Source organism: Sturnira hondurensis, unplaced genomic scaffold, assembly GCF_014824575.4.
Source record: "Sturnira hondurensis isolate 20B ecotype Veracruz unplaced genomic scaffold, ASM1482457v3 Scaffold0022566, whole genome shotgun sequence".
NCBI lineage: Eukaryota > Metazoa > Chordata > Mammalia > Chiroptera > Phyllostomidae > Sturnira > Sturnira hondurensis.
In genome coordinates, this window is record NW_028095197.1 from 10723713 (window position 1) to 10794428 (window position 70716).

The 70716-nt window shown below is 48.1% G+C and overlaps 2 protein-coding genes across 2 annotated transcripts; one reads left to right on the forward strand and one right to left on the reverse strand.

Annotated features, from left to right (window-relative positions):
* Positions 1 to 17110: 17110 nt before the first annotated feature.
* ALG2 (ALG2 alpha-1,3/1,6-mannosyltransferase) lies at positions 17111 to 21104 on the reverse strand. The gene is made up of 2 exons (XM_037035771.1): positions 20658 to 21104; positions 17111 to 18324 (listed from the first exon to the last, which is right to left on the reverse strand). The coding sequence occupies exons 1-2, from the start codon at positions 21000 to 21002 to the stop codon at positions 17422 to 17424; spliced, it is 1248 nt and encodes a 415-aa protein (XP_036891666.1). The 5' UTR covers positions 21003 to 21104; the 3' UTR covers positions 17111 to 17421.
* A 251-nt stretch (positions 21105 to 21355) lies between these two features.
* SEC61B (SEC61 translocon subunit beta) lies at positions 21356 to 29552 on the forward strand. Its single transcript, XM_037035773.1, has 4 exons — positions 21356 to 21478; positions 21615 to 21712; positions 26495 to 26596; positions 29267 to 29552. The coding sequence occupies exons 1-4, from the start codon at positions 21476 to 21478 to the stop codon at positions 29352 to 29354; spliced, it is 291 nt and encodes a 96-aa protein (XP_036891668.1). The 5' UTR covers positions 21356 to 21475; the 3' UTR covers positions 29355 to 29552.
* Positions 29553 to 70716: the final 41164 nt, after the last annotated feature.

Consider the following 70716-nt stretch of genomic DNA (forward strand, 5'->3'; position numbering starts at 1 on the left):
CCTGGTTTCAAAGGCTGTCCCTAAACGCCTTATCATTTTGAGAAACTGTCTGAGACATCTTCCAAAGGACAGGATTCAAGGTTTCTTCATGTTTGCCGCCAGGTTCCCTTCCAAGGTCCCCCCAGAAGACACTTTGCTCTGTGCCTCTCTCTGCTCTGTTACTCGATTGGAGGCAACTCAAGCACAAAATCAAAGTAGAGAGAGATTCACAGAAAAGGTTGGTTACACTGGATCATCCTCCGCCCCCTGTAGTCTCCCTGCATCGAATGCCTCTTTTCCTGCCCTCTTCCTCACCCTCCCTGCACGTAGGCTCTGCGCGTGCCTCCGCCGGCCAAGTCTTCAAGGACGGTCATCTCTATGGCCACATCCAGCATCAGCCCTGGACCCCGCTGGTCCCCCTTCTTCTTGCCACAGCTCTCTCCATTCTGGTCTCCCACACTCTGCCCATGACTGGTCATTTTGCCTCTGACAGCTTCTTCCCTTCTATCTCCGTCCGCATCCCTCCTACCTCAAGTCAGGCAGGTGTCCACAGCTTTGTCCTCACTTGTCCCCAGTCCCTAATATACATGCCACCCATGGCCCACACTGGCCATGGAAGCCGTTCCATAAACAGGAGCTGGATGAATATTTAAAGGGAAGTAGTAAGTAGTGTATTAGCAACTTACATGGATGTTATAATGATCCACAGTGAAATATTCCCTCACCTCTGTGCCAAATTATCATTCCAAACCACGGAATACATTAGGTTTTATGATCTCCTCGCTTCTTTGGGGAAATATAAATCTTGAAATATCATCTTCATGAGACAGGGCAAAAAGTCCCCTGGGATGCAAGATGTTTAAGAGTGTTAACCGAGAATCAGAAATAGTTCGAGATTAATACCGTTTTTGTTTATGGGCACAAATAAATCCCTGGCCGAAGGCTGACCTGTAAAAATCTGTCTGTGATGGAAGCTCTGATTGCAAACGATGGAATGGGAAAACAATCTGAATTTAAGGAGGTGATTTGGGGACAGGGTTGCAGTGTTTAGAAGCTAATATTTTCTGACTGTAAATTTGCATGCTGCCCAAACATTCCTAGTCGCCCTCTAAAATAAATGGGGGAGACTGGCGTTTGTGGTGATGGTCTTCCGCTGTTGAAGTGTGTAAGTAGGTCACGTGCCATGGAGCAGTTCCTTTTTCTAGGGTCATTGAAAGTGGCCTCTCCTTCCTTATTCTCACCCCATTAAGGTGAGGAACTAGGGGGCATGCTCAACATGGGGGCGGCAGAGGGGGACGTGCTGGTATTTGGAGCCTCACGTGGCTGCAGGTCTGGCGGGGGATCTTCGGGGGAAGAGCGCTGCATCCGAGGTGAGAAGACCCATGTTCGCCTCCTGCTTGTCGGCCCCGTGCAGAAGCGGTCAGGCCTCCATCGTGACTGCCCTCAACTCCCCTGCTTCTGGAACAAAGTCCAGCCCCCAGAGTCCAGAACCTGGCTTCTAAAATGCTCTGGGATTTGCCTCTGCCCCTCTCTTCAGGCTCATTTCCAATCACACCAGGCTTTTGTGACTCAACGCATACTCTCTGCTTCTTGGTCCCTTAACCTGCAACTCCTGCCTGGAACGTCCCTCCTGTGTGAGCCATTTGGTAAACAACTGCTATTTTTAAAAAAACAGCAATAAAAGCCACTTCATCTGTGAAGGCTTCTCAAGGCTCCTGGGAAGGGAGGTTCTCCTTCCTCTGATTTCCTCACACACCCTGAACATCCCTCTCTCCTTTTGTCTTACAGAACGATAGAGCCTCTTTCCTGCTTCACTGGCACTGGGCTTGACTAAGGAGCTTGTTTAGACCAGTGGGATGTGAATGGAAGAGCCAGGGTCTTCAGAGGCAATGTTTTTTTAAGCACTGATTTTTTAATTTATTATTTTAAATTTTTTAGATTTATTTATTTATTTAGCTTTAGAGAGGAAGGGAAGGAGAAAAGGAGAGAAATATCAATGTGTGGTTGCCTCTCGTGTGTCCCCTGCTGGGAACTGGCCTGCAACCCAGGCATGTGCCCTGACTGGGACTCGAACCGCAATCGTGTGGTTCGCAGGCCCGCGCTCAATCCACTGAGCTCCACCAGCCAGGGTGGCAGTGTGTTTTTTTATGGTCTCTGGTGTTGCTTTGATTTTCCAGAGAAGAATGTGTCTCTGACTGCTGGCATTCCAGGGACAATATGGAGTCACATGGAGCAAATCTGAATCTAACCCACACCTCAGAGCCAACCCCGGCTGCCCTTCAGCAGAAGCAGAGGCGCCTCAGCCAAAGCACAGAACTGGTAGTGAAAAAACAGATGCTTGTTGTTGGAAAGCCCAGGATTTTGAGGTGGTTTGTTACGCAGCATCAGTGTGGCAGTAGCTGACCAACACACCATCCCACTTTGGGGTTCAACCTCAGAGAGGAACTGTGTGTAGAGGAAGCCACTTGCTAAGTTTGGAGGAACTAAAGACTGTTAACGCCTCTCGGAGAATCCACCTTTGGAACAGCGCCGCGTCTCCTGTGGCGTGGAAGGGGGGGGGCAGCATGAGACAGACGAGTGGGCTACAGACGCAGGCGGGGAGAGTGCTCCTGGGGGGTGCATGCCCGATTCTTACACACAGACCTAGGTCTCTGGGGTGCCGGGTGGGGGACAAAGCTGCTCTGGGAGAATTAAGGGCTTTGTGTAGGTTAGAGACCCGCACGGGGAAGCTGCAACATTCAGGCCTTTGGGATCTCAGACCAGGGAAGGTCTTCAATTGTCAGCCTGACAGCCCCAGACAAGACAGAACCGGCCACCCCTAGGGACACCCCAACCCAGGATGCCCTGCAGTGGTGAGGACGTGGCCCTGGAGAGGAAACATGCGCTGTTTTAAGCCACTAATTTTGTGGTCATTTGTTCAGCAGCAGCAGAAAATGGACACCAGTTGAAAGCAGTATAATGATACGCTAGGGGACTGTGTGTTAGACTCTTGGTTTTGTAAAAAATGACAGCGACTTATGGAAGAGTATGGAGCCATGGTCCTAAGTTTGGGCTTCGGGGGTAAACAGGCCTGGGGGCCTGACTCTGATCGACACTCACCAGCTGTGTGATCCTGGGCTGGGGCCATGCCCCCCCGATCCCCGATTTCTTCATCTGTATCTTATATTCTTGCCGTGAGGGCTACCGTGTGCCAGGTATAGAGTGAGCACACTGCGTGGTAATATCTATTACTTTTAATTATTGTTATTATTGTTTCATACAAAAGGATCTACAACGCTATGGCGGTCGTCTCAGGGGGAGGAGGGCTTCATTTTTTATATCCTCATCTTCTGATTTTTCTATGATGGACAAAATTTCCTTTGGAATAAGAAAAGTGTTTTTTAAAATATCTAATTGGGCCATGGCCAGCATGGCTCCGTTGGTTGGCGCATCATCCCCTAGCGATTCAGATGCCTGGGTCAGGCCAGGTGCCCGGGCTGTGAGTTCCTTCCCCAACCCAGGCACGTAGGAGAGAGGGCAGCTGGTGAATGTTTCTCTTTCTCTCTCCCTTCCTCTTTCTCTAAAAGCAATGAAAAACTGTGCTTGGGGAGGATAAAAAAACTGTCTAATTCGTCTTTAAACAGTGAGCTAGAGTTCATTGCTGCTTCATTAATGTTTTTGTTATTTTTTACAAGCTAGTTGCAAAGAAATGATTTCCATTGGCAATTGTTTTAAAACGTTTTTTAAAATGGACAACGTATGTACTGTTTTCCATCAAACTGCCTTTGGCCACATGGTTTGCTACCAAGATGTTGACGTGGGAGGGACTCCGAGTGGGGGTGGGGGCCAGCAGGAATGCAGCCCTGGGGGAGGGGATGCAGGGTCCAGGGTCCGATCTCCTGAGGATGGAAGTTTGGGCTGGAGCCTCTTGGGACAGAGGACGAGTAGGCTCTTGCTTGCTCCTAGACTCCGGGAGGAAAAAAATCTATGTTTAAGGATGGTTTTAAGCAGGTTATATTTACTTAAGAAAGCAATTAGTTGTGGATATTTCTTTGAGGATGGCTGGAAACCACATCTTTACTTAGTTACGCAGATGTTAGCCGAAGTGAATTTTATTTCTTAATGTTAATTCACCAAATACATTGAATGTCCCCAGGTGCCAGGCAGACTAGAGAATGGGTTTGGGTAAGCGGTAGTGAGTGGTCGAAGGGGAAACAAAAATGAATAAATCAAGGTCACCGATTTTAATACGTTTATTATGTACTTTAACATTTTCCCATACCTGCTTTATTTGTTTTCCATTTCTTTAAAAATTATCTTGCAAAACCACATGAAAGGACTTTCCAGCCATGACCCTGCCTCCCCCTATATCTCAGCATAAACCTCCTAGGCATAGGAACACACTCTGACATCACCACACACTGTGATTACCAAGAAAATTAATAAAAAGTCTATGATGTCGGGTACTGTCTGTATTCAAATGCCTCCCACATGGACATTTTAAAGCCGATTTGCGTTCGTCTGCTCTGCTTTGGTGGGTGTGGTGTGCTCACCTCTGACCAGTGCGGCCTTGGCACCTCCGTTCCTCGCAGTGTTCCCTTGCAGTGCAGAGTCCTTTCTACGGCGAGCAGCCAGGCTCTGCAGGGCTTGCCCTGCACCTTCTCCTTAAGTGACAACAAGTACCACCTCTTGTAAGGAGAGCTGGCCCCTTTGGGATCCTCCTTCCCGAGGCAAGAGTGCAGGCGCTCATCTCAGGGCCATGTTCACACAGGTGGGAGGAGGAAACGGGCTGCAACCAATCAGGTCCTTTGGACCCTTCCTTCTGCCCATGCCAGTTTCAAACTGAAACGATTCAATTCAGCAAACATTTACTAAGTGTCGACCATGCCCTGGGTCCTTCCCCATTAATTATAGACTTACATGTTCACAGAAATTCTGCAGAGCAATCCAGTGGTTACGGGTCTCAGTCCAGAAATCCAGGTGCACAAGGAACAGTACTGTTCTTTATTTCCTTTCAATCAACTTCAGACTCTGTGAATTCTCTTACTGTGATTATCTTATCTGTCTGCTTCAGTTATTAGTAGGGTTCCCCTTCTCTGTCTTCTTCTCTCCTTTCCTTCTTCTCTCCCCACCCCCTCTTTTTCTCTTTCCTCTTTCATTCCCCCTCCGTTGTGCAATTCTGCACTTGCCCACCTCCCCACTACATCCCCTGTGTCCTCCCTCTTCCCTCTGCTCTTCCCTCCCTCACCTCTTCCTCCTCACCCCCTCCCTCTGTCTTCCTAACTGCAATGAGCTCCCTAACAACAGAGCTATCGCCCACAGTCAGAACAGTGAATTGACACTCATTGAGTGCCCACCGCATGCCAGGCACATGGAGGGTTCTAGTCAGTTCTTGCAGGGACTGTATGAGGCAAATTGATCGGTTATGATGCTCTAGGCTGCAAGTAACAAGAAACCCAACCCACAGTGGTGTGAACCACTAGGACCTCACCCTTCCCTTAACAGGATTTCTGTAGGAGAGTGCTGCTGTTCTTATGCATCTGTTTGATGGTTGCATCAAGGATTCAGCCTTCTACTCTTTGGTCCCTCCTTGGACTTACTCCTTCATGATGGCAAGATGGCTATTGGTTCCTCGGTTTCTGTTTGAAGGCAGGAAGCAGGACAGGGGCTGGGTGGTGAGAGCCTTTCTTTTCCTGTGCTTATCTTTAGGGTAAAGATGTCTTTCCAAAGAGCTCACCTGCAAACTTACCCCTCTCAACTCCTTGGCCTAAGAGGAGTTATGTGGCCACTACTGCCACAAAACAGGCTGGGAAGTGTTTAGCTTTTTTAGCCTCTGCTGCGATAAGAAGAGAGAAGGGAGTTGGTAACATTCATTGGGCAGCCATTTAACAGTGTCTGCTTTGGTATCCGCCCCACTTTTACAAAAGAAAATTGAGACTTTGCATAGTTAGTGCTTGTTCAAGGGTCACTCTGCTAAGTGGCAGAGAAGGGTTTGAATCCATATCGTTTTGGCTTTAAGTTCACAACAGTTTTTTAAATTAGCCATTCTTATTAACTGAGGGCACTCGATAAGGCACATAGCTGTCACCATCACCATGCACACACGTATCTAAACATCTCTGAGTGCTTGCTGTGTGCTGGGCAGGGGCCCAGAGATGAGTGAGGAGGACACAGTCCTGTGGGCTCATAGATGCATGGACAGGTGCAGAGTGGAGAGCACTTCATAGAGCTGGCATGTGAGAGGAGAGGAGCATGAACAACTGAGGCTCAGAAATGTCGCCTTGCCCAACGTCTCCACCTAGAAGGTGGCAGAGCAGAGACTCGAAACCATTGCCTGATTGCAAAGCTGGAACTCTGCCCCTCTTCCCCTGCACCTTTTGCCACGTGCAGCCACCACCAGGTGAGTGACTCTGACACCTAAGCAAGAAATGGGCCCCACCCAAGGCAGGTGGTTTCTGAATGCTGATGACCTTCCTCACAGATCCCACAGGCACTGTGACAAGCACCTGAAGAATAACTCCCTGAAAACCTGTTGCATTAGTCAGCTCTGGATGCCATAACAAAGTGCCACAGACCCGGGGACTTAAACAGCAGACATTGACTGGCTCGCAGTCCCAGTGGCTGGAAATCCAAGGTGGAGCTGCTCTCCGGGCTGCTTTCTTGTGTCCTTCCTGTGCCACCCCAGAAGCAGCCACTTCCCCAGGAAGCCTTGGCTCCTTTCCCTGGAGCGTAGGATCAGAAACCAAGATTTGGGTGCTGGGCGTGCTGGCTGCTGCCATTTTCTAGGCCCCGCCGGCCAGGAAGGCGAGGAAGTATTTGTGTGCACTAATCTGTGTATATGCACAAGGCCGTAATCCTTTCTATGGGAGACCATCCAAGTTTATATTAAGTTCGACATGGGTTCGTACTGCTACCTCCTCCTTAATCCATCCCCACACCGATCTCCCCAAGCCTTACCCCCTTGCTCGCCTGTAAACTCCCAGCTCAGCAACGAGAAAGCCACCTCCCGCTGTCTGCTCTCCGAGTTCATCTAATTGGTCAATTCCGGCACACACGCAGAGCGGCTTCAGAACGGTTAGCCCTCAGCCCCACGGGAAACAACTTGTCACCTAGAATAAAGTGTTGCGTGCCATTCCTTTGCCTTTAGTTTGACAGACACCAGTTTGCACAATTACTTAGGGTGGCACCTTTTTCTTCCTTTCTGTGGGGTTGTTTCATAGATTTAGACCGAATTCTTTTTTTCCTGTTAGGTGGATTTCAGCCCATGCAGAGTCAGCCTCAGGCAGTCTCTGCGACCCCTTCTTGCTCCCGGCCGCCCTTCCTCTTTTCCCCCTTCCACCGTCTTTCTGAAACCCTGGCTTCATCCTGCTTCCCTTCACTGGGTGGAGGCCAAGAGTATGTGTTTGGTCTCTATCCTGAAGGAGCGAAGGTGAGTCCTTACAACCAGGGGGTGATGCTCACAGACGTCCGGGGGCTGAGGCCCAAGTTCCCAGGTCTTCCAGAGACCGCACACTATGAAACGAGACATCCTTTCTCTTTCTAGTACGTGTGGCTTTCCAGCGTTACTCCAGTGTGTCACTATGCCAACTTAACCGCCACCCACAGACACGAGGGTGGACAGGAAGAAAGGGCGTGACGGGGTCAGAGGACAACAGGCTGCAAGCCCAGATGGGACTCGGTCATGTCACAGCCATGCCAGGATTCCACAGGACATAGGTTTCCCCAAATGGAGTCATCCATGGAGACAAAAATGTCATTCTCCTTTTGAACATTATTTTCTTCAAATTGCTCTGTGGTGTTTATTTTTAAAAAATCATCAGAGTATTAGAATACTTTGAAAAGCATCACTCACTCCTCCCCACAAGTGATCTAAATTACATTCTCATAGTTACGATAATCCTTGTGGCTCTGGGGTGGGAAGGGGCCTGCAGTTTGAAGTGACATCTGTCATCAGTTCTGTCCCTGGGGATGAGGAGGGAACCTGACAGCGGATCACTTCTTGCCTTTGATAAGTACCTTTCTTATTCTAATTACACCTTTCCCTAAAGTAACTTTTCCAGCTCCACCACCCCCTCACCCGACCTCTTACATCCGTGTTTAAAAAGAGCCTATTCAGACAGCTTGTGAACAATGATGCTTCAGGATGGTTTAATCGGGGAAAGGAAACCTGTAGAGGGTCTTATCTGGGGTGAGCGCCTCAAGCATCCAAGATTATCTTCCTGTCACCTCATGACCCATCTCCTTCATGCCACCTTTTAATTTTGGTAGCAATTACGGTGTATATGGATAATGCCCATTAGCATATTCATGGTCATCTCCTCATATTTATTGTCCGCACAACTCATTAATCTTCATCTACTTTGTGTGCTTGACAGCTCAATCTATTTTGCAATCTCTGGGAAGCAGCCATAGCTCCCCAAAGCCTTTGTTTTCCTGTAAATAAACTGTGTTGGGGACCAGAGGACAATGGTGCACCTCGTGGTGATTGACATCAGCCAGGGCTACTAATCAGGATGGGACTTCATTGCCAGCTGAGTCGAGTGCATCACGGGGCCATTGTTCCAACGCTGCCAGGGCAAGAACACACACAGCCAGTCACCTTCGAAAGATGGGTTGATTGTTCTTCAAGATTGGACCGAGTTGCTTTATTATCTGTCCCAGACAACGAGGCATCTCACCCAAACAGACGCATTTTCAGGAACTGCCCGCACACAGGCCAGATTTGAATTGCTAATGTATAATCTGCCCAGCACAGATGTGCGATGAATATTTGGGGGTTTTTTTTGGCCCGTCAGCCCAGGAGGCTGCATTGACAGGGTGATGAGCCTTCAGTGATGGGTCCTGGATGTCAGCCAACCGCAGGGTTCGAGCACTTGGGCTGGCGGTAATCCGATGACCCCCAGAGTGCCTCTGTCATGATTCTGTGGCAGATTCTGTTACAGGGACCTGTTGGGTGGAAAGTTCCCCTTTCTTTTTGGTGCAATAAGATGTCTTGTTATGGTTTTCATTCTTGGGAAAGGCACAGAAGTTGCCTTTAGGGCGCCCCTACCTGCCAGCTTGTAAGGCTGTGAGTCCTGTGGAGCTGACTCCTCGGTTTGAAATTGCCATTTTCCAGCTTATTCTCTGAAGGTCTTTGTGTTTCCGTTTTCTCATGTGTTAAAATGGGCTGAAAACTTTTATCAGTCACACTGAGCTGTCCTGAGGGTCCAATGAGTTGATAGAAAAGAACAAGTCGCAGAAGAATGCCTGCCTTATATAAATGCTCGGCGAATGCTAACTCTTACCATATTATTGGCCATTTGCTTTCTTTCAATATTATTGTGGTCAAATAGCTTGGATACACAGGAAGTGAAATCAAAGCATCTTCATTACCTTGGGATGTCTCGTGCATGGCCTTTCCTACACTACTGTGCCTGGTCCCTTTCTGGTTGTATGGAACATTTCCTGTTTCCATGCATACTGTTATTTCCCCAGAACATAGTATCAGAAAAGCTGCTCTAGAAGGTGACACACAACACACAACATTTGCAAAGCTTTGAAAGAAAAACATAGGGTTCAAGAATGATATATACGATACAATCATGCTATTGGTATGTGAAGGCAGTGGGGACGAAATTATGCAAATGCATACATTCTCTCTGAAAGAATATTGCTCAGGGGTATGTCCCACGTGAAGAGGACAATGATTCTAAAGCAGGAACTTGCAAAAGGCAGCTAAGAACTTGCAGGAAACAGTGGGACCAGTTGATTGTATTGAAATAAGTCTAACAAATTGCAGCAAATGCATTGTCTAAATTGAAAACAAAAGATTAAAATAGTTGAAAATAAGTTATTTATATACTTTTTTTAATTTTTAAATTTATTTTTAGAGAGAGGGGAAGGGAAGGAGAAAGAGAGGGAGAGAAACATCAATTAGCTGTCTCTCGGATGCACCCCTGGGACAGAACCCACAACTTGGGCCTGTGCCCTGACTGGGAATGCCCAGCCAACTGAGCCACAGTGGCCGGGGTGAAGTTATTTATATTGAAACAATGGGATAATAGCATATAACAGTGCAGAGCAGAAGAATAAAGAGGGAAGAGAAAGTGTCTTTTTTAACAAAAAATGGAAGGTACGTAGAAAAGATGATCCATCTATCTATACGAAGATGTAAGAGCAACCCCCATAGTCTTTATTAATGTCTAATAAAGCATTAATGCCAATCCTCAGCAGTTTCACCTCTTTAGCCCCCGTCGATTGCCCAAGGCAGGTCCTACATAGATACAGCAAGAATTAACGCAGAAGGGGAAGCAAGGGCAAGAGGTGCGTGAGAAGGGACGGCTCGTCTGCCAGGGCCCCTCGGTGTGAGTTTTTAAGGAACCTCTACTTGGAGTGCTGGAGAGGACACGTACTGCGTCGGCCTAACTCACCTTCTCCTGGGGACTGCTTCCTTTTCCCTTCTCTGTGCACCCCGCTCCTTTCTCCCAGCTCCATGAATCCTCTGTGATCCTGGATCCTGGCCATGGTTGGTGGGAGCCGACCTGAGCCAGGGAAGCCACAGTACCTCGCCCCTCGGCTTCCTTCATTAATTTAAGGGGAAACATCTGAATCTTCCCTGCTGCCTTTTCAAACTCAGAAGGAGGGCTGGCTCCTCTTACAAACAGTAGGATGGAGGTCTTGGTTGCTATTGGAGGTCATGTTCCTGGCAAGAGGAAGACACTAGTGTACAAAATGCACTCTTACAGTTTCAAAGGAAATGCTGTTCTGGGGGCTTTCCCGTCCCTGGTTCAACTCGAACCTCCGGTCTCACCGTATCCCCGCACTTCCCGGGCTCGGTTGTGGTGCAGCTTTTCCTTGAATGATACGATCTATTTCCGTAGCTTCGGAAGCATTTTCTTTTTCTGCTTTTTAACCTTTTACAGTTATAAACTGGATCAGTCAGAAACCCAGCTCTGGCTTGCAACCAAGAGTCCTGACTAGTACAGTTACCTTGTTAAAAATTTTATTTAATGGTACATATATCCTGACATGTGATACTGTATTTACTCTATTGAATTGAAGTATTAAGTCAGGTTTCTGGGTTCTACAGCGCAAAGGGCATACAATTTACCTGAAAACAAGCTGACCAACATGGCAATTTGGTTTGAAAATAAACATTTTTTAAAAATCACTATATACACATATATATATTTCTGTATTGCTAGGCAATTTGCAACCTTTCCATATGTCTACTTATTTTCTTATTTTTTAAAGATTTTATTTATTTATTTTTAGAGAGGGGAAGGGAAGGAGAAAGGAGAAAAACATCAATGTGCGGTTGCCCTGTGCACCCCCTACTGGGTACGGGGCCCTAGCATGTGCCCTAGACTGGGAATTGAAGTGGTAACCTTTAGGTTTGCCGGCTGGCGCCAGCCAGGGCTTTTGTATGTTTTTTTAAACTTGCTTTTTAAAATGTCAAATATTTGCTTTTAGAATTTAAAGTCAATTTATTTTTCATCTAGGCTTCTGTAGTACCAAAAATTTGGAGTAATCTAAATATATTTTTAAATATTTTAAAATTTATTTATCTTTAGAAGGGAAGGGAAGGAGAGAGGGGGAGAAATATCAATGTATGGTTGCCTCTCATGAGTCCCCTGCTGGGAACTAGCCTGCAACCCAGGCTTGTGCCCTGACTGGGAATAGAACCGCGATTGTGTGGTTCGCAGGCCCACGCTCAATCCACTGAGCTACACCAGCCAGGGCCTGGAGTAATCTAAATATATTAATTAGAACAACTATATATCCCAAACAAATATGGCAAGAGCTGGAAACACAAATGTCCAAAGCTATGTTGTAAAAAGTGTATGTGACCAATAGGATTACTTTATACTTCCTTTTATGTTCAATTTTTTTTTCTTATGAGAAATTCAATTACTGGAATGTAAAAAAACTACAAGCAAACAAAAGAAAAATTTAATCCATACTGACAATCACACTCAGCTTTTAAGACTTAAAAGACTTTTACCCTGAGTATATATTCTTACAAACTTTTATAGTTATAGAGTCACATATATATCTTGACATCTATTCATTTAAAAAATCTTTGGTTTCCTATAGAAATGCAAGTGTGCCACATATGGTTTTTAAAAAGACCCTCGACTTTATGAGGTATAACCTACATACGATGCTGTGCACTCACTTTAAGCTTATGTTTCATTAGTTCCGACAAGTTTTACACCATTTAACCACCACAACGAAGGTGTGAAACTCGTCCACCAGCCAAACAGCCTCTGGGCTCCTCAGCCTCTCCCTTGCCCGGGGCCCCAGGCAACCAATGATCTGCTTTCTGACACTATAGATTACGTAGCTTTTCCTCAACAGTTCCGCAGTAGTGGGATCACACCACACGGACTCTTGTGTCTGATTTCTATCACTCGGTATGTTTCTGAGAGTCCTCGGCGTCAGTGTGCTGGTCAGGGGTTCACTCCTTCTTCCTGCGGAGTGTTCCACGGTATGAGCGCACCACACTGGGTTTATCCCTTTGCTGGTTCAAGGGATATCCTTTTGATGGGTGCTTGCAGTGTTTTCAACTTTGGACTATTAATGAATAAAGCTGCTATGAATATTTGAATACAAGTTTTTGTTAGCTATGTTTTCCCTTATTTTAAGCAAAGCACCTAGAAGGAGAACTGCTGGGTTGTGTGGTAGGTGCTATGGTCAACTTTGGAAGAAGCTGTTCTGCTGTTTTCCTAAGTGGTTGTACTGTCCTGGAATATGTGAGGATTGCAATTGCTCCACATTCTCATCAACATTTTTACTAAGAGTCGTTAATTTATGGGTGTGTATTGGTATATCATTGTGGGTTTCATCTGCATTTCCTTGATGACCAGTGATGCTGAGCATCTTAACGTGTGCTTATTGGCTGTTCAGATAGCTTCTGTGGAGTGGCCTTTCATATATTTTGCTCGTTAAAAATTTGGGTTGTTTGTCCTCTTTTGAGTTGTGAAATTATTTACATATCCTGGATGCAGGTCTGTATCACAAATACTAATAACGAGTATTTTCTCCAAGTCTGGCTTGTCTTTTTAAACATTTTAAATTTTTTCAATTTTTAAATTTTTTTAGAGAGAGGGAAAAGCAGGCAGAGAGGGAGAGAACCCTGGATGTGAGGGAGAAACATCAGTCGGTTGTCTCTCGCATGCGCCCCGACCAGGGGGCGAACCTGCAGCCTAGGCCTGGGCCCCAACTGGGGATGGAACAGCTGCCTTTTGCTTTGCAGGATGATGCCCAAGCAGCTGAGCCACATCAGTCAGGGCTGGCTTGTTTTTTCACTGAAAAGCAAAACAACAACAACAAAAAACCCAAACAGTGTCCTTTGAAGAGCAGTGTTTAATTCTTAGGAAATTCAACTTACCGTTTTTTCCCTTACGCTTTGTGCTTTTTGTATTCTAAGGAATCTCTGCCTACCCTGAGGCTGAGAAGATCCTTCTCTGTTTTCTTCTCTAAGTTCTGCAGTCTGGCTTTTATATTCAGGCCTACGATCCCCTTTGTGCTCATTTTTGTACATGGTTTGAGATAAAGGTTGAGGTTCATTATTTTCCATACAGATATTCAAGTGTTCCAGCACCATTTCCTGAAAAGTCTGTCTTTTCCGCACTGAATTACCTGAGTGCCTTTGGCGATAATCAATTGACTACTTATGTGCAGATCTGTTTTTGGACTCTATTGTGTTGGCTTGGTCTCCTGTTTATCCTTATTTCAGGACCCCTGTCTTGACAGTTGGGGAACCTCTTGACCAGAGTTAAGCCTGCACACACTGAGGGACATACTCCTTGTCGGGGTTGTTCAGACCATCTATCCATGTCCCCACGGTGTGGCCTCCATCCCCCTCCCCCCTGACACCCTCACTGCTGCATTCACTGGGTGGCCACAGCCGGAAGCAGTCCATCCGGGCCTGGGAAAGGCTGCCTTCATCCCTCACAAGTTCATGACGCTCTGAGTTTCCAAATGGGCTTCACACCCTCTGTCTCAGCCATTCACACATTAATTCAGTGTCTCTCATGTACTCATTTATTTTATTTAAAAGATTTAATTTATGTATTTTTAGAGTCAGGGGAATGGAAGAAGAAAAGAGAGGGAAACAGCAATGTGTGGTTGCCTCTCCTGCACCCCCTACCGGGGACCTGGCCCACAACCCAGGTGTGTGCCCTGACTGGGAATCCAACCAGTGACCCTTTGGTCACAAGCTGTCACTCATCCACTGAACCACACCAACCAGGGCCTCTCATGCACTCTTTTATTTGTCCATTCTGCACAAACACCCTGTGGGATGGGCTACTTAGATCTGATTATACCCATTTAGCAGAGGAGGAAACTTAGACTTCAGGATTATCGGCATCGGGATACCTCCTCAAAAGTTGGAATTCTAGGTTAACTAACAGAAAACCAAAGGCCAGTCTGATTTCATCCTCTTAGCAGACTGTTCTAATTCTGCCCGACAAATTCTGGGGAGAGTAGCAGGCCACAAGTCAGTCACACTTGTGCTACAATTGTGCCTCCTGTCAAACCTCAACCTCCCCCCACCCCACCCCCACACACATCCTGAGCAGCTCTTCTGGACCTGAGCACCTCTGACTGGGACGACCTCTGTGGCTGGCCTGGTGGTACTGCTTCTTGCAAGGCATTTCAGCATGTGTCTGTAGCACTATTTCTGGGAGATGAGGTGGGGGTCACCCTTACTGTGAGCCCCACCTAAAACCCAGTCTTCTTGACAAGGATAGAGTCCTGGAGCATGACTGCATTTTCTGGCTTGAATCCTTTCCAACACCCAACTCAAAACCTTTGAAGCTGACCTGAATTTCTGCTTTGTGCAAATGAACGACGCTGATAACTCTCAGGGCGCCCAGTGACCCAAGGTCTGCTGCAGGGAGGACGGTGACTCTCATGGGGGTTGGGATACAGCAATGGGGTGGGTGTGGGGCATTAGCGTCTTTTAGGATGAGGGCACTAATCTGAAGACACGAGCATCGTGTCCCCTTACTTCGCTGACTCAAGGCTGCACTTTTGAATTTCATCAAGCATTAAAGAACATTTATGCTACTAAAGGGGTGCAGGCTGAGAAATTCCGGTACTTGCGGTCCTGGGTGGGTCGGGTGGAGCCCAGGCCCACTCACGTTCTGGTTGTGTGCTCCTGGGCAAGTCTTTCACCTCGGAGCTTCTTTCTTCGTGTATCACATGGGGATAATCATACCCACCTCACAATATTGCTGCAAAGATGAAAAGGGGCAATGAACAGCAAAGCCTTTCTCTAAACCTGAGGACCTGAAAGGAGCAATGGCTGTGCTGTGGACGGAGTTTCCCTGAAGAAACACCACACAGGAGACTGAACCCATGCACAGCGAAGGAAGGAAAAGGCGACAGACTTTTGAACCGAGTGCCTTCAGACTGCCCACCTCCCAAGGCTGTGTGACAGAGGCAAGGCGCTCAACCACGCTCACGTGTACAGGGAAGACCTCCACCCTCGTGCAAATGCTAGGATTCAGTGAGTTGCCTGCTACGCATCTTCCATCACACCCAGCACAGTTAAATGCTAGAATTACTACTGATAAGGTCCAGACAACTCACTTCAGTGTTACGTATTTCTATTTTCCCTAATTTCAGCTTAATTTTGGCAGCTGTAGACACCTCCTATAGATAAGGGTCCTTCCTGGGTCCAAGAGCTGTGGGTCAGTGCGCCAGAGGCTGGAAGCTCCCGACTGGCAGGGCTCTGCATCTCTCCCAGATCTGTGGTCTTATTGTTCAAGGGCTAGGGCTTAAGACAGCAAAGGGGAAGTTGAATTTAAGGCCCATGAACCCAGGTAGCCTGTTTTGGAAGGATCTGCAAAAAATGGTCAAACAGGCCAACGCTTTAGTGCTTGTAATGGGTAAGCACCAGCTACAGGTCAGAGCATGATCGGTTACGGATCAGAACAGAGTCTGTCTGTCCTACACCCAGCGGTCGGAGCCACCTGGCCTTTCTCAGGTTGCGGTTCCCTGAGAATCACAGGCACCGCTCCACAGAACAGGGGAGGCCTCCTCTAACGGATGGGGAGGCTTCACAACACCAAGGGAAAAACCTCAACATATTCCATGAGACCCAATGTATCTGACGCTCTCATTTTAAATAACTCCTTTTCGGTATTGTAATCTGTCATGAGCACCTTCTGAGAAAAGTAGACTAGTACAGTTAGCCCACTTCACAGATGAAGCAGCCGAGGCAGAGATTAAATAATTTGACCAAGGTTCTCAGGTCTGTGCTCTTAAAAGCGACTTAATATAGAACTGTTGGCTAGTGATCTTTGCTAAACTTCTAAAAATGAAGTTAATTTTAAAGGTTTGTGGAAAAGTGCTTTATGTTCACTTGTACTTAGCTGAACAGGTAAATAATGGCCTGCAAGACTGGTCAGTGCCATGAAAAGGGTTGACTATGTGGAAGGGGAAGATCATGTCCATTTGGGAGGCGAGTGCAGGTCAGAAAGCTCCACAGCAGTGGGGTGAGGCAGGCCTTGAAGGGTAAAAAGCATCTGTGCCCCACACTTAGTAGGATCTTACTTTATACAACACAAATGTTAACAAAGCCAACAAATCGGATGACATTACAAAATAAACCCTAAGCAATACAAACACTGTGTGTGTGACTTCAACAGCCAGTTTACTCCTAGTTTCTGACTTCGGGCTTGGCTGCCTTATCTACGTATGGATCACGGAAGCCAAAACTTCATATTTTATTGCCTTTTCTTAGGATGCAATAAAATCACCTTCATTAACCCCCCCCCCAAAAAAAAAACACCCCACAACATCCTTCCTGTGGACCCAGGCCAAGTTTAAGACTAACTAGAACTTCCCAGCAGAGGACAAGGAACACTTAGGGGCACTGATTCCGGGAACCAGAGTGACCCTGTTCTCAGTCTGCTACGAAGCCAAATTCTTCAACTCATATGATGATGCATAAATTGTTAAAACACATTAAGGCACAATGACCCATTTTTATAGGCAGAGCGGCAATAATCAAGAAAGTAAATTAACACATGGGATTATATCCTATCTTTTAAAAAATATTTTATTTATTTTTAGAGAAGGGGAAGGGAGGGAGAAACATTGATCAGTTGCCTCTCAGTTGGGGACTTGGCTGCAACCCAGGCACATGTTCCAACCAGGAATCGAACCAGCGACCTTTCAGTTCACAGGCTGGTGCTCAATCCACTGAGCCACACCAGCCAGGGCTATGAATTACATCTTAATCAACACTGATAAGACTCGGTATCTTATGCTATAAGATACTGCTTTTCTGAAAAATAGACAGAAAGGAGTCATATATAAGAAGGTGGCTCAGATTCAAGAATTAAGTTCATTTTTTAAACAGTCTTTGGCACTAGATTCTAGGTTTCTTTTATGGTCTCAAAATTGAGTATATAATCTATAAAAATGACATTAATGAATGTAGCATAAAGACCTTAGGAAGTCTGATCATACCAGCAGTTTGGTGATATACTGGTAGAGCTGTTCTGTAAATGCTTCAGAGGAAAACTTGTCCTTCACCCTGGCTCTGCCCGCCAGGCCCATGGTGGCTTTTAAAGAAGGTTCATGGATGAACTTTTCTATTGCTTCTGAGAAGCGTGCTGGGTCAGGCTCACACAGAAACCCTGTGACACTGTGGACAACGGACTCCAGGGGCCCACCTGAATTAACAGCAATGACTGGGCACCGCATGTACATGGCCTCCAGAGGGACAATGCCGAAGTGTTCATTGCTTGGTGTGTAAATCACGCACGTGCAGCAGTGGAGGAGGGAGATTTTCTGTTTGTCCGAGAAAGACCGCAGGAAGGTTACAGACTGGTCAAGGTCATACTGCTGGACCATTTTTTTCAATTCCTGATAGTGTTCCACGTTCTCTAGGACTCTCTCGTCATACCCACCAGCCATGATCAGATGAACCTTGTCCCAGTCTTGGGATGTCAATCTTTCACGCAGTTTTACTAGGGCCTCCAGTGCCAAAGTCAAATTTTTCTTCCTTTCATATCTGTTGATGGAGAGGAAGAGAAATTTTTTTCCCTTGGGGACTAGATCATCAAGTTTTTCAGGGACAGCTGAATCAAAGCTGGAAACATTCAGAGATGGGTAGAGAACGTCGGGCTCTCTGTGAGACAGGGATGTAAATGTTTCCTTAAATATGGCCGCTGTGAACCGGCTGTTGACCAAGATGCAGTCGGCCATGCCTGTGGTGTATTCTTCTAGCCAGTCGATCGGGGCCCTGTACAGGCGTTTGAGAAAAGAATCCCTCTTGGTAAGCAGTAGATCTGGGAAGTGACAGTAAAACAAGATCTTCTTACGCCGTCTGGCCAGCTTGAACACTGGGATACAAGCAGACACCTAGCCAAAGCAAAAATCGACAACAGAGATAGTGACTGGTCACCCAAAGTTCAACTAAATCAGAAGAACAGACAAGGACCCTGCCTACTGGTCTGTGGGCTCCTCAGAGCCCATGGGGGCAATGCCTCGTTCTGCTCTGTGCTCCTGGACTCTCACCTAGTATGGAAGGCTGGCAGGTGTTTTCTGGATGTGTGCTAAATATTTAAAGCTGCAAGTGCAGTGTTTCCTCTAAAACAGTATCGTCCAATGGAAATAAAAGTCTAGTAACCACATTAAAAATTTTCAAAGTGTTAAATCAATTTTAATATTTTGTCTAAAATTTTACCATTGCAAAATGTGACCAATGCTAAGTTAGTGATACTTTACCCTTTTTTCCACATTAAATGTTTAAAGCCAGGTGTGTATTTTACACTTAGAGCACATCAGTGCAGACTGGCCACGTGTCAAGTGCTCAACAGCCATGTGTGGCTGGTGATTACCATGCTGGACACAGCAGCTCCAGTGTATTTTTCCTGAGGGGCTGAATGAACTACATGGTTTGAGTGCAGGCTCTGGAATCCAGATCGCCAGGGTCTGAATCTTAGCCGTGTGACCACAATCAAGTAATCCACCTCTCTGGGCCTCAATTTCCTTTTCTGGAATGTGGTGACAATTATAGTACCAAAAACCTGTATACTTTTTGTGGTTATTAAATGCAATGGGGTATGTTAAAGGCTTAAGAATTTGGCATGTAGTATGTGCTCAGTAAATATTAATCATAATCATTAGTGGGCATGAACTACACGCTGGCGTTACTAGACTTTTCTGTTAGGTATTTTACAAATCCTTAATCTCCAGCTCCTTTAACACTGAAGGTGAGCTTTCGGGATATCGAGGCATTTATCTACAGCTGCTTAGTGAGGAAGTAGCAGCTAAATGGAATCTGAATCCAGGTCTCCCCTACTTCCAAGCTCAGTTTTTCTCTACCTGCTACAGTCTTAGCTGCTTCATGTTTCTTAACTAGTCAGACATTCAGGGTGTTTGGAAAATGAAGTATCTCCACACAAGCAAGAATGCTCAAAAGTAACTCAGAGGTCACAGTTAAAGGAATACAAACACAAATGTGATGCCATTTCCCCCTGCAGCATGGCGAAGATCAGAGCGGTTGGTAATGTTCAATGTGCACAAGAGCACAGAGGCTCTGCCCTGTGTATGGGAAAGTGGAGTGACACACGTCTCCGGAAGGCAAACCTGGGAACAACTACCGACATTTAAAATGAACAACTCTTGGACCTACTGATTTTATTTCTGGGGAGTTACCTAAAGCACATACTGGTACTTGCATAAGTACAAAAAAAAAGGTACAAGGATGTTCATTATAAAACCCATCTATTCACAGAACACTGTTCAAAATGTGTCAAAGAATGAATAAATTATGGTCTTTTTAAAAAAGCAGATTTCCCAGACATTAAGAAGGAAGTTAATCTCTAATACTGATATGTAAGGATGTCCAAAATAGAAATTTTAGGTGGGGAACACGCCCCCTGCAAGTTGTCCAATAGTTGTCTATGCTGGTGTAGCCATAGACAATTTCTGCAAGGGTACAGGAGAAACTGTTAACTGTGGCTATCTTTAAGGAGAGGAACTGGGATGGGGCTTTTACATTGTACTTTTATACTATTTGTCTTTTTAGTTCTAGTAAATGTTACTTTTTAAAATAAAAATGTTTTTTGGGGGGCGGGTAGGGAAGAGCTACAGCCCAGATCTGGGTGGGGATTCTTTAGCAAGCAAAAGAATTGGAACTTTTCAACAGGGATTAATGAAGAGCCATGTAAAGTTTTAATGGGGACATGGCATGTTTAGCTTGATATTTTAACACCTGACACTGCTGAGGGGTGGGGTGACCTGGCTGCAAAGGCTATAGAGTGTGTTGCACGCAGCCTAGAAGTAGTGTAAACAGAAATAATTCAATGAAGGCAGACAGACGAGTCACTCAGAAGTAAAAGGTGACTGAAGGCTGACTTCTAATGCCTGTGTTTCTTAGCGCAAGCCCCAAGGCCCATCTGCTTCAGAATCACCCCATACGCCAGTGAGAAAAACGCAGATTTCGGGTCCCATCTCAGGCTCCTGGATGAAAGGATGAAAACTTCTCAGGGTGGGGCCCTGTAACGTGCAACTTAAATGTGTCCACACTAAAGTTCGAGAACTACAATCATTTCCAGCTCCTGATGATCTCTCCAGCTCAGCTCCAATCTTTCCGAACCGCAGACCGGAAGAGGTCATCAGAGGTCAAGCAGTGCGCCCTCCGCAGTGAAAAACCGAGGCGCGGCGACGGACCCGCCGTGTCACCTCACCTGGTCGCACACGACCACGTCGAACTCCTCGTCGCCGAGAAACAGCACGTAGAGTGCCAGGAAGATCATGCGCACGTAGGCACAGACCGCGGCGCCGCGGCCACCCCAGCCCAGGCTGCGAGGCAGCCAGTCCCCGGCACAGCGAACCGGCAGTTCGCGGCTTTCGGCGAAGCAGTGGCCCGGGTCATAATGGGCGGTCCAGATCTTCACCCGACAGCCGCGCGCCCGCAGCGCCAGCGCCGCGTCCAGCACCAGCCGCTCGGCGCCGCCCACGCCCAGATCTGGGTGCAGGAACAGCACCGACGGGCGGCAACCCGCTTTATCCTGAACGTCGTGGTCCCCCATGGTCCGGATTTCTCACCGGCTCCCCAGGCCCCTAGGCCCTCGCGCGCAGGCTCCTTCCCCAGCTCCTAGCTGGCCCCCGCCTGACAACGCCCCGCAGCGCCTACGTAGCCTCGGCCACATCAGCGCAAATCCATGGGCGCCTAGTAATTGCCGGAGAAAAGTTCTCGTCTGACCATGGACATACGTATCCTCCTTTTGTAGGAATTGGACTCTATGAAGGCCGCTGTGATCTAAAGGAGAAGACGGAAGGTCTGCACTTCCCACACAGCCACTGACCAAGTCGCCGGTAGCAAATTTTTACAGGCATATAGCAGGACAACCCAGGCGTCCTTGGAGTCAGAGACCCGGCCAGCCGGTCTGAGGGCGGGGCCTGAAACCTTCCGTGCACCCGATTCTCCAGGCGCTGGTCCTTTGAGTGCTCCCTCGCTTTCCTGCTGTCTGTGTCGGTGCCCTGCCACCCTCCAGTTTCCAGCATGGTATGGCGACCTCAGCCGTTCTTCCTTAGTCCCCGTCTCTCCCAGGCGCCCCGACTTCTCCCTTACGCCTTGCCCCCTGGGGTCTGGGGGCCGGCGGGCGGCGCTCACCCGTCTGTCTCCTTGTCTCCCTCCACAGCCCGGTCCGACCCCCAGTGGCACTAACGTGGGCTCCTCAGGACGCTCTCCCAGTAAAGCAGTGGCCGCCCGGGCGGCGGGTTCCACGGTCCGGCAGAGGTAAGGATCCCTGCGACCCTCTTGGCTGTGGGCCGGGAGAGATGGGGCCCAAGAATCCCCCTGGTTCTGAGAAGGAGACACCGGGATGTTAAGATTATAAGGACAGAACGAGCCTTGTGTGACGCAGTCGTGTGGGTAATGGCTACCACTTAAAAAAAGACTAGAAGTGGAATTGGGTCAGAGACAACTCATAGCAAACCGATGCCATTGAGCTGGTGTCTCTGGCCCTGAGCTTTGCACTGACATTTCTACCTCAAGGTCCCGTTCGCACTCAAGTTCACAAGACTTGTCCCATCATCCCCGCCCCTGCTCCCAGTGACTTGACTTTACTTCCATATGGCACTGCTGTGCACTCGGTCACCCAAAGCCAAGACCTGAGCGGCATCTTGAGTTTTTCCTTATGCCCTGTCTCTGTCCAGCTATTTGTCAAACTTTAAGTTACACACAGAAACCTGCTCATCATTTCTTTGTCTTCATCGCTGCTGCCGCAGTTTAGCCGTCAGCGTCTCTCGTTTAGACCTTGGCGTTTTGTTCCTGGCTCTTGTACTCTCCCGGTCATTTCCACACCAGTCCATCCTGTGCTGTGGTTCTGTCACTCATCTGCGTAGTTTCTCTGTTAGTTTCTTTTTATTAAACAAAAGGATAGCAAGGTCCTTGATAGTTTTTTTTTCAGCCTAACAGTGTCTTTTCTCCTGTGATCCAGCAATAGTGAACTAATTATTATTTTATGAATATCCTCCCCCCCACACACAATTTCTGTTTATTCTTTCAAGACTAAGCGCAGAGGTTATTCCCTCTTGAGGCCTGCCCTGTTTCCAAAATTAGCAGTAGCTACTTTTCCCTTTTGCTCTCAAAGCATTTCATTCATGTCGTGGTAACAGCCTTTATTTCTGTATTAGACTTTGGTAGGAACTGTCCAAGTCAACCTCTGTGCTGCTGTGAGGCTTGGCACGATAAGTGATGAAGGAAGGAAGGAGTCAAGCAACCCTGTTGTCTTGGGACATTTTTTAGGAACAAGTGGGGTTTTATCCTGAGAGGGTAAGACCTTGAGGGGTTACGTGAGAACTGTTCATAAGGATGTGAAGAATGGTGAGATTCTTGTTGGCTACCGTAGGTAGATATAAAACTTACAGTTTGAACTTGCAGGAGACAGCTTTCTGCTCAGAGGAAAGCAATTCTGATATAACTCTGTGAAACGGTAGGGTTATCCCAAACAATTGAGAGTTCCTTGTCACTGAGACGTTCGGGGGAAGGCTGGGATGGACCCGCTGGAAAGTGTGCCAGGCTGTGGTTTGGGTTCTGTGGTTTGGGTTGCTGTCCCCTTCCACCCGGGATTCCACGGGTCCTTTGTGCTGGGATGGAGCCTCCTGCAGGCAGAGCTCCTTGAAAGTGGGTCTGGTTAATAAGAACTGGTAGTCCCAAGGCAGGGAAGTCTGGCCATCTCAGAATTTTTAAAGAAGAAAAAAAGAAACCACATATTGACCAAATGTAAAGATAATGAAGTAACACATTTACTAGATAAAAGTGAAATAGCTGCTGCACAGATGAAGTGGAGAAACATAAACATTTGAGGACAGATGCAGCCTTCAGGTTGTGGGCATTGGTGGCATTTAGGGTCCAGTCTGGCTGGGGCCGATGTAACCAGACACATCCTGGGTGTGTGTGTTGAGAGAGACAGTGGCGTTCCCTTCTACCGTTTTGGCACTCTAAGTGTTACGTAATGCCTGTGACGTAATAGGTGTTGGCCGGCTAGGAATACATCCTTGCTTTGTAAGTCTCTCTGAAAAAGTTGAAGCTGATGGTTTAAAAAGTTGAAGGTGATGCTTTGGAATATGAAGCATACAGTTTTGCATTCTCTCTCCGTGCTCCATGGTGCAGTAGAGGCAGTACCTTGGAGGCTACACGGTGAGAGGGTTCACGTCAGGCCAGGTCAGGGGTGGAGAAGCCTTGCTCTTAGTGGAGCGTGGGAGAAGATTGCCATGAGGAGGAAAAGGAGCAGTAGCGCACTGTGCACTGTAAAGCCGTAAAAAGCTCCACACCGTTCCAGGAGAATTAATGGGAATCAGGACTCTTAAAATGAGAATAGCCAGGGATATTAAGATAGCCATCAAATAGTTATTGAGGGAACATGCCAGGCACTTTTCTGGCTCTGAGGGTGTATCTGTGAGCAGCTAGTCAGGGTTTTACCTAATGGACTTTATACTCCACAGTGGGAAACTGGCAAAGAAGGAAATCATGTCATTTCAGGCAAGAAGAACTATGAAGAAAAGTAAGGGTGGGTGGCAGGTAGAGAGCGGTGGGGTTAGGGGGTGGGGGTGTATCTGTTTTAGCCAGGGTTTTCAGAGTAGGTGACCTTCAAGGGGAGACCTAAAAGAAGCCAGGGAGGAAATCATGCAGTGGTCGGGGGAGGAGTAGGCTCCTGCCTAGAGAAAAGGAATGGTTAAGTGTAAAGACCCTGAGGTGGGAATGAGCTTGGCTTTGAGGAACAGCCAGGAGGCCGTCATGTTAGTTACAAAGTACCTGAAATGTCAGTTATGAAAACCATTATGTTAAGGTGTAGGAAGAGGGAGGCAGTTACACAGTGGCCAGAAAAAAAGGGTGAAATAGACCCCATATAGAGATTAAAATGGGTTCTGTTAACCTCAGCCTACTTCCCAGTGGGTGGGCAGGGGGTGGGGGGCGGTATGGGAGGTATTTTGAGTCCTTTCGGTATTTCTAGGGGTCCTGACTTTCAAATCCTGTCTGTGTTCCATGTGTTAGTAGGTATAAGAAATCTTTAAAAAGGCCAGACTAATCCTTTCAACCTCCCGTAGTTTCCATGAGACTTTGAAGACAGGACCTGGGGTTGGGGGTTGTGAGAACAGTGGGCAGCACACAGGTCCCAGTCCTCCTGGTTCAGCCTGTGACTTACCAGCCGAAATTCCCTTTCCAGAACAGGGAGGAAGGTTTCAGGGACCTCCCCCCACACTAAATGACACGTGTATCTCTGGGTGAAAGCTCTTCCCGGTGTGTGGATTCCTCTGTAAACCCCTGTGCAGTATGTTTGCTGAAGTTTACAGTCAGTCTTCCCATTCTATCACAAACAGTCCTGCAGGTGAGTTACACATTCCCAGGCCACCACATAACCTATAATTAATGTAGTTGAAATAGGATCTTTGTTGAGCAGTGGCCCTGAATCGCTGTGTGGCACGGATTGCTCCCGGGGTTCGAGCATGGACTCAGGCCTTTTCCTGGAACCTGAGGTGCAGCAGGGCAAGCCGCCCGAGCTCTGGACCGGTGCTGTTGCGTGAGGGTGTGGGCTAATGGCCACGGCAAGGCGAGGTCAGGGCTAGGATCCTATTTGGGAGGGCGGTGGGAGGAGAAGGTAGGGATAAGGTTTCCCCTTCTGTTTTCTCCTTGTATGCCCTTCTCTTTTCAAAACTCCAGAATCAGTAGCCCACAGATAAGAGGAATGGGATTGTCAGAGAGGGCGTACTGGGATTTGGGAAACGAGGAGGGGCCGTGATGGGACCGGGCTGTCCCTCTCCCCTCACCCAGGGTTCCTGAGGCGGTGGCGGATAGGCTGAGGAAGCTTGCTTCTGGCTGTTCCCTTCGCACCAGGACTCTGGTGTCCTGGTGCTGGAGCAGCCAAGGTGAGATGAGGAGCGTTCTGGGGAAGAGCGGATGTCAGCTGGGCCCCTCGGGGACTGAGATGAGAAGAGGAGGGAAGGCCGAGGCCCCCCCCCCGCCTGTCCCGCAGGGCGGTGTGGTGCTGCCCTCTGCATCTGGGCGCCAGGACTGGCCGCGGGACGTAGCCCATGTCCCCAGCTGCAGTGTCCTAGTGAGGGACATGTTCTGGAGGGGTGTGTACTGTGTTTTTCACCCCGACCTCTCTGTCCAAGACCTGTGGCCTATGACCACAGTGAAAACAGATTATTACCAAATAAGGCTTGGGAAAACGTGTGTTTCATTTCGGGACCTGGGTTACAGTTAAAACTTAATATTTTTTGACTCTTTTATAGTAAATACAGTAATTCTAAACATTTTAGAATAACCTAAAAATCAGATTACAGTGGATCCTTGAACAACATGGAGGTTAGGGGCAGTCAAAAATTCACAAGTAACTTCTGACTCCCCTAAAACCTTAATTGCTCCTAACCTACAGTTGGCCAGGAGCCTTGCTAACACCAGAGGTGATTAACACATGTTATATATTGTATTCTTACACTAGAGCAGGCTAGAGAAAAGACAGTGTTATTAAGAAAATCATAAAGAAGAGAAAATACATTTACGGCCTGGGGGAGAAAGAACTCCGTTTAAGTGGACCTACATAGCCGAAACCAACCCCATGTCGTTCAGAGGCAGGCTGTACGTAGATTCGGGGCCTTTTAAAGCAGGGGTTTGTTACTTGACTTCACAAAAGTTCACGTGAAGAGAAATCGAAACACATGGTTCAAGTGCATTGCCCATGTGTTTGGGCAGCTGGATGGGCTTTGGAGTCAGAAGTGGGGCCTCAGCCCAGCCTGGCTGCCCATTGGCCATGTGGCCTTAGGCAGGCACTTTGTTTAACCTTTTCTGGGCCTCATTTTCCTCTTTTATAAAACAGAAATGGCAACTGTTTGCCAGGGTAGATTGTGGCAGGTACTCAGTTCATGGTAGCGTGAAGACAGTTCAGGCTGTACTAACCAAAGGAAAAGTTTTTCCTTGTTTTGGTTCTTTACCTATGTGATGGTAGCATAGGTTATAATGGCAGTATAAGGGTTTCCAAAAAGGGCCATTTGTAACATTTTTTCCCCTCAACAGGAAAAATGCCAGCTGCGGGACGAGGAGTGCGGGCCGCACGACCTCAGCCGGCACCGGGGGGATGTGGCGCTTCTACACGGAGGATTCGCCAGGCCTCAAAGTGTAAGTCTGGGGGCGGGCCCTGTGTTCTGTCCCGCACTGCAGGGCTGCTCGGGGGCGCTGCCGCCCTCCTCCGCCCGTGGTGCTGGCCCGGGCTGAAGTCGCTCTGCACAGCTGCTCTGTTTGTGCCAGGTGCGCTGGGCTTGGTCTGTCCATACGGCACCTGCGTAGTCAGGGGCCTGCCGTGGCATCTCTCCGCGGGTGGAGAGAAAGCAAGGGAAGGGCGTCATGTACCTGTGCCAAGGTAACTGATGGGAGCAGAAGGCACTGGGGGGAAAACCGCCTCATTTGATGAAATGGCTGTTCGTCAGTGTGGGTGTTCTTGTCCCACACCGAGAAACAGGAGTAACCATTTGAATAGGAGTCGCGTGGTTTTTAAAAACTCTCCTGGAAGCATAAGGTGATACTGTTACAGCCTGATGGAAGTTTCTGCACTGCGTTGTGTTTCCAAAAGTTCTCTGGACTTCTTGCCCTTTGTGGTTGGTGAGTTGACCCTGGAGGGTGAGCGTATCACCTTCCAGGTTCTTGGGCCTTGGAGTGCTCATTAGGTGGTGGGAAACGGGCGTCTGGGGGCGCCTGTGCCTGTGCCTGGTCCACCTCACTTTCCAGGGTTTCTAGTGCTGTGTGGCACCCTCACCCCACAGGTTGCTGGTCAAGCAGGGCCCTAGGACTCCGCCCGCAGCTGCTTCCTGACCCAGCCTGGTGGGTGGGGACCAGTGGCCACCGCTCCTCCTGCATCACACTGAAGACTGAGAAGCTCGGGTTTCGAGAGGCAAAGCTCTGTCGAAGATAAGCTGGCAAGGGCTGGAATCAGATACTCCGACGTTCAATCCTGTTTTCCATGTGTCTGTCTGGTAGAAGAGAGACAAAATTAGATTTATTTCGATTAGTTTAATTAACTTGACTAATAGCTTGGCTTGGACCACAAATTAAAGACTTGTGTGGGAAGGTGAGAATGCCTTCGGGACGTGGTTCTTGGCATCGGATTTATGAGTCGTCCGCATCCGGACGGCCTCTTGGCCTTTGTTAAAGGTGATTGTTTTGGGTGTTCAGAGAGAAGTCCTTTCAAAGCCTTCTCGAGAAGCTGGTAAAAGCTGTTGTCCTGTGGGTGAGCTGGCTGGTGCCACCCCTGCGCCTTCTGCTGCGGTGCCGCCTGCTCGGGTCGCTGCTGGAGCTGTCCCAGGAATCGCTGGAGACTGTTCCCTGAAGTGTCACGGAGCGCGGTGTCGCACACCAGAGAGATGGTACAAGGACACAGTTGGGGATTTGTATCCACAAATCCACGTCTTGGAACTGTCAAGGGACATCTCAGTTTGTTCTTCGTGCTTTGTAGGAGTTTAGAATTTTTCTCAGTTTGAAAATAGTAGCATTTCCTGAGAGCTTATTAAAAACCTGCATTGGTTGTGTTTTAATTTATTTAGTACCTTAGTAACCCTAGGAGAGAAGTACCGTGACTGTTTGTACTTTACTGATGAGGAAACTGAGGCTTGGAGAAGGTAGGAAACGGGCCACAGTCACGGCTCCCGCGTGGAAGGGATGGTTTGCACACTCTGGCCTTTGGGCCCTGAGAGCTGCCCTGTCAGCTTTGTGCTCCGTGGCTGACGTGGCTCTAACGCTGCTGTAATGTAGGGGCTTTGACAGAATGCAGCATGATACAGATTTCTTCTGTGTGTTTTTAAATTTGTTTACTCCTGTAATTGTGCAGATTTTGAAAGAACAAAATAGAGGAGCAAGGACATTGATTTCTGGGCATTGTTTCTCGTCCCCCAGTGGACTCTTACTCCACTGTGCCGCTGGGTTCATCCACTGCCTTGGTTGCAAAGATTTCTGGGGCCTTTTCCACTCTGCGGGCCCCAGTTGTACCTGGGAGGTGAAGTGACATCTCCAATTCCCAGAACTGGTGTTGGCAGGAAGAGTCAGGAAGGCGGGGCCCATGGGTTGGAGAGGAAAATATATTTCCTTCCTGTAATAAACCTCATAAGTATGAATCAGATTTAACATGTGTTGCCTGAAATGTTTGGTCTTTGAAGATGGGAATCTTAAAGCAGTAAAACGAGAAATACATGAAATCAGGAAACCTGAGCTCAGATCCCTCCTTTCCTTCTGGCTGTGTGTCCTCAGGCAAGTAATAGTCTCTCTGGTCTCAGCTTTACTCATTTATGAGATAAATATTTGCTTTGCCTATGTCAAGAGTTTATCAGTGGGATCGTGTATTTGAAAACACTTCGTAACCTAACTATTCTAATCTTTGCAGGCCTCGTATATTGAAGCTAGACATTGAAGGCTGTCTTTAAATAAATTTTACTTTGAAATAGTTTTGTAATTGGATCATTTGCATTAAAGAGTTTTGGGAAATTTTTCTAATTTTTATTATGGAAAATACTGAATATGTGAAATTAGAGAGATCGTGTCTTCAAGACATCAGATCATTTTGTTTGTGTAATTTTAGTTACGTTTTACTGAAAGGTGAGGAGATTCTTCCTGTCTAAACAACCACAATGCTGTCTTCACACCTTCGAAATGTCTACAGTAATAATTTTGGAAATATTTTAAATGAGGTAAATAATATTCTTGAATGCTCTTCTTCCTCCCCCCACCAGGCAATGTTTCGTATTAGAAGTACAGTAATGTATTATTATTAAAAGTAAGCATGCCTTTTCTTTTTATTTTCAGTGGCCCTGTTCCAGTATTGGTTATGAGTCTTCTGTTCATCGCTTCTGTATTTATGTTGCACATTTGGGGCAAGTACACTCGTTCGTAGATCTGGCTACATCCATCTGTCTGTCATCTGAAGAAGAAAAAAAAAATCCCAATGTATCTTGGACCAAAAGCATAGTGATTTTCTGTTCATGAGAAAGAAATATTCTGTAAGTTTACTGTTTTACAGGGAACTTAACGAGAATTGATTTTAAGGAATCAGTTTTTTTGTATGGCTAATAAACTTTTTAATTCATTTATACCAAGTCTGGTTGTTGATGCCTGACTGTTACGGCCCTCAATCTCTCTGCCTTCTGATGATAAGGAAATGTGCTCAAAACATGTTTTGTGGGATCATTTCCTTTGTGGGTTGGCACTTCTTTATATGACCATGTAGTCCTTCAAATCCAAGGTGCCGTCATTGGCCTTGGCTTGTTTTCTTTCTAGGTCTTTCTGTCCCGGTGATTGTCTTTTTGGGCACTGCGTGGTTTCCAAGGAGCGTGCCTTTGACTCCGGTAGGCAGAGCTGTGCTCTGAGGCAGCTGGTACCCGGGACGGGTCTTAGAAGTCGTAAACCAGAAATCTTGGATGAAGTGTTTGCTCATTTTGTTCTTTGTGTCTAAAACCATAGGTAATATTGTTGCCTTTTCTCTCTCAGTTTTTAATTCTATGAGTGTAGACCAGGGGCTTCCATTGTATTTATCACTTGTTGCCAAACCTATTTTGAAAGAATTCATTTGATAAGTTGGCTTTTTCAAATAAAATTTTATTTTCATTTTGAAAATTAAAGGCTGTTTTAATCAGAGTGAGATATCAGCATTTCTAAACTGATTGATACAGTTCCATCCAAAAAATAAAACATTTTGAGGTTTTACTTATGTTTGCCATTTTGGGCATAAGCGTTCAGTTTCTGGTAGACTCTAGGAAACAGCAGGAATAGCTTACAGGTGCAGACTTCACCAGTCCAGGACTCTTAAGCCAGGTTTTCTGAGGGGTGAGAGATCCGTGTGGAATCCCCTTAGTTGTCCAGGGGAATCACAACATGATAAAGAGGTGTATTAGTTAAAAAACAGATAATTCTGAAAATGGCTTTCTTGTCAACAAACAAAAATTGTAGAACAGTTAAGCAGTTTTGTCGTGTTTTCCTTAAGTCCTGGCTGTAAAGTAAATTAGATCCAGGGTATCAATTTTAAATGGTGAAAGTATGTGGCATTAAAAAAGATTTCGTAGGCCCTGGCTGGTGTAGCTCAGTGGATTGAGCACGGGCCTGTGAAGCAGGGGTCACCGGTTCCATTCCTGGTCAGAGCACATGCCTGGGTTGCTGGCCGGGTCCCCAGTGGGGGGCACGTGAGAGGCAACCACACATTGATGTTTCTCTCCCACTCTTTCTCCTTCCTTTCCCCTCTCTCTAAAAATAAATAAGTAGTTTTAAAAAAATGACAACATGAAAAAAAAAAGATTTCTTAGGGCAATATATGGGTGAGTGTGCTCTTATAAATCCTAACAAGTAGGATACTGGGAAAAATAATGAAAATTGGTGCCTTTGAATCCTGGGAATTGCTTGTTGTATGAGATAGGTATCTTCATTTTGAAATTCAGGGGAAAATGTCTCCATTTCATTTGGAAGAAATTAAAGATGATAGATAGCTTCTATAATGGATCCCTGCCCCCCCCCCCCCAAGTATTCAGGTTGGTGCTACAAAAAACAGCTGAAATCGATGCTCTTAATTTGGAATAGAAATCTGTTCCACTGACCAGAGAGGTCTGTTTCTGCCCAGGAGCTGCTGAAGCCACTTGGGGGCGCTGTTGGGTTGTCGGGTGCATTCTCTTCCCTGCCTAGTGCTGCTTTGAGCCCTGTTGGCCTAGCAGTGGTCTCTCGTGGACTGAGAGTGGAAAGTCGCCGAGTTTTCTGAGCTCGTGATTTATAAGAAAATGCTATTTTGTTGTGGCAGAGCAAGGAGCTGCTTCATTCAGCAGAAGGCAAACTGGGGGTTGGGCAGAAATGTACTTTTGGCTCTGCTGATAGAGTGCTAATACAGCCTTTGTGTTCAAGCTGTTACTTTCTTTTTCAGTTTTTGAAAGTCGTAGAATACACATGACATAAAACGCACCATCTTACCCGTCTTGTGTGCTGGCAACAGTGGTGTCAGGCACGTTCGCGTGGCCCCGCAGCTGTCCCCACCGCCTCTCCGGTACTCTTCCCTCGTACCCACTGGAGCCACACCCGCCCGCAGCCACCTCTCCGCCTGCCCCCCACCCCTGGCACCACTGTTTCACTTGCGTCTCTATAAACTTGACTCTCAGTACCTCATGTAAGTGGAATCATGCAGCATTTTGTCTCTTTGTGGCTGACTTATTCCACTTAACATCATGTCCCCACGGTTTATGCTGTAGCAGGTGTCAGAATTTCCTTTCTTTTAAAGGCTGAATAATACTCCATTGTCTGTGTGGGCCACATTTTCTGTCACTTTCTAAATAGGGGTTTCTAGACTGTTGTTTCTTGAGTCATATACAGTAAGTCTGAAAGCCTGAGCAGTCAGATCTTTACCTGCATGGAGGCTACTTCAGCCCAGAGCATCCTCCGGGTCCTTTGACACGGGCTGTGATTCCAGCCGCCTCTGAGTGGGGGACACAGCCAGCACGTGCTGAGCGGGGGCTCTAAGTGGTAAAACTGGGAAATGAATTACATTGTAATGCAGCTTGTGCTGAGCCTTTTAAGTTGTTGAGGAGCAGCCAGCATAGGGGAGGGGCGAGTTCCTGAGACCCCTGTGGGTGGAGAGACCAGGGTCTCTGCACAGCAGTGCCCTGAGCACTTTCTGGTGAAGGAGTGGTTGAGAGGTATGTTCCTGCTGAGGCAAAACACACCACAGCTGCTTTTCTCTCCTGTCCTGGTCTAGACTCGTTTTTCTTCTAGGTGCTAATGTCCTCATAGGAGGCATTGCAGAAGGCACTCTGAAATCACGGAGTGCCAACACTGAGGTAAATGGAGGAAAAGGCCTACAAAGCTGGCTTCACTCAACAGCGGACACAGTATGCAGAGTTGCTCCGTGCAGGGAGCCAAGAAGCTCTCTGATGCCCCTGGGGAACTTCAGCGCTGCAGCAGCCCTCCGCTCAGTGCTGCAGAGGCCGGGTTGGGGTGGGGGGAGCAGGACCAAGTGTGTCGGACTCTTCCGGCGCACCCCCAGGACTTCTGGACTTCCCGTACTTCCTACCCATCTTCCAGGCTGGGAAGTGCACCCGACCCAGGCTCAACTGTTGGTCCTGCAATTCACCAGTTGTGAGAATGGGGTTGGGGGCTACTCAGCTACTCTGGGTTTCGGTTTTTCTTGCATGTAAATGATTATGCGCATGATAATTCCCACCAAATAGGAGGATTAAATGAGAAGAATGATCCAACAGTGCTTTGTTAATTAGCTAACAGTTAGCAAGTTGCTTTTTCTCAATAATTTTAGACATATAGGTTCCTTATGTAATCGACCTTCTAATGAGGAATTTACTCTGCCCCATTGACAGAGGAGGAAACTGAAGCTTAAATCACTGAGCTTGTACGTGAAGGAGCTGGGATTTGCCTCCTCGTCTCTGACTTCCCCACCTGCCTTGCATCGGCGGACCGTTGATATCTGGTGTGAGGGCGAGGGAAGGGTGTCACAGCATTGGCGGTCCACCACACACCCTTGAAAAATAACACAGTTCCAAGAAAGTGCCACCCAATCGTTTGGTGCCTGCAGGCATTACACAGCTTTAGTTTGAGGTTTGAGGTTCTACAGAAGGAATTGGTTTCTCTATTTCAGTGCTTCTGAGCTTTGTTCATTGTGTGAGACTCCTTTGGTTGTAGAAAAAGCTTAATGTTTATTCATTCAACAAACATTTGCTGATCACTGGGTGCCTGGTGGGCTCTTACAAATGACCCAGTGTGGTCTCTTAGAGCTTTAAAGGGCTGGACATTCAGATACTAGGATTCTAATCCCACCTGGGCCTGCAAGTTCTAAATAGCCATGCGATTAAGGAGGAGCCAGACAGGAGAGCTTCTCATGCCCCCCCACCTCTCAGTGCAGTTGGTAGCTGGGAGCCACAGTGTAAGAACTGGTGTGTTCATGTTGTGTGGGCAGTGGTGCCAGGGGTTGTAAAACTGGCACTGCCCCCAGGGAGGCCATCCTGTATGATCTCTTATCCAACTGGAAAGCTAGGGAACCCTGGGACGCCTTCGTGGAGTGGCCGAGAGTTCAGTGTGTCCTCCCCTTGAGCAATGGAGGAGACTGGGCACCAGAGAGAAGAGGGGACTTGCCCAAGGCTGCCTTCTTAGCAGAGGGGAGGCCAGAACCAGGCTTCCTGTTTCCAGAACTGCACTGTGTGCCCTATTTTGGGTGTGGCCTATGTATAAGCCAGCCCACCTCCCTCTGGAGACAAGGCTCTGGAATTAGACAAATTGAGTGGTGGGCTTTGATTAGTAGGCAGTGTCAGTCAAAGGGGGAGGAGTACAGGCAGCAAGGTCAGCTAGTAGAAATCACATGAATTATGTCAGCACATCCAGGAGAAGGCCAACAGGTTCACGAGACTCAAACGGAGAGACAAAACGGAGAAGCAGCCAGCGGAACGGCACTGCTCGGCGCTCTTGTGACCGCAGATGGTGGGTGAGCCAAGAACAGCTAAACGGACCAGGTAGGGTTAAGGTAAAAGGATATGCTGTTTAAATATTTTTTCTGGTCACTCTGGGAACTCGATCTGTTTGCCATGCTAAAGACATTAAAAGAAGCTAAAACATGCAAATGAACTAAATGGGACTCAAAGGCGTAGTCATAGATAGTTTGGTCGCTTCATTTGGGGGAATGATCCAGAAGTGTGTACTTGGAAAGTAAATGGACCCGTAAGGGGAAGAATTAGCATTACGTGTAAAAGGGTTAAATGGGCCTGAGGACACACCCGCTTTCCTTCCCACTGTCTCTGTCGTGGGCAGTATGGAGAATAAATCCCACGGCATGTGACCCTATCGTCTTCTCTGTTCTACTCAATAATATGGCTTCTGCTGAGAAAGCAAGCTCATTCTCCTAGGACCCCGTCTCATTTGGTTTGGATTGTAGAATTCTAATCATTGGTTCTTGATGTTAGCGTGCATCGCCGGAGGAACTGGGCTGCTGCTGCTGCAGCTGCTGCGTAGCCGGGTTGGCCAGATCTGGGCTGGGGGTCCCCGCTCTCCAGTGGGGACAACTCGGGGACAAAGCCGTCACAACTCGGGGCCACGGTTGCCAGGCCTTTAGTGTATTCCAAGCCTGCCACCTGCACAGGCGTGTTCATTCTGTGTACTTTGCTCTTGTTTGAAACTTAAACCATGGTGCTGTTTTGCAGTCTCTGCCCTGCCTTTGGGGAAATTCACCTGCCTTCTGTGATTTGGCACTGTGCGTATTCATAGCAGGTGGTGGTTAGCTGGCCGAGGAGCTGGAAGGCCCTGGGAGGCTGCAGGGCCCAGATCCTCCCTCCAGTTTTCTCCCTTTGACTCAGCAATGCCCCTTTTTAGGGAGGGTGTGCTGCCTGAATGAACACAACGGGCTCTTGTCATACTTCCTTTTGTAGCAGGCTCACTGCACCGAGACCTCCAGTAGGCTCCAGGAGGCGGGGAGAAATGAAAGACGCAAGTGCGTGATGATTGTACTGGGCAACGGGTGGACTGGTGTGGCATCCCCCAGGGACCCGGAGCTCTTCGCTCCTCTGCCCCCAGATGCCTCACTGCGGAAGGCCTGCGGAATCTCCCAGACTCGGGGTACACCCCTATGAGACACCAGGGAGCTGTGAGTGGTTGTATTAATGCCGAGCACATCTCTTGCACTGCTTTAGTGGGTTTTAGTAGTGAACCCAACTTGAAGGAAACTTAGGAGAAAATGATGTAGGTTTGGTGGTCTGGCCTAGTTCACTGCTCTTCCTCTTTCTTTTCCTCCTCCTCCTTTTCCTCCTTCTCTTCTCCTTTTTATGTAGCTTCTCTTCCTCCTGACCCTCCTCTCTTTCCACCCTCCCATTGCTCTCTTCTGTTTTGTACAACTCTAATATTCCTGGACGTTTGTGTGTGCAAATAGAGCATGCAAAGAAATGCAACCCTGCAATAAGTTATTAGAAAGAAATTCTGATTTTTCACCTATTCTTCCGAGTTGCTGTGGTTTGAATGGTATCCCTCAAATTCATATGCTGAAATCCCTAACCTCTAGCATCTCAAAATATGACTTTATTTGAAGATAGGATCTTTACAGAGGTGATCAAATTAAATTGAGGTCAATAGCATGGTAGCTTGCCTCACATGACTCATGTCCTTATAAAATGGAGAAATTTGGACACACCACCATGTCAACTTGAAGACATTCATCTGCAAATCAAGGAGAGAGGCCTGGAACAGTTCTTTTCCTGACAGTTCTCAGAAGGAACCAAACCCGCCAGCACCTTGACTTTGGACTTCTAGCCTTCAGAACTGAGAGACGAAGCTGCTGTTGTTTAAGTTGCCCCATGTGTGTTACTAGCTTGGCCAAAGAGTTTATTTAGTTCTTTTGGAATGATGGCTGTAGTAGTGCTTAGTTGTCTTTAACTTCATTTGAAATGATTTTGTTAGATTGTATTGTGACGGCTATCATATCAGTGTGCATTAAAAAACTTAATCAAAATTGCTGAATTTTTGTGTAGCCATTTTAATCTTGAAGATGGAAGAAAATATGTAACATTTTTGGCATATTATGCTTTATTATTTCAGCAAAGGTAAAGATGCACCTGAAACACAAAAAAAGATCAGTACGGTCTATGGAGAAGGGGCTGTGACTAGTCAAATGTGTCAAAAGTGGTTTGTGAAGTTTCTCGGTACTATCGACATTTTGGCCCAGTAATCCTTAGCTGTGGGGCTGCCTTATGCACTGGAAGATGTTAGCAGCACCCCTGGCCTCTACTCACTAGAAGCCAATAGCGGGAGATAGCTGACACACCCAAAATATCCAAGTCAGTACATTTACTGGTGAAAATGAAAAATGTGTCTTTGTTTTATGGAACAAACCAAACGGACTTTTTGGCCAACCCAACACATTGCCGTGGTAGCCCTAGCAAGCCAGTACACAAATATATTAAAGGGGAAGCCAAGGCGTAACCCTCAGCAATGCTTCTAGAAATCCCCCTTTCTGTCTTCCTAGTTTGTTCGTATTTGCATGACTCTGGAACTTCATGATCTCTAAACTCCAGAAACCCTTTGCTGCTACTAGCCTGAATGATTTTTATTGTTTTATTACCTTTCCTTGGGGAATGAGACATCAGCAGGCTTGGATTCATTGCTCTGGTATCTTAATCTTGAGAAAGAAGGAGCCCCCACCTATGAAACAAGCAGTTTGGGTGACTGGAAGTGGGTACCCCACACTGTAAATACAGTACGGGCCTCTGTTTATGGACAAGGTTAGCACCATTTCCCTCTAGATTGCTTATTTTTAAGACTCCATCTCATGGCAAACTGGTAAACACCCCATGTTTGACTGGAGAGACCAAGTAGAAGACCTTGGTTGGTGGTGAAATCTTGGGAGGGAATTTGGTGGTGACCAGAGTTTGTTGAGCTGGGGCCAACAAAGGGGATTGGATGGTATTCAGAGCAACTTGGAGATCCAGATTCAAGTAATCACTGGCACATAGTATCCTTCTGTTCCTAGAGGGAACTCCACTGGGTCATATGTGATGAAAAAGAGTTAGCATAGCAGACCGAACACTGACGTTTCCCAAAAGGTCTGTTTGCCAGGTCGGCCCTTGGCTGGTGGTCTGGAGAGTCGGCATTTGAACTGTGACGTAACTGATAAGGATGTTAGACAACGTGATTTATCCTATACACCAGCTTTCCTTCTGAAAGTCCGGAATTTTGGTAGTTTGAAGGTATCAATTTTGGTATCATATAGTATTTGCCGGGCAGAAGATGCCTGTGCAACCACGAGCAATGAAATCCTTGGGCACTGTCTTTGCGGGGCCTCTTGGGCAGCAACAGCGCACACATCGCCACGCTCTCCGCTGCTCGAGACGGGAATGTGCTGATGTGCTCCTCCAGGAGGGGAGGAGTGTGAAGTCCTCCAGACTGCGCCCGTGTCTTCCCCTGATGATCCTATTGTGTTTCATTTCATTTCACAGCAACAAACCTTAGCTGTGAGTACAACTGTGTGCTGGAATCTCTGTCATTCCAGAAAATTGCTGAACGTGTGGTGGTCTTGTGGACCCCTGAAGTAGTCACAATGGAGCATTTTTAAGCTGCTGATACATTGTGTTAGCTAATATTTTATGTTTTTTAAATTATTGTTCAATTACAGTTGTCCCACCTTTACCCCCACTGCTCTCCCCCACCCCCGCTCCCACGGTCAGTCCCCGCCCTGTAGTCCGTGCCCACGCGTCCTCTCTTCATGTTCCTTGATGGCCCTTCCCCTTCTATCCCGTTTTCCCCCCTCCTACCTCCCCTCGGCTCACTGTCGGTTTGTTCTTCATTTCCATGCCTCTGGTGCTATTTTGCTCATTTGTTTGTTTATTTTTTAATTGATATTGTTATTGTTCAAGTACAGTTGTCTCTATTCCCCCCACCACCACTCTCCCCCACCCCAGCCATCCCCACCTCCTACCCTTGATCCCACCCCCCTCTGGTTTTGTCCATGTGTCCTTTATAGTTGTTCCTGAAAACCCTTCCCACTTTCCCCCACTATCCCCTCCCACCTCCCCTCTGCTTACTGTCTATTTGTTCTTCATTTCGATGTTTCTGGTTATATTTTGCTTGCTTGTCTGTTTTGTTGATTAGGTTCCACTTACAGGTGAGATCATACAGTATTTGTCTTTCACCGCCTGGCTTATTTCACTTAGCATCATGCTCTCCAGTTTTCTTTCTCTCAAGATAAAGTTATACCTCAACTCCCACTTAGCAAGCCTTCACTTCACGTACACTGCTCTAGATATCTTGGCATACAGCAACTCTTTTCATCTTTTGAGGTACTCGTGGCAGCTCATTTTACAGGCAAGGACACTGAGGCCCACCGAGAGGGAGTGACCCATCCCAAGTCATGGAGCTCCTGACTGCAAAGCAAAGCAGGGCACCGGGGCCGTCTGCCTGCTGTTAGCGTGACTGACCATCTCCATTTGCCCTTGACCGAGGGCTTTCCTGGGACATGGCACTTCGAGTGCCCAAACCAAATGATCCAGGGCAAACCCGGACAGTTGGTCACACACTTCAAGTCTAAGCCTACTTTTTTATACTTCATCTGACTGGATACTTCTATTTTCCTAAAGGAGAGCTTGTCCCCATTAGGAGTTGGGCCTATTTAGACCCAAGTTGGAAAAGCCCAGATCCCTGGTCTCAAGGAGAACGGTTTTCAAATGATTTTCCCTGGTGCAGCGCTGTGTCTCCCAGCTTTGCTCAGTACTCTTCCCCTTCTCCAAGCCCTCTCCACTCTGGCTCTGCTCATCTCATCTTTCAGCATTACTGGTTTTAATTTCCTTTACCATCCCCTTTGCAAAAACTTCTTTCTTGATGTAATTACTATTTCTCTTAATGCAATTTCATTCTCTTGATTGTCGTTAAACTCCTAAAGTTGTTTCTCCAAAGAATTTAATGGCCGGGCCTTGTGCTTAGAGATTAATTGTCGTCATTTTACCTTTGCACGCAGGTACTTTCTTACTTCTCTTTAATTATCTCTGGGAGAAAGGAAAGTAACCATCCTTCTTCCCAGGGCCTCTCTGAGAAGGAGCGCTGCTCGGGGCGGCCTTTTGAGAGAGACAGAGAGAAAGCCAAGTCTCTTAAATGTTTCTTTCACCTTCCACAGACTTTAATCTCAGAATCTGAGAGCAGCCAGACAACACCAGGCCCTCAGGAGGGCTCAGGCCATGAACAGGGTCGGGGGCCGAGGGCCAGCAGCCCAGGCCTGAGAGACCATGGTCTTCTGCCAGGAAGGGTTTGGGATGGTCAGGAGCGGGGCACGGGGCTGGCTCTGATTTCAAGCGTCCTACCCAGCCCAGGTTTCCCAGAGGAACTAAGGCAGTGGCTCAAAGGAACAGAAACACCGTGGGCTAGAATTTCCCCTTCCTGGAATGTCCGTGTTTGTAAACCAAAGTTCCAGGGTCCTACCCTCTCACCATCTTTGCTGAAGCTCAGTACAGCGGCCCTTTGACCTTTCAGCGATCACTCCCCTCCCACGCCCTGCCAGTCTTCAAACTCTATTTTCCCCAGTGTTGTTACCCCTGAATCTCTGTGCTTGCATGCAAACCTTGAAATGTGAACGGATGCCAGAGGAGGAGGGACAGCCCCAGATGGGGCTCAGTCAGGTTCCTTCCTGTCTGATCCAGCTGCAGCGCCCCCTGCCCCTGGGTGTGTGAAGTGCCCTGGAGAGCGGAAAGCACCGACTCAAGGGGTCGGAGTCGGAGACGTAGCCAGGCACTTCGAAGTTCTGTGATATCATTGCTCAGGCCCTTCATTTGCATATACTCGGATACATACCATGTGAAAGGGGTGCAGAGCTGACTTATTTGTCAGCACAGTGCCCATCACGTACTAATCAGCCTTAAATCACAAGTAGCAGTATTCATGACAAGTGGATGAAGCATTTGGTCCTCTATGTCACAGAAGGTCCAACCTTTAGGACTAAAGAGAAAAATGAAGTCCTTTAGGCCCCCCTCTTCACCCCACCCGCACCATTTGAATATGAAATCCGTCATCCAGTCTCTGACTCTGCTGGATACCTCCTGTGACAGGGAGCTCACTGCTCTTTGGAAATCTCTGCCTTTTTCGGGCCACTCTATAGATGTCCAGTAGGATCTCTGTCCACAGGCCTTATGTGCTTTCCACTTGCAGGGAACGGGAAACTGCTTTCCACTTTCCCTAATCAACTGCAGTCATGTAGGCTGTTAGAGAGCAGGCCAAGTGACCGTTTGCAGGGCAATTCAACAAATAGCTCAGTGCACACTCGCAGGGAGGGGTCCAGTCTCAAGATTGTCTCCTTACCCAGTTCTGGGCAGTCTTATCCGGCTGAAGATAGGTCCCAGGGACGAGAAGGAGCCCCACTAACCCAGGTGTATTTCATAGACATGGCCTCTGTGATCCCAAAGGAACCTTTGAAATCACCCTTTTCTTGGGTGCACCCAGACTCACAGATGATCCCATCTATCAGGGTTTTGGATGATCAGGACAGGAAACAGGGGCTGGCTCTGATGTCAAGCATCCCACCCAGCCTGCAGACTCACAAATGACCCCGCCTATACCAGGGTCACTCACAAGTGCACTCAGACTCACCATGATCCCACCTATCCCTGGCTTATTCATGCTCCTAAAGAGCTTAGCGCTCACGAGGGGCTCCATCCCCATTACTCCAGATCATGTGGCTGCATTTATGATGAAAAGACCTGCGGGTGTTTAGTAAACAAACTGATTTGTCTAATACGACCCTCTCCTTGCCTGTTGATGTTACTGGCTTCACGTCACACACTCCTGTGCTGTCGGGACAACGCCAGAATGTATTTTAAACTCCCATTGCATCTGTTTCACTTTTTTTATTTAAAGGAAATCATTTTCAAGGCTTAAAGCAGATTTGTTAATGCACATGTACCTTCATGCCTATAAGAGAGGAGCTAAAAATGTGCTGTCACATGTGTCCAGACAGTGAGACAATGACTCAGCCGAGTACAGGGTCAGCATGAGCGCGGTGCATCCATGGCTCGTCTCCTTGCAGGTCTGCGCTGCTCGGGCAAGAGCTGGGATTCATGAAACAGTGGATTCGCATGGTTACATTGCATACATTTATGTGAAGCCGAGTTTATTTCTATGTAGTGCTTAGTAGATTTAATCTTACTTTAATGATATTTTTATATAGGTTCATAGAAGGTAAGAGCCGAATTGTGCCCAATTCTTCCTGTTACAGATAGAAAAAAAAAAAGAGAGGCTCAGAGAGGTTAAAGGATTTGTCCACGGTCACACTGGTAGTAAGTAAGCGTGGGGCTGAGATTCAACTTTATATTTTTAAAATTCAAATGTGGTGCTCCTTCTACCATAATAAGAACCCCTTGATAAATAGCTGTATGTACCTGGCTTTCATATGCATACTTCCATAGGAGTGGGCAGTGGAATCTGGCTGTATTATTTGTCATCCCTGTCCACTTAGATTTGCATGGCTGCTCTGGTGCTCTGGTGACTGTTCTCTTGTCCCTCACTGCTCTTCCTGAATCCTGGGTCTAGCTCTGGTATGATAAAAAACAGACAAACCCTGAATTGGAACAGCCATTTTCAAGCCAGCTGTCATTTCACTTGCGTGGCCCAAGGTTTCCTAATTTGTAAAGTCGGGTTACTTCTTCCTGTAATCCTAATACTGTCTAATGGGATGCAAATGATACTTGGTCAAAATTCACCCTGCATGTAGTGAGCCAAGGTTCTCTAGCAGTCTCTAACATTCTCTAGCAGAATGTTTCCTCCTCCTCCAGCCCCTATATCCTGTTTATTTCACACTGATTCGGTGGATGGATCAACTTGCTATCTCACAGGTGCTGTCCCTGCCTCACACCACAGGGATGGGAAACCACAACCTGCTCTCCTTGGTTTCCCCGCGCATGCGCACAAGGTATCTGTGTGTGCGGACTTTATAGAGGGCAGAGGAGCCAGAGAGGTTTGTGTCACTCTGTTGCTTGTGTCTGCTTCTTGTTACAGCGCCCTGCTGCAGGGCCTGGCCCAGAGACTCTCTGTCTCTTCAAAGCACAGAATAACTTAGCTCACCAATTCTTTATTATTTGGGGACTGTGTTTTGCTGTAACAGAGAGTTGTAAAAAATGAGTTAAATAAGGTTTAATTTTGTTTTCTCCCATGTAAAAGAAGTCTGTAGTTGGGCATTGTAGGGCCTGTATGATCATGCTGTGATCTCATCAATGTCCTCACCTCCTCTTGTCTTTCTGTTTTGCTACCCTATTGCCTTTGATCAATTTCACCTCAGGACTGCAAAATGGCTGCTGCAGCACCAGTCATTGCATTCATGTTTCAGGCAGAGAAAAAGGGAAGGCCAACAATGGAACTGCCAACTGAGTCAGTCCCCTTTTCAGGGGGCATTTCCAAAAGCTGTATATTAAGTTTATTCCTTCATTCCATTGGCCAGAAGTTAGCCACATGGCCACTTTCACTTGGAAGGGAGTCTGGGAAATGTAACTTTTCATCTGGGCAGATTGCCACCTCTGACAAAATCAGGGCCCTTGGTAAGTAAGAAGAGAAGAATATGTTTTGGGTAGGCAACCAGCTGTCTGTCAGCACCCCCAGCTCAGCTCTGGACCTGTTCTTTGTTTAGCCACTGACTCATTTCATTAAAACAAGCCATCACACTGCTGTGGGGAGGGAGTTTGAGTGAAAAAAAAAAGGGGGGGCTAACTCTTTCATCTGCTGTCCTCACTACCAGTGCCTGGAAGGGGAAGGGGCAGCAAAGAGGCTGGTTTTCCCACCGATGGGACATTTACCACCCTCCTTAGAAGGAAGGGGCAGTTATAGTTGCCTTTGATGTTCCTGGTACTACACCCAGGGACTGTTGTGAGAACCAACAGAGATGAGAAAGCACGTTATACACTATAAACTGCTATTCACGACAGAAACGATTGTTTGTCATCATTGTGAGTGTTATCGTGTCTCCTAAAAGCTGCCTGCTGAGAGGAAGAGTGAGAGCCAGAGAGAAGAGGAGCAGGGCAGAGAGACAGAGAGAGAAGGAGAGAGAGGAGAAAAGAGGGAAGGGGGAGTGGAGGCCCTTGTAGCATCGAAGGCAGAGCGGGGCTACATGCTGCACCTGAATGCCATGACTGACCTCGGGACGCACGCAGCCCGCTGGTGCGTCCCAGCACCCCCCGTTCTGTACTCAGGTTCTCTACTCAGGTGGACTTTTCAGTTAAAAATGTCTACCCCCCTTATTTCAAAGCGATTTATAAAGTATACTGAAGACGATGTGAAATGCGTCAGAGGCACAAAGAAGTTTAAAAAGCTGCTTTATCGATGTATAATCGACATATAGTAAACTCCCGCATTTAAAGTCGCACAGACAGACCCACGGTGACAGAAACACACTCCTGTGAAACCGCCACTCCCATCCACATGCCCTCCCAGCCCCCCCCCCCACACACACACCCAGAGTCCCGATCTGCTTTCTGCCACCAGAGGTTAGTGTATATTTTCTTGAATTTCTTTTTTTAAAAAAATATTTATTTATTTATTTATTTATTTATCTTTAGAGGGGAAGGGAAGGAGAGAAGGAGAGAAATATCAATGTATGGTTGCCTCTCGTGAGTCCCCTGCTGGGAACTGGCCTGCAACCCAGGCATGTGCCCTGACTGGGAATTGAACCTCAGTCGTGTGGTTTGCAGGCTTGCGCTCAATCCACTGAGCTACATCAGCCAGGGCTATTTTCTTGAATTTCATACAAATGAAATACAAAATTTCAGGTGTCACGTATGTTCTTTTTCTCGCCTGGCTTCTCTCACTCAGCATCATTTGAGAAAAAGAGACCCAAGTCACAGAGCAGGATAATTACGGATGGCACACAGACCTGCTGGGACTGGGGACAGTTCGTATTCAGTCAGCTTGCGGCGGCTCAGCCTTTCTCCTTGTTCTTCTTCTTTTTTTTTTTTTAGTGATGTGATTTACATAAAGAGAAAAAAATTTTAATGAGGCACTTTAATGACTAATTATAGAGCAAACCTTGTGCAACCACCTCCCAGGCTAAGCAGCGGGGCCTGGGAAACCCCTGGTGGCCTCCTTGGGTCCCGCCCTGACGGTTCCCCCTATCGTCCCCATGCCTGGTCGTGACAGCCCTCACTCTGGGGACAATCATTTCTTGCTTTTCTTTTTGGTTTTACGACCTGTGTACTCATCCCATGGGTGGAGTTCAGTCACCTGGGTGTGGGTTTTCCAGGAACGAAATCATGCTGTGTCTTCCTCTGTGACCAGTGTTTTTTACTGTTACGGGTGAGGTCAGCCCCCATGGGCTGTGCGGCTACGGTCTGTTCCTTCTAACCATGGAGGAGGGTTCGCCTGTGTGAATACACCGGGGTGTGGCACAGCCCTCACCCCAAGAGAGAAGCCTTCCCAGTGCTACCTGTGCCGTTTGGCCTGCGTTGGCACCCAAGCCTCTCAGTTACCCGGCAGTTTCTGCCACAGGACAGAAACAGCAAAATGCCACCCACCCTTACTGCCAGTTCCCCGACCCACACCCTGTGTCCACACAGTTAATCCCACAAATATTCACACGTGCAAATCCTAAACACTGACAAAAATATCACCTGCCCTCACATAGTGTTCTTTCTCAAAGTAGCTTTTTAAAAAAAGTCATGATCTTTATGCCATTGTAGTAGCTTGAGCTACCACAACAATGTGACACAGACTAGGTGGCTTAAACAACAGAAATGTATTATTTTCCCCATAATTCTGGAGGGTTGGAAGTCCAAGGTCAAAGCGTTGGTAGGTTTGTTTTCTTCTCTCCCTGGTCTGCAGATGGCTGCCCTCTCCCCATGTCCTCACAGGATTGTCCCTCTGTCTTTTCACTGTCTTCTCTCTGCTTTTCTGTGACCTAATTTCTTTTTATAAACACCCCCATCAGATGGGAATAGAGCCCACCCTAATGACAGGGAGACACGGCTTGGCCCCAGCCGTGATGCTGATTTTAATACAGCGAGTTATGCTCTCTGGGTGGAAGAAAAAAGTGGAGGATGTTGAGACAATGCCTTTCAGAAGGGAGTTCCACTTCCACTCTTTTCTTCAGGCCTTCGATTCAGAATATCCTGGCTCACTGCTCCTAGAAGGCATTCACAAGCTACTTTAAAAGAGGGTCTCCCTGTCAATGATAGAGGAAGCATAAGAAATCAAAATCTAGTTTGATGTTTCTTCATGCATAAAAACATTACACTGCCCTGGCTGGCATAGCTCAGTGGATTGAGCGCGGGCCTGCGAACCAGCCGATCGCGGTTCGATTCCCAGTCAGGGCACATGCCTGGGTTGCAGGCCGGTTCCTTGCAGGCTAACTACCAGCAGGGGATGCACAAAGGGCAACCATACATTGATGTTTCTCTCCCTCTCTCCTTCCACTCTAAAGATAAATAAATAAATAAATAAAATCTTAAAAACAAAACAAAACATTACACTGAGAGCAATCGAAGTCACTGCTTGCACTCTGAAACTTGAAAAAAAAAGTATTCTTCGGTGCATTATTCATGTTTGGAAAATGATTTCGACCTGGATTTAGTCTCTAGCAGGTGGACCATATTGAATTATTCAGAAGTGTTTTTAATTCTAAAAATTTAATGTCCATTTATTTGTTCAAATATTTTCTCCTTTCTGTTTTTGTTTTCTTCTCCCTTGTTAGAACTCCTATTATTCAGATGTTGAAACACTCTACTTTTCGTCTATTTTTTAGTTTTTTTTTCCTGTTGCCTTCTGGGAGACTTCCTCAACCTGATCTTTTAGTTCACTAATAAATACACTCTTTAGCTGAATACACTCTGCCCTATCGGTTTTCTGATCTAATGTGAATATTCCCACTAGGTTTTTTAAATTAATTTGTTGTCCATATCTCATAAATCAAATATTTATCACATTTGTTTTAAATTCTTGGTCTATGTTTCTGCTTCATGCAGCATACAGTGTTCCGGTTCTATTTCGTTGGTTTTACTTTTCGTGCCCGTTGTTTTCCGTTTTCCCAGCGCGTTCCTGCTGCTCCGAAAAAGTGCATGGGGGGCTCCACCGGAGGGAGAGCTCTGGCGGGTGCCTGTCCTGGTGTGCGTCTGTCCTGACTGGTGTACGGTGTGCGCAGTGAGCGGCAGCGCCCCCACAGGGGCACACTGTTCCTCACCGCTGACTGCGGACTTCTCTTCGGGAACTCTCAGGTTCATAGTTTCACCTTTCAACCTCCAAGGAATAGATACAATGTGATATTTAGATTGGATCCTGGAACGGATAAGGGCATTCATGGAAACACTGGCAAAATCCGAATCCGGTTGGCAGTGTCACCAACAGCCATGTACCGATTCATTTTGGACAAACACACCGTAGTTACGTAAGAGGCCATGAGGCAGTGGAACTGGGCGAAGGTGCACAGGAAACCTCCGCATGATCTTTTTTTCTGAAAATCTAACAATTTTCCGAAATGAAAAGTTTTAATAAATTTTTTGAAAATAAGTGAGCTGTATACTCATGATATGTGTGCTTATGTTTATTTCATTTTAACAAAACATAAAAAATATGAAACACCTCCCCCAAAAAACCCTTTTTAACTAAGACCTCACTGGGCGGACAGAGCCATCCTTAGCGGTGACCAGTCAGCCTTGCAGGGTCTAAAGGGGAAATTTGCAAGAGTGCATGGTCAAGCGAAACTGGTCCATCTTTATTTTCCTTTTCTTTTAAAAAGTTCTTTTTTTCTCTGTGTGTTTCAGTTTGCATAGATTGTATTGCCATGCCTTCAAGTTCATGGGTCTTTTTTTTTTTTTCTGCACTCTCTAAGCTACCATTAACCCGATCAGTGTGTTTTTCTTCTCTGATGGTGTAGCTTTCATCTCTGGAAGTCTGCTCTGGGCCTTTTATGTCTTCTCCACGTGTCCGTACCTGAACACTGAGAGTACAGTTACAGTAAGTGATTACGGCCCTTCTCTTCTGATTCTAACACCTGAGTTCGTTCTGAGTTGATTTTGTTGGTGGGCCTCATTATGGGTCAAGTTCTTCTGATTTTTTTTGCATGCCAGCGGTGGATTGGGTAGCCTTTTGGGCCGTTCCCTCCTTCTACCTCGGGTAGTTCCTTCATATAGTGTGTGGTTGGTGTACGGTTGGTGCCTGGGATCCCATGCAAGCTTTTAGTTCTTCTCTTTGTCCAGAGCACCCCTCTCTGGTGCTCGATGTGACGAACTCTGGGGGTGATGGTCCCCCTGGACCCTCAGTCCATCACTTCAGCTCAGGAATCTGCTGGGCTCTGCCTCAGCTCCCCCTCATGGGCCGTGGCCAGAGAACTCTGAGAAAGTAGTAAGTTGGGGCAGTCCTAGGGCTTACCTTGTACCAGTGGAAAATTTTAACAATGGGAAATTGTAATTTACCTGACAGTTCTGTTGCCATTGTTGCTGCAAGTGCAGACTCTGACTAATACATAGCTTAGAGATGAACAGCATGCTTGTGTAAGATTCCTAGGAACTAACTTCAAAAGGTACAGACCCCAGCCTTCAGGCATCCCAGCTCTGGGAGATTTTCTGACTTCATCCATGCAGCCAGGATGGTGATGGGAAGCCGGGATGACAGGGAACCAACACGACTAAACCAAGATGATGCACACCGGACTGTCGCCGGGCTTATGGGAATGGGCTGTGCTCCTCTGCACATAGAGCACTTTTCAACCCCCTTCCTGCATCTTCTCGTTCTGTTCCCCTCTCCCTCCTTATAAACACCTCTGCCTCCACTGGGAGGTGGAGGTGGGCTTTGTGGCTAGAGCCTCCCAACTTCTAGGTATCTGAAAATAAAACACTTCCCTTCACATCAGCACCTGCCTCTCAAGTACCAGCTTTTGTCAAGGCGGGCAGGGGGACCCACTTTCAGTTCCAACCGCCTTTGTTTCTGGTCTCTCGGGCTTGTGTCACCACGTGTGTCCTGTAAACCGTTGTTTCTCCTTCCTCCCTTCCTCCCTCCCTCCCTCCCTTCCTTCCTTCCTTCCTTCTTTCCTTCCATCCCTCCCTCCCTCCCTTCCTTGCTCTGCTGCTGTTGTAGTTGTCTCAGGCAGGAGGGTAAATCAGTCCCTCTTACTCCATCTTGGCTCAAAGCAGAAGTCCCCGCCTTCTTTTTCTGGTTCCATATTCGAATGGTCTGTTAAGGGGGGTTTCTGTGGTGAGGGGAAAGAGGGACGGGGACCGCTTTCCTAGTTTCAGAACGCAGGGGCTCCCTCTTCTTCTGTTACCACAAAGAACTCTTCTGGCCTCTCTCTGTAGTCACTTGGTCTCTTTGGCTGAGCTTTCTGCCTCTGGATGTGTCTCCTAGAGCTCTCCAGGCCTTCCTGTCCCAGGCGGATGGGGCGCAGCCCTTCAAAAATAGAAGCAACAGGGGCCTGGGTTGAAGGGGAAGCCCACTGGTGAAACGGCAGGGCCAAGGATGACACCAGGGCAGACGCAGAGGCGGGGTGGAAACACAGGCTGGGGCCGAGCAGAAGGCCTCGGGGAAGCTGCGGTTGAGGAAAAGCCCGTGTCTGGGCCAGGGGCAGTGACATGATGTACGTCTGCCGGAACAGAGGAGGCAGCACGTGTAAGCAAAGGTCCACGCCTGTCTGCGGGGATGGAGCATTCGGGAAGAGCGCGGTGCCTCAAACACACGCGTGGCAGAGACGGCTGGCTGCCCCCGAACACACGTGCTTCCTTGGCAGGGCTTGTCGCTCCCCAGAGCTGTCACCGGGGAGAGGCCGGCGGTGCAGGGACTACATTCCAGTCCCTTTCATAGGCAGATGGGGACTTAGAGCCAGGCCATGGAACGTGAGTGGCGGTGATGTTCACCTCCAACATGGGCTAATCCGTGCCCTCCTTCCCTTCCAGCTGGCTGGAGTGGAGACACCCTCCCCAGGAAATCCTGGAAGTCAGTTGTCAGCTGGGAGACCCTTCACAGTCTTGGGCCCAGCCCACCCCACCAGGCGTGAACGGTTTGGCTACCGTGTGGCTACAAGTTGTGTGAAGAGCTTTCTCAGCAAGGCAGCGAGTTGATCATTTGTCACATTGACTCTTGACAATCCAGTTTTTAACAGATTCTTCTTTGTGGACACACACACACACACACACACACACACACACATTTGGCTTCCTTCATTTGGAAAGCCTGAGTGGTGCTTTGCATAGAATGATACACCCATTTTAGCAAGGAGGCAGCTGAGTTTACTCGTAGGTCTATGCTGTAGATTTTTTTTTGCCCTGTGGTTATAATAGGGGACTCAAGACTTTGAAATTTTTAGTTTAAGGTAAAAAGTTATAAGCCTAGCGAGTAATGTGTATGTTAAAGCTTTTGTTTCAAAGACTACCCATAAGGCCCATCCTGGTTCCTGGGAAAACAGCCGACCTCCCAGGACCCTCCTAGAGATTACCACCTGGGGACAAACTGGGGACATCTGGGCCTCTGTGTTCCAGGGAGAGACAGACACCACCCTCCCTGGGAACCCCTAACTGCCTAGGACAGGAACACTGCAGCTTCTGAATCTCAAAGCCCTCACTGCATCTTGTGTACTCCCCTGCCCCCACTGTTGTAAAAGGTCTGGCCTAGAAAGAAAAGACAAGATGGTCTGTTAGGGTGTGAACCCGCCAGCTTCTCAGATTCCCGGCCATCTGAATAAAGTGCCCATAAAAGCAATCACTGTTATTGCTTATTGGGTTTGGTAGTGACAGGCAGTCCAAACGCTGGTGACTTTTCTGGTTACAGTTAAATGGAGAGGTCTTGCCTTCATTTTTCCCCTTCCATCTGTAGGATGCCAAGCTCCCTATGTTGTTCCACCCACTCATAAGAGGAAGAAAACTTAGGGGGGGAAACAAGGGAACTAGAGGGAGGGGAAGAGAGAAGGGAGGTCACTGAGGGGGCATTCACCGAAGGTTGGCGGAGCTAGACTAAATGTGGACCAAAGAGTTCAAGGGGAAGAGCAGCGAGCCCTGTGCCCCATTTGTGTGTGTAGGTGTGCTGGAGTGTCCAATTACTAAGCGCCCTCTGTTCTGTGTGAGCCCTGGGCCCTGTTTCCTCTCCTCCTTTGAGGTGGTTCTTTCTGCTGCCTCTGGTAATGTCCTGCCCTTCTTCATGTTAGGGGCACAACGGCGTTACAGGTCTAACTCCTTCATGTTATAGATGAGCAACCTGAGACTCGCAGAGAGACACGGCACAGCCCACAGTCACCGCTTATGAGTTACAGAGTTGGGATTTCCCACGCTGACTTGATTCAAAGGTTTCGAAGAGGCGCCCTCCCACTCCTTGTGTCTATTTGCATATTGGAGCAGTTGAACTTGTCTTCCTGTGAGTTGGTGGAAACCACAAGGCAGGTCTGCAGGGACACAGGCCTCCTCATCATGGCTCAGGTGTCATCCAGACAGACAGCACCGTGCAGGGAGAGCCACGGAGCAGAGAGCTGCTTCTTGCACAGGGGCCCCACCAACGCTTCTGGTCCTGGTTTCATTTTCGGGGGAATCCAGCCTGCCATCAGCTGGTGGCCCTGTGAGGCAAATGGCTTGAGTCACTCTGCCCGCAGCCCTGGGGTGGTGACTGCAGGCAGCAAGCTGGGCTGGGCTGGAAAGCAGCTTCCCTCTTGATGTGCGTCTGGACCTGGTGTTGCTCCTTATACATCTCCTCTGCCCGTCTGTCTGTCTGTCCTCCCCAGACTCTGCCCAGTGGGATTGTTCCATCCACTCTGTGACCCTGTCGTTCCCTAGAGCCCACAGAGTGGCCTGCAAACTCCACAGCAGGGCATTCGGGGACCTTCTCCAGCCCACTGTGGCTCCCTGTGCTTCTGTGTCTTACACGCTGGGGACGCCCTGGCTGCTCCTTCTGCTTCTGCACCTCTGCGCTTTTGCACCTCTGGGCTTTTGCACAACCTAGTCTTTGTCTAGACTTTTCTCTCCCACCTGGGGGGGAGACCACTCCCTCTTCATTCTTTTATTTTTAAAAAACGGTTCCTTTTTCTCTCTTTATTTTGTAAATGAAATCTATCGGGGTGACCATGGTTCCTAGGGTCCTATAGGTTTCAGGTGTACATTTCTATGATACATGATCTGTACGTGGCATTGTGTGCCCACCGCCCAAAGTCACGTTGTCTTCTGGCACCATGTGACTGGCCCTTTTCCCACCCCCACCCGCTTCCCTCTGGTGACCACCATGCTGCTGTCTGTCTGTGTCTGCGAGTTTCGGTTTGATATCCTGCATATGAGGGAAATCATATGGTTCTTAGCTTTTTCTGACTGACGTACTCTGCCTAGCGTCATATTCCCGACATCCATCCAGGTTGTAGCAAATGGCAGTCTTTCATCTTTTCTTATGGGCGAGTAAAAACTATTTCTTTTTAAAAATTGTGGTAAAACACACATAACATAAAATTTACCATTTGCACCATTTTTTAGTGTACATTCAGTACATTTACTTTGTCGTGCTACCATCTCCACCATCCAAATTAGAACTTTCCTGGCTTCCCAAACTGCAGCTGGCTGGGTCTGAGTGACAGGGAGGGCGGGCACCCCCATGACGGGCGCCCCTGGCTGGCAGGAGGAAAGAGTGCAGAGGCCTCTAACGGGGGCTTCCTCAGCCAACTGTGGGTGGAGAGCAGGAAGAGGAGGGGAGGGGACAGGGAGGAGGGGGAGGGGGAAAGGAACCCCCAGCAGGGCACCTGTGACGGAACAGAGACAGAGGAGCCGGACCTACTGTGGGCCAAGCTGCTTCCCAGCATGTGCTCTCCAGGGAGCTCCGGCTCAGCTGGGCCCACCTAGCCCCGTGCTGGTCACAGGTGGCCGTGCCCCTTGGTGGCTGGAGAAGGCTTTCGGAGGGTGTTTAGCGGAAGGTCCATATCATGGTCCCGAAATTCTGCTTATGGGGGGTCCCTCCCACTCTGGCACCTCACCACTCCACTGAGTGGCCGTGACAGTGAGGGGAAAAGAGAGACGAGGGACACCTAGAGAGGGTCCAATAAGGGCCTTCGGGTTCATTTATGTGACGATGATTGCATTTATAGGTATGCTGATCTTATTTTTAAAGGCAGTGTATCTGAGTGCTTTGTGCAATGACCAAGGCTGTAAAATGCAAGGATTGTAACTGCACTTGATACCCTTTGAGGGCTCTGGGTGGCTCCTAGAGATGTTTCCCTGGCGACACTTTAGGGGCCTGATGGAGGTCTGTCACCTCCATGCTCCGAAAGCTCTTGTGGGATGAGACCTGGGCTGGAGAGCGGGATGAGATTTCAGTCCTGGCTCTTAAGTTGCTGTGTGACCCTTGGCAAGCTCCTTTCCCTCTCTGGGCCTCTGTTTTCTCTTCTAGACCATGAAGGACTTGGGCTAGATCTTTAAGGCCTTTCAGTCCATGGAAGTTGGGGGATCTGGGCCACAGCAGGGTGTTACTTTCTGATACCCTTGGCTCTTTCTTGGGGAAGACATACCCCTTCACTCCACCCTTTGCCGAGCTGGTCTGCTGGTTCCCTAGACAGGCCTCCCAACAAGGGCATGCTGGAGATGATTCTGGAACTGGGGGTCCTGGGGCAAGACCATCAACACGAGACGGGACCGGTGCCTTCCTTCTACATGCCCTGAAGGCACCCCACAAAGGGGTGCTGCCTGGATTTCTTTCATGGTCCTGCCCCGCCTGCCTGCAACAGCCTAACCCATGTCCTCAAGTCACAGGGACAGTTCAGCATGTTCTGCCATGACACATAGCTAGAGGGCAGTAAACCCCAGCCCTCCTGGTGGGCAGGTGATCCTCCCGGAGCGGGCCAGGCCTGACGCAGAGCCTCGGCCTGCCAGCCCCGGGGCCAGCTGTTCCCGGGCTGCCACACAGAGGCCACGCCATGGGGGGCGGCCTGGGGCTCCGAGGAAGCATGCGCCCGGCTCTGGGGCCCAGGAATGGAATACGATATCAGCCTGGCGCCGGGCAGCCTTACGGAGCAGCTGACTCTGTAGGGAAAGCTGAGACGGAGCCCCAAGTTCAAGGCTGGCTGGTAGCCTCAGAACAAGGGAAGAGCTGGGCTGGACTCTCGGGGTCTAAGCCCCTAATGCCACCCTCTACCCGACTGCGGGTGACCTTCCCCTCACAGTCCTCGGCTCCCCTAACTGGCCTGAACATGAAGGTGTTAAGAGAACACAATAGTTAAGAGAACACATTTTGTGGTTTCTTTACTTAAAATGTGAAGACCCTGTTCCTTCAGCCTCTAATGAAATGTTACTCTGAAGGGTGAGTGTATGATACATAACTCTTTCCTGCACTGAACACTCCCCTCCTCCCCTGTCGGCCCCCCTTTCCTCAATGTGTCCTACATCTGAGCTGGTGCCTCTTCTCCCACTTTCTAGAAGGAAAATGACCTTGACTCTGCGTTACGGTGAATGGCAATCTGGACGTGTCATTGTATAGTTGCAGAGGTGTGGACCAACCAACGTGGCCTTATTTCTAGTTTCAGCCCTTCCACTGGGGTCTTGACCAATTCTTTTCCTCCTCCTGGGCCTCAGTTTCCCTCTTTGTAGCGTGAGGTGGTTAGACCAGGTAATCTCAAACTTTCTTTCTGATTTTGCCTCAGGGTCTCTAATTTCTCCTTAGAAATTTAACAATGCCCCCCCCCCCCGCCCCGGCCTGCCCTCCTCTTGGTCTCTGAAATGGATTTAATGGGAATGACTGAGAATGGAAGCAGCCTGGTTGCAGACCAGCTCAGAAGGACAACAAAACTTCTAACCTCGCAGCAGAGGGTGGCCAGAAAAATGCTGCCCCTGCTTCTGCTCACAGAGAGGATGGGCTGCTTTGCGCCCCCAGCTCAGCCACGGTGGAGGGTTTTCATGAGTGGTCACACACACACACACACACACACACACACACACACACCAAGGCTCGAAGAGTGGGGCTCGTGGAGAGTGTTTGTCCCTGAATGAAAGTCAGGCAGAAAAGTGTGCTTGGCACCAGGCCCTGCTGGGATTATCTTCATGGTAGAGCTATAATTTCTTTTAAGTGGATTCCAGAAGCTTCATGTGAGCAACAAGTACCCAGTATCCTGGGACTCTGCCACCACCTGCTGATTGGGAGCTGGCCACGGCCACCAGAGGCCCTCGTGGCAGCCCGGGTCATGTGAGAGGCCGATCAGCAAGCCGGGCTCACCTCTCTGGCATCTGGCTGAGAGGCCCCGCCACGGAGCTGTCAGCGAGGCCGTCAGGCAGCTGCACCTGCATGTGCCCGTGGAAGTGCCACACTCTAGGCAGCCCTCCTGGCATTCCTGCCGCCATGCTCTGGGGCTGACAGAGGTACTCACGGCCTTGTCACTCATCCACGCTGCCAAGAGGCTGGGCGCCTGTCTGAGCAGCTGGGCCTGTAGGTTGGAGCCAGAGGGAACCCTACACTCCTGCCCCTTCCGGGCTGGGCTTTGAGCAGTGGGCAGGAGAGAAGGAGGAGGCGCTTTCCATGTGCAAAATCGCACAGGAAGGTCCATGGCGTATTTGGGGCATACAAAGTGAACCAGCTTGCCCAGGCGAATGTAGCAGCTCCTAGTGCCTGACCGCAGACCTAGATGACTCGTGAATGTTCACAGCAAAATGGGAAAAGTAACGCCAATAGAATGAATTTCCTAAAGCTAATGTCGCTTGAGGAATTTTTTTTATTTTTAGAGCTATCCTTTTTAGTGTTATGTTTTCCTCCTTATAAAATAATAGTGATATAGAGGGTAGTTGGTTTTCAAAATGTACCTACAACTCTATGTCAATCTTCTATCATTTAAAAAACCCACTATTTTTACTGATAGATGGATTCCAGAAATCTAGGAAACGTTGCAGTCTCAAGGTCTCATGGGGAGAGGCAGATGGGAGAGAGGGCAGGGGCCAAGGGCAAGGGCGCAGGCCCCGTCTCTGACAGCACAGGGCTATATTTTGCTCACCAGGGTGTTCTCAGCATCTAGCACATGGGTCAGTAGGGCTTTTGTTTTCTTTTCTTTGCTGTGAGGCACTCAGTAGTAAATGTCTGAGGCATTTTGGGCCATCCTGCCTCTTTGACAACTCCCTGACTCTTTCTTCCAGCACAAACCTGCACTAGGTCGCATGGAAGCGAGTGAGTGGGGATGCATCCTAATAACATTGTATTTACAACAACAAGCAGTGGGCTGACTCCAGTTCAGCACAGTGCCTAGTACCTAGCAGACACACTGTCTCTGAGCCATGTAAGTTGTTTCTGGAGGGCCTGGAGGAGACTTGGAGGGGTCGGGGCAGGATTTCAGAAAGCGCAGTGGGCTGTGTAAGGTGGTCGGGTTGGGGGTGGGGGAGAACAGAGCTGGTACTCAGGTAAGGCTCCCTTGCAACAGCCCAGGCCTGCGGTGGGGAGGGCTCTGGGGAGGGCTCGGAGGGGAGCAGGGGAGCAGGCAGTGGGAGGGAGTGAAGATGTGGGCGTGGCTGAGCTGTGTGCTGAGCCTGCATTTAAAGGGAGAAGGAAAAGCAGGAATGGCTGGAACTGAAGCCCCAGTTCCTTGGACTCTGCTTCTCATGCCCAAACCGTGCTTCTAGAACCCACAGCCCTGTTCTATCTAAAAAGGCCTGGCTCTCCCATGCCAGAATCTTGGCTCTCGAAACTCTTGTTGCTACGGATTTCAAAAGCCCACTTTAGAAGGCAAGAATTTGATTCTTTGCTTTCCTGTCACATTTCAGCTATCCCAGCTTTGCTCGAAGGCAGTGAGTCTTGAATGTCTTAGCCTCCTGATCTTGTTTTATTGGGAGAAGAGCTGTGCGTTGAAAGAGAGAGAGAGAAAGAGGGGGGGGGGAGGAGAGAGAGAGATATGAAATGTGCTTGCTAACTTATCAAAATAGTTTTCTGGTACAATATGTGGTACAATAACAGGCAGGCAAATCCGGGAGGGGCCCTTGGTCAGCGCGAGGCAAGTCAGTTGAGCAGCTGCAGTGACAGGAGGGTGCCCCACTGAGATGTCTGGGTGCTCGGAGTTGCCACCCCACTCCGAGTGGGGAGTCTGGCTGGAGAGTCCTGGAGTGAGTGGACAGCAGAGGAATTCTCTAAGACTGGGCAGAGCCAGAAAACACAAAGTTTAATATTAAAAAATGCCATCATTCATAGGGCGGAAGTTGGCTGAGGGCAACGGTGGGGGTCCCCAGAAATGTGCAAAGCATCGAGAGACGCTCATGTCCCCGAAACCCGGGGGAAAAAAAAACTCTCAACGGGTGGGGCTTGGTTGGAGGCACCCAACGCTAGGATGCCCTCTGCTTCACTCACTCCTCTGCCCGACGTTCAGAACTTTATGCTGCGTCTGACTGTGTTTCAGGAGGCAGGGATGTACATCAGGCCCAGCCCCAGTCCTTAGACGGGCTTGCTGTGTGGTGAGGGAGAAACACGGACACAGTCGCGACTCCTTTTAAGGCCCTCGGCAGAGGTCTGGCTGAAGAACGCCCCTGAGGTCTGCCTGTGTCCGGAGAAAGCTAAAGGGAGATGGGATCGGTTACCGGCTACTGTGAGGCTGCTCCAAGATGGAGCAGGGACATTTAGGAGGTACCAAGTTCACTGTCTTCAAGAGGTTCAGACACTGCTGGATGACCATCTGGTGGGGACCCTGCAGAGGGATGCGCCCCCCACCTGCGGCCTTTCTCCCAACCTTGCAGTTCCCCAACAAGCCTCCTCGTTCCCGTTCTCTTTCCTGTTCTTCCTGGTAGACTCTCTCTCAGGCAGTGTGGTTGTGAATCCCACCCGAGGGGTCTGTTTCCAGGAAAAACAACATGGACGGCGCATGGGGGGAGGGCCGCCACCTGTAGGCAGAGCCGTGTGTTCTCAGCCCAACTCTGCTGTTGACTCACTAGACAACACCCACCTTTTCCGGGCCTGGCCGTGCCCTTTGCGCCACGAAGGTGTCAGACGAGGCCCTCTCTGTGCTCTGCCCCTCTGCCTCTCACACTGGCTCTGGGGAAAGGCCACACAAAAAGAGTATAGATTTATTCAGATGCAGTCCACACAGCACACCATTCACTCATTTAAAGTGCACAGTCTGAGGTGTTCAGTATGGGAAGAGATTGTGCAACGCCCACCACAGTTGCTTTTATCGTAGAAGGTTTTCATCACTATCCCCCAAGGAAACCCCATACTGTGTAGCCGTCACTCCTAACCCTCCCACAGGCCTCTGGGCCTGGTCAACCACCAGTCTTTCTGTCTCTATGGATTTGCCTATTCTGGGCCTTTCATGTAAATGGAATCATACAACACGTGTCTTTTGTGTGTGGCTTCTTTCATTTCGCACGTTTCCAAGGGTCACCCGGGTTGTAGCGTGCATTAGTACTTCACTCCTTTTTATTGCCAAACGCTGACTGATACTTCATTTTGTAGAGAGACTACATTTTATTTACCCATTCGTCAACTGAGGGGCATTAGATTGCTTCCACTTTGGCTATTGGGACGTGCAGCTGTGAGCATGGGGGTGCAGGTTTGGGGTGGAGGCATGTTTTCCATTCTCTTGGGCACACCCCTAGGGGCAGAGTTGCTGGATGGTCACCTCCCTGACCTTATATCCCATGCCACCCCTCACAGCCCTGTGCACTGGCTGGTCACTGTGGGGCCCACCTCCACCCTCCCCTCACCGCACTCCACCTCCCACCCCCACCTCCCCATCACCAACACACTCCCTCCCCACCCCCAGCTCACAATTTCAGGCTCTCACACTTTTGCCCACATGGCTGTTTCTCCCAAGAAGGCCTTTCCTGCTATCATTTCGGGTCCATATCTGATGTGTCACCAGAGGCCCAAGTCAACTGGCACTTTTTCCTCAAAACCTTCCTTCCCCCTGCGCTGCCACCTTTGGGAGTCATGAAGCCCTTGTCATCTAACACCAGGGCTTTCCGCTTTGGACTGCAGTCACTCGGTGCCTGTGTCTTCTTCGTCTTCTTCTTTTCTTTTAAAATATTTTATTTATTTATTTTTAGGGAGAGAGGAGGGGAGGGAGAAAGAAAGAGAGGGAGAGAAATATCAATGTACAGGACGTGTGAGAGAGAAACATTGATCTGTTGCTTCTCACATGCCCCCCACTGGGGACCTGGCCCACAACCCAGGCAAGTGCCCCGACTGGGGATTGAACTAGTGACCTTTCGGTTCACAGGCCAGCATTTGCTCCACTGAGCCACCGCAGCCAGGGCTGTGCCCATGTCTTCTTACCTTCTTAGACTATACTCCTCACTTCATCTAGACTCGGGTTTTTGAAGTTACTTTAATATTCCAAGTGCATTGCATACAGCAGACCCTAAATTAATGCTTGAATAGGGAGGATTCAATGTGTTCTGTTATTTATTGATTTTAAGAGGAAACCCCTAAACCCCCCTTGGCCACCAGGAGAGCAACAGCCCTTGCCCTCTCAGAATGACGCCTTCTCCAGGCAGCACGTGGGGAACAAAGCTGAGCTGCCGCTGTCCCTCTGGCCCATTCGCCTTGTCTCCAGTCTGACATGGGCATCTCAGCCTCTTCCTTACATTTCCAGCTAAAATCTAATGAATTACTCTGAAAAACAAGGTTATGGGTTTGGGATCCTGACTTCTTTGAGCATGGCTCATGACTTTGAAATTTATAAACAGACCGTTGGCTTCCCAGATGACCAACCAAATCATATTCCCCTGGAAAGCAGAGCTCAATTAGAGGGTTAAGGCATCAGATAGTGTGATGGACTAGATGACTTCCTGCCCTGTGCAAGGTGGGGTGCCTGCCACCCTGGCAAATGGTCCTCTGGTCTCACAGCGGATGTTTCCAAGAATAAGCAAACACCTTCCTCCCCAGCTGCCCCAGGGGTAGGGAAGTTCTTCACAGTGGAGTGGAACCTGCCATCCCACAGCTCTCGACCACCGTGCCTGGCGCTGCTGCCTGGGGCCCCTCAGACCTCCTCCGCTCCTTCAGTCTCTGCAAGTTCTGAGAACAGGCCTGGGACTTCTGGGTTCACTCTGACCCAGGCAGCATGGCCACTGTTGCCTCAGTAAGCTCTCAACGCTTAGGAAACGGTGGAGCTAGTAAATCATAAATAAGTGATTAATAATGACAAGTAATTCCGAGTAAGAGAAATAGCTTTGATATTATTTTTAAAAAGGACACTTTTTATCATTAAAATTGAGTGCAAGGTCTGACTGTTCTGTGCACAGCCTGAAACGCTGGGCCTCAGTAGGCGACCATGACTTTTTCCAAAGAGCTGGTGGCAGGCCTTGTTCCCCTGGGGCTCAGTGGAAGGATCACTGGGTCAGAAGTCAAGGGAGGTGATGTGACTCTGTGTGAAGTCCCCTTCTTGCCTCACAACCAAGGACTTACGCGAGCTGACTCTGGAAGGTTGCTATTAGCTTGCCCTTTGAACCTTCCAACCTTCCCTGAAAGCACTAAACTCGTTCACATGACTAGGCCCTTGAGTTTCCAGACCCATTTCCTGGAAGTTCCTTCCACCTTTCCCTGCTTGACAAATAATTACTCACCTTTTGAGACCTAGCTTGAATATTGCTTCTTCTGTAGCCTTGCCCCTCAACCCCAGTGAAGGTCAGTCTCGCTCCTCCCTGTTCCCTGAACATTGTGTACATCTCCTCTAGAACCTGTCATTGGTCTCTTCATATGGACGGTGAACTTCTCAAGGACAGAGGCGTGTTTGTTCATGGTGACCTCAGCACTTAGCACAGTGAGTGCCTGTGGAAGGACTCCAGGATGGCCCAAGTGGTTCTGGTGCCATTTCTCCATCACACCAGCTAGATGGCGCTGCAGCCCACAAGAATGTGGCTCCCAGGTCTCCTGCAAAAACTCTGGACTGCCAGGCAGGCAGTAACCTAGGGCTGAGCTGGATCATCCCTTGGCCAGAAGCCTAGGAAAAGTACAAGTTTCCACTTCCTCCTCCTCATCTGCTCAGTGTTGAATGCTGCCAGAATGGAGTCCTTTCTTTATAGTTCCCTCTTCCTTGAGATCTAGGAAGACAGAGGCCTCTCCCTTCTTCCTGCCTCTGCTGCCTCATAGCAGGAGAATTTAAACCATTCCATTCCTCTGCCTTTAGACTGTTCCAGGTTTACTGTCCAATCTATGTATGCCCTGCTGATTTTTGCCACATGTGGTCCTCACCGACCCCTATAAAAAAAGGAGGGAAAAAGACAGTTCAGCCCCTCATGGTGATATCTCTGATCCAAATGAACTCCTTCCATTTCTGATTCTTTCGCTGCTTGCTCGAATCCATAGTGTTCTGTTTTCCTGTCTCTTCTTTCCACACTTTTGCGGGTCTCAGCACGGCCTGCACTTCTGCCCTCCGCCCGGGGGAGGCAGCATGGCCGTGGTTAAGGGCACTGGGGCCGCCTTGCCCAGGGTCTGGATCTTGTCATTGCCGCTTGCCTGTCGTATGATTTTGGGCAAGTTACTTGACCTTTTGGTGACTCAGTCTCCACACCAGTCGGATGGAGGTGACGGCACCTCTCTGAATGGTGGTTGTAGGGATTAAATGAATTCTTACTGCTTTGCTTTGAAAGGGGCCGTCCAGCACCGGGTTCTGCCAAGGGCTCACCACAGAACTCACCGCTGGAGCTCCTGGCGAGGTGCTGGGTGTGCCTCTGGGCTGGGGCACGAGCCCCACGGTGGCAGGAGCTGGCTTGTCCTGCTCACTGTCCCATCTTTGCTGAATCAAACTTTTTTGGGGAAGACTCATTTGTTTGGTTTCTCCTTTATGAGAAAAATGAACTAAAATTATGATTCAGGATTGTTTACCCGTTTACACTGGTTAGGACTTAAAATTAATGATAGCGTTGGTGAGGGCATAACACGGGTGCTTTCATTTATTGCTCCTGGGACGGAAAATGGTAGAACCTTCCTGGGAAGCAATTTGACAACATGTAGAAAGAGCCTGAAAAAAGTTGACTTGGTAATTCCACTGTTATTTAAAAAAATCAAATGCCTACATACACATGAAGATTTAAGCACGAGGGCGTTCACAACGGCAGTGTCTATCCTGAAAACCACTAGAGGCTGAGCAGAAATTCTGAAGTGGTTACCAAGCAAGGGATGACAGGCCAAGGTGAGGGGATATCACGCAGCTACGCAGTGATCTTTTCTGTGGAATAGCCACTGATGCGGGAAAATATTCTCGATATAGGCTTAGGGGGTAAACAGTGATCCACAAAACTGGGTATATGGAATGGGTACATTTTTAAACCTCCCTCGTCCTAACTTCCTTACCTGTAAAATTAAAACAGAAATGCTCCCGGCAACAGTACGGTGGTTGTCAGAGGGAAAGGGGGTGGTACAGGGTGAAGGGGGTCAGGTATGTGGCGACAGCAGAATGACTTGGGTGGTGACCACACAACGCAATACACAGATGGTGTGTTACAGAACTGTACACTTGGAACCTGTACACTTTTATTAACCAATGCCATCCCAATCAATACAAGTTAAAAAATAATAGTGCCTATATTCAGGATTGTTAGAAGGTATAAAAATATTTGTTAAAAAGGTTGAAATAAAGTACTTCATTAGTGCTGGGCTTGGGAGTGAGGACTCCGTAAATGTGATCTGCAGTCATATAATATATCAGAACAACAAGACCGGAAGGAACTCAGCAGTGTTGATGGTGGTTTTATGATCCCAAATGGTGGGATTATGGTTGTATTTTCTTCTATATAAAATGAAATTGTGCAAGGCAGCTAATAAGGTACTGGACCGCAGTAGACACTCAGCAGAAGGTAGCTAGCATTGTTCTATTCTTCTCCATATTCTCTCTCTTTTTAATAATGAATGTGTACAGCCACAATGCCACTTCTTTATATCCGTGAGTGAGTTAGCAAACCGTGACCTAACCTGCGTTCTGCACCAGGCTCTGTGACAGCCACTTCACCGCACGGCAAGGGGTCAGACCTTCGCCCTTCAGCGGGGGGCCCAGTACAGCCGACACAACTGTTTGCATCACCTCTTTTCCGAGACCCTCCCGGATATTCCTTCCCTGGGACAGTCATTTTTCAATGACATATCCCTTCTATGACTCAGTCGTTTTCTCTCTCTCTCGAGGCTTCTTCCTCCAACTTTCTTTTTTCACAACACATTCCATGACTGTCTTCATGCCTCCCCCTGATTTTATCCCACTTCACTCCGCTCTCCCATCCAAAACAAATACCAGTTCATCTCACCCCTGCAAACCAAGTCAAGATTGCTGATAATAATCATTTCTACCTCTTTTAAGTCCAAATAAAAAATGTGAGTAAGTTGGGATTACAAACCAGAGAGGAAAAGATGACTAATCCAATGAGAGACACTGGAAAATGTGAGCAACTATGTTGGAACAAGAAGTAAAATGCCTAGGGTGCACTACACACCCCAGTGAACTCCAGATGCCTTGAAGACTCGGGGCTAGGTGCTAATTGTTCATCACAGTGAAGAGGTGACTGGCTCGTCTGGCAGTGGGGAAGGCCTTTCTACAGACGTACACAAAAGAATGTGTGTCTACATAGACATAGAATCTCCTTTGGCTCAACAGAAGCCCCAAGCAAAATGGAAAACACAGACATATTTGCGAGGCTGATGACAAGGGTAGATATCCTCAGGGTAGAAAGTGGCTTCACCAGTCGATGGGAAATCTGAATAATAAGCCACAGGAAAAGTGGGCAAAGAGGCAGCTAAAGGACAGCGACGGACCAGGGGGAAATTTTGCAGGGTATAACACAGATAGAGTGTTGACGAAGCATTGATTGTACAAAGAGTGTCCCCAAATCACTATGAAGAAGATAAATGACACCAAAGAAAACATAGCAAAGGCTCTGAGCTGGCAAATCACTGAAGAAGAAATAAAAATATAAACAAAGGTATAAAAAGATGCCTAACCTCAACAGTAACCAGGGAAATGTAGTTCTTTTGTAAAAAAAAAAAAAAAAAAAAAAAGAGTCCCTTTTCCGCTCAGAGAATTGGCAGAAATGAGAACCTGAACACAAAGCGGGAGGCGGGTCCCCTCCTCTTCTCATGGGCAAGAATGTGTGAGCCAGGACGGTCTTCAGGAGGACCATCTGACAGCGAGTGTTTGAAGTGCTCGTCCCCTCCGGCTCAGCAATTCTGTGTCTGGGGACATGCCACGCATACCCGAGACATATGCAAAGAGGTGCTAAGTGTCTATGATAGAAAGAAGTGGAGGGGAAGGTATTCATGTATTCTGGAAAACACTAAACAAAAATGCGCGCACAAGAATGCACAAGAATTGTCGCTGCAGCTTTGGAAGAACTTGCAAATAGCTCAGGTGTCCTGTAAGAGCAGATCGTGTAAAGAAACTGTGTGCATACGCTAAATGAGATGGTACTCGGCCTGGGCAAGGAGTGAAGCAGATCTCCATGTACAGACGTGGAAAGATGGTCATAATGACAAAAATGAATATTGTTCATAATCATTATTTAAAATAGGTCGCAGGGCTTTAGGTGAAGTCTGATCCTGTTTACTTAAATAAACCATGACCCCCGCATCCCGAGTGCCCCTTGGCTCCAGTGGACGGGAGCTGAGCTGTGACTGTGGGCGAAGCTGAGAGGCAGGGCCCATTCCCAGCATCCTCTGCTGTTAACCAGTGTCAGGGGAGGGCTCTTGCCTAAGCATTCTTTCTCTCTTTGGTCTTCCGGGTGCACTGGAGTCTCCACCTCTGGGACCACTCCTCCCTGAGGCCTGCAAAGCTCTTGGATACCAGGAGGCCAGCTTCTAACCCAAGCCCCTTTTAGGAGAGGCCTGCGTTCCTCTGAGCTGCCAGGCACTCCAGGCACATCCAGTTCAGATGCGAGAGCTGAGGTCCAGAGAGGAGAGCAAAGACTTGCCCCAGGTTGAGCGGAGAGCGGGAGCAGGGCTGGGAGCCTCCTGCTTCCTGATGCTTTATCTTCTCATTACTCCCGGCTGCCCTGCTCAGTCCACTGGCCTCATTTAGGTCTGGCGAGTAATCATTCGCACCAGACTCTGTCAGATGATAAATTACACCTCTCAAGTAGGAAGGATGCTTTGGGCTAGGGTGTCAAAAGACAAGAGCTATTTGTCTGAGACACAAACAAGGAGACTGGAGACAGAGTGACGCGAGGGGACAAGGTCCCCGTGAATGCCTTATTTGTCCATCCTCATACCCAAGGACTATTAAGTCCAGGTCCACAGCTGCTTTTTAACGCCAGAAGCAAAAATACACCAAAACAGAATCAGAGCCATTGGGTACCACCACCAGCAAAACCTGTGTTTGTCAGCTGGGATTTTGACCTGCGTAACTGTTCATTATAATTGCCAATTGTCAGATTTGGCTGAAGAGGAGCCAAAGGCCAGTTTGAGAATATTTGGCTCCGTGGTAGAAAAGAGAGCAACTGTAAGCCAAGGTGAAATGCTCAGACACAGCTGTGGGACCCACCTCTGCTGACAGTCTGTAGGCTTCCCCTGTTGCCCAGTGTTCCAAAATCCCTTTGATCTCTTCTGTTTTTTGCAAGAAATCTTTCACAATCAGAGATCATAAGAAAAGGCATAGAGACAGAAAACAAGGTGGTTGAAAAGTGGAAAAAACTCTTCCAGGCTGGACTGGATCCAGAGGTTCCTCCATCAACAAAGAGGTTGGTTTTTGCAAAACTGTTGAAAGCCTATTTGTTGCTGAGTCTAGAGTGACCCCCTACCAGTTGTTAATGTGCATTTCCTGATGTGAAATTAGAGTCTATGAGAACTAAAGATCCATATGGCATTTTTTACTTATTCCAAGAAGCTCCAAGCTCCAATGATGAAAAAAATTCATCATTCTCTTACCACTTTCAAATTTGGAAGTCATCTCTGATTTTATTTCCCTAATAACAGCATGTAAAACAGCCATGTCCCGATGCTAATACCCTTAGGTGGTGGCAGAGTGGGTGTGAAATTAGTCTGATGCATCCTTGTTATCCACATTTAAAGAGTGTCATCTATAAGAGTATCGTTCCTGTTGAAAGTTATGGAGATTTATGAAATCCTTTGGTTCTAGGACATGTCACTCTGAGGAGTTTCCTTGTTGGTCACTTCAGGGTCCCTGTAACATATCCCCTACAGATTCTGTAGTTTATAGATTTGTGCAAAACTGCTGTAGTTCTCAGAAAACAAGGGGTGGGGAGAACGGCGATGTGTCCTGGGGAGGGAAATATGAGAATATTAGAATCTGTAGATTCTAGAGGGGTATCGTTTGAAAAAGCATATTTAGTATTGTCCCATCATTGTATGTCTGGAAAACTGTAAGGTGTGGTGCCCAGTGACATTTTTATGCTTGACAGGGTCACACAAAAGATACAGTAAGAAAGCACTTGCGATCAGTCCTGGAGACACCTGGAGATGCGGCCGCAAACTCTGTCTGTCTGAAACGGTACGGAACACCAGAGAGAGAAATAAAGCAACCCCCAAATCCATCTCTTTAGTATAGTGAGAAGAAGGAAAAAATGCCTTTTTCTCTTTGTAGGAGTGTTTCATACTTACGTATTAATTTGAATTGTTGGTGTAGATTGTTGATTGTAATTGCACGTAGTAGGTCTTGTCTTTTTGTTGTTGTTGTTTTGTTTCATTTAATCCAAGGTCTATCAGTTCTGAAAATGCCATTTAAAAGTCTCCCCCAGAAGTTGTATTTTTTAAAATCAAATCCTCTGAGTGTTTCTATGAGATTTTGCCTTATATTTAGTGGCAACATATTGGAAGAGCAGAAACTTTCATTACTTCTCATCTTTTTAAAAAAAATCTTGTTCAATGTTTTGACGTTAAATGCATTTTGTGTGGCGCAGCATGCTGACTCTTGCTCCTGTTTTGTGTGAATTGGACCAGTGCCCCTTTATTTTAACTCTTTCCCTCTCTCTTTGTTTTAAGTGTGTTTCTTGGTTTTTAGCCCAAGTAGATTGTACTGGGATTCCTCTGGTAAGAGGAATTCAGCCCATTTGCATTTGGGGTAATAAATACACTTCTGTGTAGTTCTATGTTTTCTAAGTGTTTTACTCTGTTACTCCTTTCTCCTTTTCTCCTTTCTTTTATGTATTAATGAATTAATTAGCTTGCTTGAGAAAGTTATTATTCATCCCCCTCCCCCCCTTTTTGGTATGTTTGGTGTATTTCTCTGCTTTTTGATTCTTTCTTCATCCCATAAGTCATCATTGAACATATATTATATTTGAATATGATAGTTATGATCAATTTGCTTCTGTCAAATTGCTTGATTGATCTGTCCCTCTTCCTCATGGCAACACAAAAGGACCTATTTAGAAAGGTTTTGTTACTTTACTCTCAACTTTTCTATTTACTTTTCATTTCTAGATTTTGCTCAGGTAGTTTAAAACATTTAGGATGTTATTTGCTCAGATTTGCCCTTTGCTGTTCTAAAGCTCCTTATTTAAAACTTTCAGTAACCGCCCCCCCCCATTATTTACATACACGCATGTGCAGGTGTATATAGGGGCCATTGTAAAAATGCGCTACAGACTGTCCGCGTGGATACCAGCTGTGACCATGCGCAGTCCCCGGCGTTGCTCACGATGCGCACCCTCCTTTCCTTCCTGCTCGCGGGGTTGCCTGGGTGGCCTCAGCACCGTGCCCATGGGCAGTCATCTTCCATCACCTGGGCGGTGTGATTCTGTAGCTGGTTACATTGCCATTGAGAAGCCCGATGCTGTGGTGGCTCTGGTTCTCCTCCCTTTTAAAATCTAACTTCTCCTCTCTCTTACTTGCAAGGGGAAAAACAGTAGTTAATACAGCGGAGAAGTTGGAACTCAGGATTTTTTTTTTAACTAAGCTATATCAAGGCTTCCATTTCTGTCTTTGATCAGTTGTGCCAGGGGCTGGGGGAAATGGGCAGAGGTTGGTCAAAGGGGCAAAACTGTAGTTTTTCAGGATGAGTAAATTCTGAAGATCTAATCTATGGCATGCAAACGACAGTTAATAACACTTGAAATTTGCCCAGAGGGTAGCTCTTAAGGGTTCTCACCACGAAAGAAACTGTCACTACGTGAGGTGAAGGGCAGTTTGATTGTGGCATTTATTTCACAAGGTATGTGTGTATATCAAAGCATCCCACTTCGATTATACCTTAATGAAACTGGAAAAAGAATTGTGTCTGGGACAAACAGTCCTTCTAATCTTGATGCTTATCGTTCTTTAGACAGAAGGCTCTCTATTATTCCTTTAGTTTCTGCGGTGATTTCCTTTCCCTTTGTCTCCTCCTGGGACGCCCCCCTCCCCCGCCCTGGTCCTCGCACACGCGGGACCCTGAGTCTGCCCTCCTGGTGCCTGCGCGCTTTCCAGGGGTTTCCTCTTCTTGAATTTGCTGCTCTTCTGCGAGATATTTCTTGCACAGGCTACTAAATCCGTTTTCAGAAACAGTTACTTTCCCTTTCCTTTCATGTACTAAAAGTTTCCACCAGAAGGCTGTGTTGTTTAGACCCAGAACATCATTGTTCTCTAATTGGATCTTCTTCCGAGTTCCTCCCGGGGCTGCTTGTTCAGCCTCTGATTCCGCCCTCCTCTCGCTCCTGCGGGCTCCTGCGCTCCGTGCTCTGCTTTGTCTGCTTCCCTCTGGTTCTCGAGCACTGGTTAAAATAGTCATTCTTTTCTTTAGCTTGTTTGTGATTTTTGTCAGGTCAACAGCAGGGTAAACTCATTGGCATCTCCCTGGTGCTGGCAAGGCCTCAGCAGGTCTGGGCCTACCGGGCAGTGGCCAGCCAAGGGGCCAGCCTTTGCTCTTCTCCTGAGTAGAGGGAGGCAGCTTCTGACCAAGCTTCTCCCCAGGTCCACCGAGCAGCCTCTCCACCCCACGGGCCAGGAGTCCTGCTGCCTGCTCCCCTGCAGGCCCTCTGGGGTCGGAAGGTCCCGGCGGCCCTCCCAGGACCACACCGGCTGGACTCTCCTCCAGGTTCACAAGCCCTCTTCCATCTGTGAGCCAGTGGCCTCAAATGCTCCCTGCAGGTTACTTCTGAGCCTGATTCTGGAGCCTTAGGTCAGCAGGGCGGGCAATAGGGAAGGAATAGTGGGCAGGAAGTGGGGAACCAAGGACACATTGGAGTCTTGAATGGATGGGCTGGAATCTGCTTGGTGTCTCTCTTCCTCCAAGAGTCAGCTTTGATGATGGGGATGAGTTACAGAAAAACATCTTGCTCCTTGTGGAGCAAGATGCTGGCCCAGGGAGCAGAGAAGCTGAAGAGAGAGGACCAGGAGGAGTCGGGGGGCTGTGGGTCCAGATGCTCTGCATGACACCCAGGTGAGCAGCAGACAAGCTACAGGCTGCGTGAGGCCCTGAGCCCCACCCTGCTCTTCTGAGTGTTAGAAAGCAGGTGGCTGCTGCTTCCTTTCCATCTCCTAAATTTCATGCAAGACATTCCCGTGGCCAAAGCTAACCTGGGACTACACAGAGAAGGGGATTCTGGGAAGCTCACCCCAACCCAGATAAACAGACATATAAAGCCCTCGCTCCCCTTGAGGCTGCAGTCTAGTCACTGACCTGGGACCATGGGCTGCCTGGTGGCCTCAGAGCTCCCCTGTGGCTCCTCACCTGGCCCCTGAGTGTGCCCGCATTCATGGAAGCCTCTTCCCCATAGGCGCCAGGTGTTCCCAGCTTGGTCCTCCCTCCCGGAGGACCAAGAATCAGGCTCAGAGCTTGTGAAGCTCTGCTCTCGGGATCTTGGCTTGGCCCTCGGAAACCAGACCTGATTCCAGCTGGCAGTCAGGGGAGTTTGACTCCCCTGTGAAAATCCCCGGTAGTATCTGCCCGCCCTCCACCTCCCCAGAGTGAGACTTTCCTCTGTTCCCCACGCACCAGCAGCTTTAGGAAGCCAATACCACGTGTGAAGATACACACACTTAACTTGTCTACCTCGATTTCCTCATCCATAAAATGGGGGAAAACAACAGAATCTACCTCATTGGACTATTATGCAGATTAACTGGAAGTTGTTAGGTCCCTGGCACCTAAGTGCTCAATAAAATGTATTACTATATCTAGACAAGTTCCCCATGAGAGAGCCTGCCAACTGAGTGGCGCAGGGTATGGGGAACTGTCTCTAATCCCAGGTGGTCTGCATCTCAGCCACCTCTGCAAACTCACACCTGACTGTCACTCACCTTCTCCAACCAACACTAGCATTATTTTGCCTTGCATTGAGTTACTTGCTAGCTTGTCTGTCTTCTCACTGAGCTGGGATCTCACTGAGGGCCACCAGGGGCTGGGTTTACTTCATCTCCCCCCAGCACGTAGCCTGGCATGGACATGCCCTTCAGAATAACCTTACAGAAAAGGGATGTTTTTAATTTCCAGAATTTCTGATTTGCAGGGACTTGGAGGTTGCCTAACCCAGTCGCCCACCGAATTTCAGGAATTCCTCTTTAAGCCATTCAGCGGATACTGTTTCAGTCTCTGCTTACATACCTCCAGGGTTGGGAGGCTCACTGTAGCTCAGAGAAGTCCATTCAAATTTTTAAACACAACTCTGTTTTTATAGCTAATAATTTTAGTCAACAGGATTAACTTCGCTCACCATTTGCATCAAGTTTTCAGGTGAAAGCTGCAGAAGTATGCAGGGAGAGAGCTGGTAAACAAGAATTGTTCTGGGTGTGTGGTTGAGTTTACAAAACAGTAAGAAGGGTGACAGAACATATAACTTTTATAAACTTCCCTCAATTGGTCAGGAATAGGCTCTCAAGGATGGCTATACAGTTCTGCCTCTGCTATTTACTGGGAAAACCCTACCTGGTCGTTGTTTACAAACCTAGACAGGTGTTTACCGAGGGCTTAAAGATAGAAGTTTATGGAGGGTTTGAAGCTGAAAGTTTATAGACAGTTTGATGCATTCGTTTGCATGCTGATTTTCTGCACGTTCTTTTTCTGCTCCACAGTTTTAGGGGGCAGAGTTGTTCAAGTTCTGAGGGTGCATTTGACAGCCCCAGGAAGACAGGGGTTGGACCCTCATCTCCCGGGATAGTTTTGATGCCTTCTGGAAGGGATGCTGGGAACCTGGGACAGATGCCTCCCAGCCACCCAGAGCACTCCCTGGCCTTTAGCCAGGACCTCAGCTCCCATGGACTAGTTTGGAATTCACTCAAAGAATCATTTCCAAAGGCCTAAGCTAGGCAGGAACTGCCCTGAAGCCTGTCCCAGCTGGGAAGGGGTGGGCAGAGGCAGGTCGGAGCTAGCTCTATCTAGTTCCGGCCAGAAAGTTCTTTGAGCCTTTCTGTGGCCAAGCCGTCTCAAGTGGGTTGAGGCTTCCCAGAAAACTGCAGAACTGCCGAGAAGTCGTCCCCTAAACCTGCATCTAGAGCAGGCAGGTGAGACCGGGGAGTGGGGAGGTAACAGAAAGCCCCAGAAAGGGGAGTGGGCTGCCCTGGGGCTACATGTCCGTCTGCTACTAACACAGTTTTTTTTTACTGAAACGTGAAGAATCTAAGATGCCCCGGCTCTGACATGCTGAAAATTTAAGACTACCCAAGCAGCCGCCGTCCTCCCCGAATGCATAGGGCTTCGTGATTCCCTTCCCACCCGCACTGGAATTGAATCTTCCCAGGACCCCTGAGAATACACAGGATAAAGATGTGATTTCCATCCTACAGATGAAGAAGCTGAGACGTGCCAAGGTCATGCAGTTGGGGAGTGGTGGAGCCTGGAGTTTGCACGCTTCTCCACACGAGGGTTATCACCAGCCTTGACTCTGACAGTCCGTAATTCTGCAGTCAGCATCGGCACCACAAAACATCTCTTGGGGGAGGTGAATAGTTAGATGGCAAGTGTGGGTTTTATGTGAAAGATTTCTCAATACAAAAGCGCAGGTATACAGAAGACACAGAATAGGGGC

Bases quoted from the DNA above. Each gene is read 5' to 3' on its own strand.
- ALG2 (XM_037035771.1), bottom strand. From the start codon at position 21,002: ATGGGGGACCACGACGTTCAGGATAAAGCGGGTTGCCGCCCGTCGGTG. The intron at 18,325-20,657 runs GTGAGGTGACAC...TGCTTTGGCTAG, and splicing joins ACGTGGTCGTGTGCGACCAG to GTGTCTGCTTGTATCCCAGT.
- SEC61B (XM_037035773.1), top strand. The intron at 21,713-26,494 runs GTAAGGATCCCT...TCCCCTCAACAG, and splicing joins GGTTCCACGGTCCGGCAGAG to GAAAAATGCCAGCTGCGGGA. The intron at 26,597-29,266 runs GTAAGTCTGGGG...TTTTATTTTCAG, and splicing joins GATTCGCCAGGCCTCAAAGT to TGGCCCTGTTCCAGTATTGG.